General features: G+C 36.8%; 2 protein-coding genes across 11 annotated transcripts; one reads left to right on the top strand and one right to left on the bottom strand.

The window, feature by feature from the left end:
* The first annotated feature begins 32897 nt into the window (after positions 1-32897).
* Positions 32898-37547, top strand: LOC140887210 (uncharacterized). 5 transcript variants are annotated; one of them, XM_073294311.1, is made up of 8 exons: positions 32898-33061; positions 33390-33507; positions 33583-34065; positions 34220-34369; positions 35828-35968; positions 36133-36180; positions 36263-36690; positions 36809-37547. In XM_073294311.1, the coding sequence occupies exons 2-8, from the start codon at positions 33474-33476 to the stop codon at positions 37433-37435; spliced, it is 1911 nt and encodes a 636-aa protein (XP_073150412.1). In that variant the 5' UTR covers positions 32898-33061; positions 33390-33473; the 3' UTR covers positions 37436-37547. The 5 variants fall into 5 exon arrangements, with proteins under 5 accessions (XP_073150412.1, XP_073150410.1, XP_073150411.1 ...); XM_073294309.1 differs by having other exon boundaries at positions 32898-33066; XM_073294310.1 differs by having other exon boundaries at positions 32898-33066; positions 33384-33507.
* A 1713-nt stretch (positions 37548-39260) lies between these two features.
* Positions 39261-45689, bottom strand: LOC140887259 (uncharacterized). 6 transcript variants are annotated; one of them, XM_073294383.1, is made up of 7 exons: positions 45549-45689; positions 42740-42811; positions 41959-42653; positions 41711-41860; positions 41175-41303; positions 40591-41072; positions 39261-40108 (listed from the first exon to the last, which is right to left on the bottom strand). In XM_073294383.1, the coding sequence occupies exons 3-7, from the start codon at positions 42611-42613 to the stop codon at positions 39494-39496; spliced, it is 2031 nt and encodes a 676-aa protein (XP_073150484.1). In that variant the 5' UTR covers positions 42614-42653; positions 42740-42811; positions 45549-45689; the 3' UTR covers positions 39261-39493. The 6 variants fall into 6 exon arrangements, with proteins under 6 accessions (XP_073150484.1, XP_073150485.1, XP_073150486.1 ...); XM_073294384.1 differs by having other exon boundaries at positions 45604-45684; XM_073294385.1 differs by having other exon boundaries at positions 42740-42824; positions 45549-45678.
* Positions 45690-72089: the final 26400 nt, after the last annotated feature.

The following is a 72089-nucleotide window of genomic DNA, read 5'->3' as shown; positions in this document are numbered from 1 at the left end:
AATCTGATATTTCTTTTCGAAAATATCAAGCACAATCAGATAATCAATCATAATACAATTCATTCATTCTGATATGAGGCTTCAATTCATATCTCAATCTGGCATTCTTTACTGAATTCTCATCGCTTCAGTTTACTTTCTGTGTTTCTTTCATCTTTTGAACAGGTCTGGCTTACTTCCAATCGAAAATCATTCTGATTGATGATATATTCGTCTGAATATTCAAACCAGAATACACAAAAATCTGGAATCAATTCATCGGATTCCTATTTCATTCCTCATTTCTATCTCCAAATACCGACAATTCATATCATCTAACCCAAAAATCATGGATCATATTCAAATTCTTCTATCTGTTACGAGCCAACAATCTTAGAATACGCTGAAATATCATCAAAGGATCAATAATTCTCAAAATCAAAAGAAATAAATCAAGATTGAGAAAATCTCTCAATCAAGGTCATCCAAAAATCAAATCTTCTGGATAACAAACTCTGCAAAGTGAAAACAACTCACTTGCATCGCACAACTCAGAATGAGTGAATCAACACAGGCTCTATACGAAAGCAATGTGCCATGAGAGCCAATCAATATTCAATAATTCAAGAATTATATCTCCAATATGATGTAATCGATTCAGCATAATAAAAGAAAAGACTCATCTGTAACTGATTTTCATATCATCATCTATCTCCTAAACCTCAAGATCAATATTCAGTTCATAATCTCATCAAGTCGGTAATTCATAAATTCATCAATTCATCAATTCGCTATTTAATTCCAGTTCACAACTTAAACTAAAGTAAAAAATCTTACTGGTACATATCTGTAATCTCTATTCATTGGCATGCCTATCAATGCTGATTTAGATCTTGAACATATCTAGTGCATTGAATATACTGATTTCGGAATATTTCTGTAATCAAACATCATATATCAAACTGAAATCACAGAATCTTAATTCGAGATTCTATATCATATCATCATATTCATATGCACATTATGTTCTTGCTGATCTAAGTTTATCGCTTCTTATCATTAATTCTTCTGTTAATCTGTATTCGATTATTGCATCATCATCTATCATGCAACATAAACAGATATTTCAATATGAACAAAATCATGTTCAGTTTCAGTTCTTCAAAGCAATAGTTTCATTCTTCAGTTCAATACACAAAGTCTCTTTTCTGATACAGAGGTGATCATATAATAATCTTTCAGCTATCATGTATCTATTGCACCAATAATAAACAGGTCAAAACAAAATAAATCTGTTACCTGAAATTTCATTCTCAGGTGCAATTTACTTCTGATCCTCTGTATACTTCTGGAATTTGTTCTTCATTCGAATATTTTCTCTGAATCGGATTTGCTTCTAACCTATTCTAGCACCTCAGCTTGAAATGTCTTTACACTGCTTGTTCAAATATCCCCCTCTAAAATGAGTGTAGTAATCTCTAACATATTATGCATTTATACCCAAACACTTCTGTCTCGGTCCGCTAGAGTTAAAGAATTACTTTCATTTCATTCACTTCATATTTGTTCTGGAATAAAAATTATAGATAAAGTTGTGAGTATCTCACATACTCTTGCATGTCTATAATTTCATTCTCCTAACTCATCATTCAGCTTCAATTCTCTTAGCCCTGCCTATATCTTTCATAAAATGTTTCAGTCGTCAACATTTATTCAGACATAATCTTCGAATTCAAGCCATAATTAAACAACTCAATCTTGAGCTTCATTATTATCATCTACAATTCAGAGAATCATAGTAGGCTTGAAATCTAGCAATGCATTCTTCAATATTCAAATTACTCTGCTTCTGATTGGTATATTCTTCTTTTTCTCATCATTTCTATCTGTTTTGGCAAAGAATTGTTAATTAAAACCCTATTCTGAGCACTTACCAACAATGAATATACCTCTGTTAAGTCAGAATTTCTTCATCAGAATCTATCAGCTGGTTGCTAGGTTTCGAAGTTGGTATACAGTCAATCTGATACGATATTCATCTGTATCTTTCAGGTATTTGAACAACTGGTCAAGTTCTTCAAGCCAACTTCTACTTGCAATATCATCTATTCATTCGCTGATATTCTGTTCTGTTCAATTGGAAATACTTCGTGCAGCTGAGCCATACAGTTTTGTTCAGTCTGACCATACCATTCTATTTAGTCTAGGTTCTTACATCACCCAAAGAACCCTGTTCTCTTAGATTCTGGGTGCTTACATCACCCGGGGAAAATCTTCTAACAAAATCAGTAAGAAATTCAAAAATTTATAAATCAGTAAATCAGGCAGTTGAATTTCAAAGATAGATCACACTCACATGAAATTTATCAAATCATCGAATCATCAAATCTAGTAATGCATAATCACGCAATACTATAAATGCATGTGACTCAATCTACCCCGCTCAGCTTCTATCTCAGTCCAAGAAACTTACGCTCTGATACCACCTGTTGTGGGGCCTCGGGTTGCTAATCTCAAATCTTAAGGGGCTATTAATGAATAAGCATCATTCATATAATAAGGAAAGAATAAGGATCAAGAAATTTTTATTTTTATTTTTTCAAAAAGGGGTGCGCGCGGGCGGTCAAAAACTACCACGCGGGCGCCCGTGTTTTTTTCCAAAACAGTAGGCTGAGCACCAGGTTGCGCGCGGGCGGTAGTTTTATGCCGCGCGGGGGCATCCTGGGCAGAAAGCCTGCTCTGTTCTTTTGCCAGCAACTTTGATCCTTTAAATCAATTCCAATCCCTCAAATTCAAGTCTAGAACATGTAGATTAACATATAACCAGATCTAAACATGTTCATAAGGAAATCGATACGTCAACTAGAAGATTAAAGTCTAGCAAAAGTTACAATTTACATATGTTTTTCACTCACAATTCAACACCAACTACTTCAAGTTTTTCCAACATTCATGCTGGAACTTAACCACCTCGATTCAGCTAGAAACAACCCGAGTCCACATCTAATCTTCACTCATGAGCTACTATCGTCGTCATTGACTAGCTCCTGCCCCATCTGTTGTCATGCACACATACAAAACAAGACAACAACCGGATAAACTCCGGTGAGAAATCAATCTCAGTATAACCAACATATAGAAAACGTTAAATAAATCATATCGACTCTATTTAAACTCGACTCAACAAATAGAGTAAATTAACGCTTTGCATAAGAACTGATTCAAATAACTTCGGGGCCATCAAGATTCATAAATGATCTTGACATGGATATCCATCTATCGTAGACATTATGGGCTAGAAAATAAGGTTAACCGCAACCTTGGCATAGAATCAATTCAATATACTATCATATTGACTCAAACTTAAAGATCCACTACCTGAGATGGATCAACAACATCAAACATAAATCAAAACATATCAAGTATGTGGTTTTTGCGGGCCAACTCAAGAATAGTCGTTCTTTGAGTTTCAAAGTCCCTAACTTGCGATGTCGTCATTATACCTTCGAATATCTCGGTTCTGAATTCTTCAATTTGAAATATAACAATCAAAATACTCATATCAAACTTCATTCAAGCTTATTATATCAGAAACGAATCAAAACCATCAATAGATCGTCAACCAATCTCATTTCAAACCTCAACTTCTTCTTATTCGATTCAACTCGGCGTCTTGTATCATTAGCCTTCAAACTCAACTGAAACGGAAGAATAAAAATGCTATAACATTCATAACATCTAGATAAAGACTTCAGCTCAGGTAGAGGCTATCAAATAGTCTAAAAACTCGATTCAACAGCATAGCGATTGAAAATCGGTAACCGATGAAATATCTCGAAATCAAATCTAACTTCAACTCAACTGATACTTATATTCAATTCAATAACCAGCATCTAAATCTTCATACCAACCACTTAACATATCAAATACAAGCTGGAATCATGCTTCAACATAAATAACATAAGCTCATCAATCCGGTTTCGATATATAATCGCGTATACGTTGAAGAATAAGATCATAACATCAAAATCTGATCTCTGCCATCTAATGATTTCGAAATTCATCAAAAACATCATAATACTTACACGAGATCGAAGCCCTTGTCGCAAGGATTCCAGAACAATTTACGGAATTGAAATCGGATAACCGGAGCAAAAGTTACGGCAATTCGAAAATCAAGAATTCAAAGGAAATAGAAAAAGGCTTCGGCTTCTGCTCTAAAAAGTCTGAATAAAAGCTGAAGCAAACACGTTGACAAGCTGATAATCTGATTAAAAATCGGATATGTGTTGCATAATTGCAATTTAGTCTCTCAAGTTTTCATTAATTGCAATTCAGTCCTCAGCCTTCTTTTTAATTCAATTTCAATCTAAAATAATTTAAGAATATTAGAATTTAAATCGAAACTCTAAACATTCCCAAATTACATATACTCGGATTAAAATTAAATAAATTCGTATTAATTAAATAATCCCGACCTTTTGCATTTTAACCCTTCAAACTTTGATATTTGCAAATCAGTCCCTGATCGGGTTGTATCTTCAAAATTAATTTTCTTTAATTCCCGAAACATAGAATTTAATCTTAAATTCCATAAATATTCAAATCGAATATTTATTTTTTTAATTTAAGAATTCTCGGAATTTAATTCTCAAAATCAGTAAATTCTCAAATTAAATATTTTCGGCTCGAAAATTAAATCTATCATTTTCATAACTTTTCAAATCTATATTAGCCCATAATATGGAATTTAATTCTCAAATCTCATAATTAATAGTTTAATATTTTCGGGCCTTACAGTGGGTAAGGGTAAGATTACTCATGGTAACTTTATCATTAATGACGTATTGCTCGTTGATAACTTATGTTATAATCTGATCAGCATCTGTCAACTATGTGACAATGATTATATTGTTGAATTTCTTAAACATTCTTGCATGATCAAATCTAGCAACGACGATATTATGCTAACCGGACTAAGAGAACAAAACACGTATAGGCTGAATTGGCAAAGTAAACAACCGATAGTTCCTACTTGTTTTGTTGCTCAGAATGATAAGCAGTGGTTATGGAATAAATGGCTCAACCATTTAAATTTCAAGTCCATTAAGCATCTGAGTAAACATGAGTTGGTTCTTGGCTTGCCCAAAGGTGATTTTAAAATAGATAGAGTTTGTTCCGCTTGTCAGCAGGGCAAACAGGTGAGAGCCTCTTTTAAAAACAAAGGATGCTCATCTTCTTCCAAATGCTTGGATATGTTACATATGGATCTGTTAGGTCCTATACCGATCAGGAGCTTAGGGGGAATGAGATATACCTTAGTGATTGTGGATGATTACTCTCGGTTTACTTGGGTAATTTTCTTAACATCCAAAGATCAAACTGCTACTCACCTGATAAAAATTTTCAAACGTATGAAAAATGAGAAACATACTGGGATAGACAGGATCAGGAGTGATAGAGGAACTGAGTTTTTAAACAAAATCCTTGAATCCTATCTAGATGACCAAGACATCATGCATGAGTTATCTGCTGCTCGGACCCCACAGCAAAACAGGGTTGCTGAACGAAGAAATCAAACTCCTAAGGAGGCAGCTAGAACTATGATTGCTGATTCCAATGTATCTCAAAGACTCTGGGAAGAAGTAATTAACACAACATGTTACACTCAAAACAGATCTATGATTAACAAGAGACACAACAAAACACCATATGAGATCTGGAATGGCACAAAACCTGATGTCTCGTATTTTAAAGTATTTGGTTGTGTTTGTTATATTCATAATAATGGAAAACATCGTCTGACAGCTTTTGATGCAAAAGCAGATGAAGGCATATTTGTTGGATTTTCCTCAGTCAGCCGAGCTTACAGAGTGTTCAACAAAAGATCACTGACTATAGAGGAATCCATTCATGTTATTTTTGATGAAACTACTGTATGTGCAGGAAAGTCTCAAACTAACATTCAAGATTTAGCCAGTAGGCTGAAATCAACCGTTCTACAGGATGAAAGTGATAGTGATGACCCTCCTGACACAAGAGATGAGCGAGGAGAAGAGACTATTCAACCCAATGAAGGAGGAATAGATCATATCAATGACGAACAGATAATCGGAGAGGGTGCTATTGAACCGAACAACGCAATCAAGGATGAGGAGGACACTCAAACATGCGCAAATCCTCTCGGACCAAATCTTCGGTGGAGTAAAAATCACCCACCTGATCTGGTCATCGATAACCCTACTGCACCTATTCGTACACGTAATCAACTGATTGATGAGCTATTGCATGAAGCTTTCATTTCACAGCTAGAGCCCAAACACATAGATGAAGCATTTCAAGATGCTAGCTGGATTGAAGCAATGCAAGAAGAACTAAATCAATTCACTAGAAACAATGTGTGGAATCTAGTCCCTCGATCGACAAATCAAAACATCATAGGCACCCGATGGGTGTTTCGCAACAAATTAAATGAGGATGGGACTGTGGTGAGAAATAAAGCCCGACTAGTTGCTCAATGATTCAGACAAGAGGAAGGCATTGACTTTGACGAATCATTCGCTCCAATAGCAAGACTTGAGGCTATCAGAATATTCCTTGCCTATGCTACTTACAAAAACTTCAAAGTATATCGAATGTATGTCAAGTCAGCTTTTCTCAATGGTCTACTTCAAGAAAAAGTATATATTGAACAACCACCAGGTTTTATCAATTCTTTAACTCCTAATTTTGTTTTTAAGCTTGATAAAGCTCTTTATGGCTTAAAACAAGCACCGCGTGCATGGTATGATATGTTATCACAATTCCTATTAGATCATGCCTTTACCATAGGAACAGTCGATAAGACTCTTTTTAAGTTTGTTAAAGGAGATCACATTTTACTCGTTCAAATATATGTAGATGATATTATATTTAGATCAACTAATCCTTGTCTATGCGATAAATTTTCTAAGATGATGCAGGAACAGTTTGAAATGAGCATGATGGGAGAATTAAATTTCTTCCTCGGACTACAAGTCAAGCAGCTGGATAATGACATCTTCATAAATCAAACTAAGTACACCAAATAACTTATCAAGAAGTTTGGTATGGAGAATTGCTCTGTCATTTCTACACCTATGAGTGCTTCTATTAAACTTGACAAAGATGAAGCAGGAGCACCAGTTGAGATGCAGATTATGTAGGTTGCAAGATTGACAGAAAAAGCACTAGCGAATCGTGTCAATTTTTGGGAGATAGACTTATTTCATGGTTCAGTAAGAAGCAAACATCAATCGCCACCTTTACTGCTGAAGCAGAATACCTTGCAGCTGGCAGTTGCTGTGCTCAAATACTATGGATACAACAACAGCTTAGGGACTATGGAATCAAGTCAAATGAAGCTCCTATATTTTGTGACAACACGAGTGCTATTGCAATCATTAAAATCCAGTGATGCATTCCAGAACCAAGCACATTGATGTGCGCCATCTTTCATTCGTGAACACGTACTCAAAAACGAGATTCAAATGATCTACGTATCTACTGACCAGCAGGCAGCAGATATTTTCACCAAGCCATTGCCGGACGCTAAGTTTTCTTATTTTTGCAATATTCTTGGTTTAATTGATTTAAATTAAGACATGCATGAGTTTAGGGGGAATAATAGTTTATTTATTTTAAAGAACAAAATAATTTCATTACATGGAGTGCTTAACCCTATCCCCTAGTGAGTCTGAAGTCAGTGAGCCGCAGAAATTCTTCTTCTCATTTCACGACTCCACTCTATCATCCAGACGGAGAGCGAGCCTTGACCATTGCAGACGCCATCTTCAAAATAGATGTTCTGCATCTCGTCTCTTTCTGCCAACAACATCATGAGCCGAATAGCAGATAGCCTTAGCACCACACGAGTGCTCTGGGTTCGCAAGCAACGCTTGCACCATAGCAACCCTGCAGCAAGGCCTGGCCTAAGAGTCACAACACCTGAACAATGTTGACGACGAATGGCTTCCATCATATACCACACGCTCATGCCTCTTTCCACAACTCTACTTCTGTAGATGGACTTTCATCTTTTAAAATCGGATTCATCCATTTTTTGTTTGTTATTTGTTATTGTTTCAACTAAGCTATGATCTATTTACTTGTTTATATCACAGTATTTATAGGCGAAGAATACAAAAGTACAAAGGTCATGAATGCCAACAGCTACCCACTGATTCATCTTCGAGAAAATCCGAAAGAGATACTGGCTTAGAGTGTTGATAAACATATATTATCGATATTTCTGCACTCTTGCATTTATTTAAAAGCTTAAAATAGTTATTATTTGCAACAGTGATTTGTCATTATTAATATCTGTTTTCGTTTTCTATGATATCTTGTTTAATGTGTGATGTGACATAACTTTATTGATCGTTGCTTACTGTTTCATAATAGTAGATAATGCGCAAAATAAATTTGTTTATTTCAAAGAGAGAAGGACATATTACATGAGAGCCCTAAAGGCCTCAAGAGCCCTACCGATCTCCTTCTCCACCTCACTCTTCCAAGAGAGCATGAAGAACGTAAGCTCCCTGGTAGGAGAGCGAATGTAGCCGAGATCATCCGACCGGATGCGCTCCAGTCCTTCTAGCTCTTTGTAGAGCAAGAGGAGCAACAGGCCCTCTGGACTGAAGACCAACATCGAGTCCAACGACCCCAGCTTATCTTCATATTTCTGCTCAAGGGCAGCATAGTATCTCTCAGAATCGTGCGGATGGCCAGTTGAGATAAACAGACGCAGCTCTTCAATTGTCTCCATTTCTTCAACAACCTGGAAGAACACAGCATCTTCGTACTCTCGAGACCTAACTCTCGTCAGAGCAGCGGCGAATTCTTCTACCAAATCACCTCCCGGACCCGGCATATTGTTTTCTGATTTATTGAATGATTTCTTATTGTTACACGACTGATATATTCACTTCATATTTATAGGCATAAAAAGAGAAGGTGAAACGTTGGGTGATATCAATCGTATACTGAACGGAACACGCAATCAAATCATTACTCTGAAAATAGACGGCGTGTCCAAGACATCACATATCATGATGTCAGATGTTCAAGAATGATTATAGTCATTGGAATTCGATTCCAACCGCCTTATATTATATTTTATTATATTATATTCATTGTACTTACCTTATTTTACCGCGTATCTTTCACTCTCTCTCTCTTTCAAAATTCAAAAGTTTAAGTGACGTGGCACCATATTTACCGATCATTTCACACGTCTCTCACAAAACTTGTCTTGCAAATCGAACTCAAATTCACTTTTTGCATCTGCATTCATCACAAACTATTGATCAAATACTTTGTTTACAGAAAAAACTCAAGGATGTCTATCCAAAAGACTTGCCTGGCTATTAATTTCGATGAAGTCCATTCCATCCAGAATGCGAAAATTTCAGCCATGTTCAACATGATTGAAGCTTCAGGACTTCGCAAATTTCTTAGCTCCGGATCAACGGTCAACTATGATCTGGTCAAGGAATTCTTTGAATCCGCCCAACTACATCATGGAAGCATCATATGTATCATCAGAGGACGGAAGATCGAGTTCAATCAACGTTTCTTCGGCGACACTTTCAACTTGCCCACAACCGGTTTGATGAAATGCGCAGACTTACCTGACGGAAATGCAACTCACTGGGCATCTCAATTCACACTTGATGGCTCACCCATTAAGGTCAATGGCCTCAAGCAAAGCTTGAAGCCAGCATACTGACTATTGGCTAACATAGTCGCAAACTTTTTTAGCCAAAGCTGGCTCCTACGACAAGATCACTCTCGAAAAGCTTTAGTACATGGCCTCTATTGCCTCCTAGTTGAACTTCAACTGGGCTTTAATTCTCTACACTACTCTATGTGAAATGATTAGAGGCAAAGGACAATCGGAAGGTTTTGCACTACAGATATGTTATCTACTTGCAGCTCTAGACGTTGACTCCTCAGACTATGAAGTCCTTCATGCAGCCAAATGGTTAAATGCAGTCACAATCCCTCTGTTCTTAAACAAGAATCAGGTGACTTCTGACCAGCTCAAGACTATCAAACGAGAAATTGGGGCAGATCAACAAACTGCCACTACAAGAAAAACGCAAAAAGACAACGGATTTTATCCGTTGTCGTAAGGGGTTAAAAACTGTTGTAACTGATGGTGTTGTTAAAAGTACACCCCTACGACAACGGATAAAATCCGTTGTCGTTTCTATCAAAGAAAATGGATAAAATCCGTTGTCTTTGAGGGAAAAGACAACAAATTTTATCCCTTGTCGTAGGCACAACCGTTGTCTTTGAAGGCAAAGACAACAGATAAAATCCGTTGTCGTAGACACAAATCCGTTGTCTTTGAGAGAAACGACAACGGATTTTATCCGTTGTCGTATGGATGTGCTTTTAACAATACCATAAGTTACAACAGTTTTAGACCCCCCAACGACAACGAATTTTATCCGTTGTCGTTTTCCATATAAAAAGCAAAAAAATTTAAAAAAATATATAATTTTCAATATTATAAGTAAAATAAATTTAAAATTTCAAAAATAAAATTTAATATAATTTTTTTTAGTATTACAAATCACTCGAATTTAAATTCTAATGCAATGCACACTACAGAAAAATACAAAAAAAGTTTTTGCCATCTTTGCTCCTGCTTAGCCCTGCATCTGCACCATGTCTGGAGCCTAAAGGTTTCTCATTCTTGATCTTCCCCGTACTCTTTAGTAGTTTTGATTTATTAGAATCACCAGGCACTTTAATTCCAATTTCCTAGAAGAAAATATTAACATTATAACAGAGTGAAGTATGAAAAGGGTTGATAATTATATCTTTCAAATCAGATATCAAGGATTCCTTCTCATGTTTAAAGATGAATTTTTCCATTGCATCTCTAGAATCAATTGCCTAAGTAATGAGAAGATACTGTAGCTTAGTTCAGCTGTGCATGCACTGAATAACTTGAATCCATCCAAGCAAATAACTTAACAAATTTATTTTTTCAGCTAGTATTGATTCATATGCTGAAGGATTAGCAAGAAATATTCGATAAGTAATCTGATTAAAATGAAATTAAGAAGAATATCCAACCTAATTATCAGTACATGTTCTAAAAAAATAAAAAGAAAAAGCAGTTCAGCAACAATCAGTTCATATTGCAAAATGAAACCAATAATAATTCTCTTTAAAAAACATTATGATTGTGAAAAATAGAGCAATGAATTACCCGAGGGAAAATAAAAACCAAATTTGATGTATGGTTACACTTGCATTGGGATTCAGTTCAGATAATTTTAAGCCTCTTTAAAGCTTGGCCGAATTCATCCTCCATACTTGCATCTCATGGAACATCGTTCTGTAGCGAAGTGCAAGAATTCGAAAATTTATGGGGTGAAAAGAAGAGTAAAGCAGTAGGATAAGATAAATTTTGTTGCTAAGATCAGGGGAATAAGGTGCCCAAGCACCTAACCTTGACAGTGGATGTGGAAGAATTAGCACTGTTGGATTTCTTTCCCAGATCAATCTACACCGAGATGCTGGCCTGAGAAACATCGATACCCGATTCCTGTAACGCTAGTGTAAGTGTGCTCAACAACCTGTTGATACAACAAATCATGGAGTTGTCACCAAATCATAGAAGCCACACTATCAGAATTAAGAGACTCATTCCATAAAAAAGAAATAAAGAACTAAGAGGCTCACCTCTGTGAATAGGCACTTGAGATGCTAATAGTACCACTTTCAATGGCCATATTCTGGTCTTTGAGTTTATCTCTGGTCCAATAATCTGTACATGACCTGTTCTGAAGAACATGAGTTGGGAGCCATGTTGTGGTTTTATTTATATCTGATGCCTGTTGCGGTGAGAGTGGGAAGCTACAACGCTTGTGCTGCCTAAATTGAAGATGCTTGGTAAATAACTGGTGCTGCCTTAGATGTAAATTCAGCTGGTGCAATGTAATGTAGAAAGCAGAAAGATTTCACAAAAAAAGTGTACCAAACAAAATCGAATTACAGGAATCTATGGTCACTCATCGCCGAAAACTCCAGTATTTTAGACGAGTAGATCGAGCTCGGCCAAATTAACCTTCTTGAAGCATTCCTTTGGTATATTATCAGCTCCCTCTATCCAGCTTGTTGCATGTCACTCTTGCGATCAAACTTAGATTAAACAGAAAGTGAAAAAATAAGCAATATAAAAGGACTATAGAAACACCAATTTTCAGAAAGCACCGATATTATCTACCTTTTTCCCATTTTGTTCATCAACCAGCAGAAACAATGCATATACTTACAAATATTTAGCAGAAAAAAATGTTTACACAGAAACTACAGTTGTAAACACATGGGATTAAAATAAAATACTCACCGCATATATATGTCTCATGATTTGTAGCATTTGAAGCTTGATTGGAGTTCGCATTTTTAACTGAGCTAAAATACTTTAATTCGTTTAGCTCAATTATTAGCATTCGCCTACACACTTGTATTTCCCTGGTAATCGGTGACATCCTTTTGGACAACGAGTCCTGCTACAATAACTGATGCCGACAAACCTCTCCATTCAACTTTAAGAGTGCCTTTTCTGCAAATCATATACATGTTCATCAATAATTTATATTCGATAAATTTCTTTTAAACATTCAATATATTAGTCCGGTTCAATCTTGATACCAATACAACATATATATTACAAACCTTCCATTAAAAGGATCGTTAATCAGACATACAACTCTTATTTTCCCCCGTATCTAGCTAAACCCAGCTAGCCAAATGCCCATTTTCTAAGTTCTAACTATTGACTCCACTGTATATATATGTTTCACATGTTTGAAATCGAAGGAGAATGAAGAATCAAGAGCACACATTCACATTCATACTTCAACTTCGGATCTCGGAGAATACGTTTTCGGTTATTAAAGTGTGTACGCCTTATGTTAATACAATGACATTAGATATGCCGAACCAGATCAACATTAATGTTTTCGAAACACATACATAAATTAATGGAAAATAGCTAAAAATGGAAGTACTATCCCTATATAATCATTTTTCGTTTCTTCAAGATATGAGTAAAAAGATAGAATTTGGTAGGGATCAAACGATGTGTATAACTAATATAATTTCAAATTTGAAATATGAAATCCCTTTTTATGCAATAAGAATATATTTGCATCACAAACATACATGGAATCTTAGTCACGTGTGAGTGATAGTCCCAACCAATAGTCAAGAGATTGAAATGCCTCACGGTTTAGAAACAAAATTGGAAAAGAAGTGACGAAATGACAGCTTTACAAATATGCGAAAAGATTATGCAAAAGAAGTAAAATATAACCAAGAATCATAAACAAGGCTTCTCTCAAAACAATAATGGCATTAATCAAAATAGTGTGACAATATCAATTAAAAAGAGAAAATCAAATGTTTTCGGTTATTAAAGTATTTCTCGAGATGGCTTTGCAATCTCAGTGCTTTCTCTTTCTTGAAGAACTCCATTTCCTCTTGCAAAAGTGTTTGAAAAAAAAATTGTGAAACGGGGTGATATATAATCGAAGCTAGAATCTTGGCAAGTACATGTCTTCCGCTTCTATGAGAAGATTTCTCCGACACCACCGACGGCCACCACATCTGTGAACCAATATCTGGCCACGTCCGCCTCATAGAGCCACTACAGAGCGGCGAATCGGAGCATCAATTTTCTCCTGCAAGGCGATCGTCTTTCTCGTCACGCCTTTCTGCAGACCCTAATCCCCCAATCGATTCCCTTGATTCCATCCAACCTGAGCAGCAAATTCATCAAGTCCTCACTCATGCTCAGCCTCTCCCTCTCATTTCCCCTTATCATCTCAGAGCAGACTCCGAGCGTCGATCGGAACCGACGGACACGACATCTGTGAACCAATATCCGGCCGCCTCTGAGAGCCACTACACAGCGGCGAATCGGAGCTCCGGTAGTCATATTCCTCCTGCACAGAATAAAAGCGAGGATGGCAGATTGGGGATCGGGTTAGGGTTTGACGGGAAATCGTTTGAGAATGAAGGGAAATTTAGGCAGAAGGGATTGGAATCTGTTTTATTTAAAAAAAAGGATTGGACGTGTAATTTATTTATATGGCCTTGTATTTAATTAATAAAAAATAAAAAAAAATATTTATTAGATTTTAAAAACAAAATTTTATTCATGTTTGGGTTGATCCAGGTAAGATTTTGGGTCGACCCAGAGCAACCCAGAGCAATAAGCAGGTTGACCAGGCTTGCATCTTTCCGCAGCGTGCTGCGCGCTGTGGAAAGAAGTTTCCGCAGCACGCATTTACGCACTGCGGAAAGAAGAATTACGTGCCGCAAAAAAAGCATTTTTCATTAAATTCGGAATGCGATTCATAAGGGACTATGCTGATTATCAATTCCATAATACATTTTTGTTTGTAATACATTTATCTATTTTTTAACATTTTTGTTTGTAAAGAAAAATTAGGCAGTTAAATAATTTTTTCGCTGTTAATTTTACAATTTTGATCAATATTTACATAATTTTGATATATAATCGCATATGTTGCAACATATTGATCCACTAATTTCACAAGTTTAACCGATAATTACATAATTTTGACACGTAAGTACACAATTTTGTCTGATGTTTATTGATAAGTGTACATTTTTTAACAATTTATCAACTAATTTCACGAGTATGTTTTATATTCGTACCTATTAACGTATGAAACCGCAAATTTCACATGCATGTTTTTATCCACTAATGTTGATTGATAATCGTACATGTTTTAACATATGAACTCACTAATTTTATAAGTATGTTCTATAATCGCACTAGAAAATCTATCAGAAGTTTTCTGCGAAGAGATTACACGAATCTGATTCGTTATTCCTGACCGCGATTCAAAATCACAGACCGGAATTTTCTCGGGCAGAGGACAGGGAGGGGACGGCCGAAACTTTTGAGAGGCTAGGGTTCGATTTTTGCTTCTCAAAAATTATGAGCTGTTGTGTGTAATTTCTGTACTGAAATAACTTATTTATAATGCAGGCCACTAACACCTTAGGGCCCATTAGTCATAAGCTGGGGCCCGACAAGCAAAGCCCGCTCGTTCAGAAATTAATATAAAATTCATCGTGACTCCGATTGATGAAACGATTTCACCAATGTGCACAGAAACCATTTCTGCACGTTTTAAAGTCAAAATAAATTTTCCTGAATCCGAATTCAGTGGTTTCCAAAAATGTCCATCCCTATGTCATTTTAGGAAATCCTACTCCCTTACTCTTATTTAAGAAGTCCAACTCCTTAGTTCATTAAATTTAACTCTTTAAATTTAACTATCTCAACGGGGATTAAAACTCCATTACACTGTGTGACCCTCAATGGTTCAGGGATACAGCTAGCCGTGGGCTCACAACTCCTTGTGACTCGGAACAACACTTTCCGACTTGCCCAACGAATCATGGTAAAGCGCCTAGCAACATCGCCCCATGATTCCCTAGGTATCACTGATAGTGCCTACAAGAACCAGTAGATTTTGGTTAGCGTACAGTACGGTCCCTTCATCCAAATATCCCGATCGAATCAACAACCATTGGTATATCGAGAGTCGCTCAAGATTCGATAACTATGCAATACATCTTGAAGATCAAATTAGTGACATCGCATGTGCTACTAAGAAACCATTTCTTAAATCACATCAAGTACTCTGGCCAGAGATTTGTCACACTAATATCTCCTCAGATCGCATAGGATATCCACACTCGCAAGTATGTGGTGAATCCTTGACAACAATGCATTGACTCCTATATGTGTCGTAACTGTACCCAATCTCGACACCTGATGACCCCCTCAGAGTCGGTAAACGAGTCAAAGCACAGTACTAGCATATAGAGTCTCCATGATGTTTCAAGTCGTAAGGACTAATGGTGTACAACCAAAACCGCGGACTTTATCCACTCGATAAGTGATAACCACTTGGAAAGTCCGGATAGGGTAGTTCGACTATTCATCCTATGAATATCCATTTGCATGCTTCGAACATCTCCATGTTCCCTACCAATGAAACGTGGTACTCCGCATCGCAAATGCTAGTCTCAAACTCGAGCGATCCTTATCCTTATTATCGGACGGCTCAATCGACTAGGAACGGTTTTAGAATATACAGTGACTATAAGATGTATTTCATGATAGACATCTCCATGTTCTACCACATCTTACATACACTATAGTATATTCAAGGTCTTTATCAAAACAACAATAGTATATATAACAATATGAAGTAATATAAAGTCATTGCCATAAAAGTGTAAATAATATTAAACAAAAGATTGTTTATACAAAGAGTCAACAAAGCCCATAGCCACACAGTTGGCTCACTGGGCACCCACTCTTACAGTTTTTTGGTAGACCACATAAATTTTTTGATAGACCACGTTAGACCATATAAATTTTTAATACATATATAAATGAATATAGTTGATCTACCTCATTGATATATTTTTATTAGACTGTCTCTCAGATAATAAAACTACATGAGTAGATCCGTGCCTGAAAGAGATTGTCGATAATTATATAAGTTTGACAGATAATTATATAATTTTGACTCATAATTACATAATTTTATCCAATGTTCATTTATAATTGTACATTTTTCAACAATGTATCCACTAATGTCACGAATATGTTCTATAATCGTCCATGTTTTAACATATGAATCAACTAATTTCACAAGTATGTTATATGATTGTACATATTTTAATATATGAATCCACTTATTTCACAAGTATGTTGATCCATAATCATACATGTTATAACATATGAATCCAATAATTTCACAAGTATGTTGACCTATAATCCGCGGATTGATACTTGACTCGAGATATAAAAATATTATCGATAATTATATAAGTTTGACCGATAATTATATAATTTTGACTCATAATTACACCATTTTGTTCAATGTTCATTGATAATTGTACATATTTCAACAATCCACGAGCATGTTTTATAATCGTACATGTTTTAACATATGAATTTACTAATTTCACAAATATGTTCTAAAATCGTACATATTTTAACATATGAATCCGCTAATGTTACAAGTATGTTGACATAGAATCATATATATTTTAACATATGAATCCGTTAATTTCACAAATATGTTATATAATCGTACATGTTTTAACATATGAATATGGTAATATCACAAGTATGTTCTATAATGATACATAATATATGAATCCAGTTATTTCACAACTATATTATATAATCGTACATATTTTAACATATGAATCCGCTAATTTGACAAGTATGTGATATAACCGTACGTGTTTTAACACATGAATCCGCTAATTTCACAAATGTATTCTATAATGATATATGTTTTAACATAAGAATCCGTTAATTTCACAATTATGTTCTACAATGATACATGTTTTAACATATGAATCTAATAATTTAAGAAGTATGCTCTATAATCGTAAATATTTTAACATATGAATCAACTAATATCACAAATATGTTATATAATTATACATGTATTAACACATGAATCCGCTAATTTCACAAGACTCAAACTTGAGTCAACCCAAGCATCAATTGTGTCTGGTCGACACAGCACAAGCTTGGGTCGACCCAAGATTTTACGGAGCACAAGCTTGGGTCAACCCAAACTTGGGTTGACCCACAAAAAAGGCTTGGGTCGACCCAGATTTTGTTTGGGTCAACCAAGAATATGCTTGTGGGTTGACCCAAGCATATGCTTGGGTAGTTTGCGTTGACCCAAAAAAAATGGTTGGGTCAACCCAGCTTTTATTTGGGTCGACCAAGCATATGTTTGGGTCAACCCAATATGCTTGGGTTGACCCAAAAAAAATATTTGGGTCGACCCAGCTTTTGTTTGGGTCGACCATGCTTGGGTCGACCCAATATGCTTGGGTCGACCATACATGCTTGGGTTTATGGTCAACCCAAGCATTTTAAATGCTTGGGTCGACCATAAACCTTGGATTTATGGTCGACCCAAGCATGCATCTGACCCAAGCATATGATTGTGCTTGGTCGACCCAAGCAAAATGAATGCTTGGGTCGACCAAGCATTTTTTAAAGTTTGGGTCGACCAACTTTGCTGTCTTGGTTAGTCGACCCAATTTTTTTTGGTTTATTATTTTTTATTTTGAAAAAAGTGTATGGACAGTCAAATCCTTTTTTTTTTTTTTTTTTAAAGTCAAGATCCTTATTATTTAAATAATACTCAAGGGAGTCCTATTTTTTTAACCAACCCGAGAATGAATAGAAGAAGAGAAACTTTGTGTTTTGGTCTGCTTATTTTTTTTCTTATTTTATATTTAATTAAAATTTAAAGAAAAAATCAAACACAACATTTTTACACAACGGTTCATTAAAACCGTTGTCTTTGACTTAAAAAAACACACAAAGACAACGATTAAAAAAACCGTTGTCGTAGAGTTCCATAAGCACGCACATAGACAACTAAAAACCGTTGTCGTAGACTCCAAAAAACACGCACATAGACAACGGTTAATTAAAACCGTTGTCATAGGCCATAAAAAACCCACTCATAGACAGCGGTTTTTTAAAACCGTTGTTTTTGACACATATAAGACAACGGTTTTTTAAAAACCGTTGTGGTTTTTCATTAAAATACGACCAACGACAACGGTTTTTGTAAAAACCGTTGTTAAAGGACAAAAGACAACAATTTGTGTATAAAACCGTTGTCTTTTTAGTGTGGTTAATTAACATATTTGTTGTAGTGTGCCAAAAGCACTGCAGCTCCCCAAGTCAAGCGTACTCGACCGATCAGACAACCTATTCAAGTGGACTTTGATCTGGAGGATGAGGTTAGTGACAATGCTCCCTTAGCTCAAGTATTCGCTCATCCCTCTCCATCCCAAAAGGTAAAAATGGCTCCCAAGCTATCTCACCCAAAACCAAAGTGGATCAAGTTGCTATCTACAGTTCACACCCCAACATCTCAACTGACCACAGCAACCACTGAAGTCTCAACATCCGAAACACTACCTACTCACCCAATCCAAATTCCCCAAGTAAATTCCGAACCAATTTACAACACCATTGTTACCACATTACCCATTTCTCTGCCCTCACCGAATTCATCAGTTGATATTGCTGCCGTCATCAGTCAGCAGATCTTTAGAACACAAGAGTTGGTTGTGAAGACCCAGATTCCTCCACCAAAAGGGATCACTATCCAGGAACCCTCGTTCTCTGCACTGACCACAACTTCAACCGACCCTCAGGGCAAAGGAAAAGCACCTCTCATCCCATTTCAAAAAGCCCAATCGGTAGGGAAAATGGAGGTTCTTATCATTATTTTTAACATTCTTCGGGCTGTGCGGTTCAAACTACAGGAATTTGATGAATGGGTGAACTATCGTCTGAATGCTTCATATTCTCAGATCTTGCTTGAGAATAAACTGGAGTACCTTTCCACATTGGAAGACAAAATGTTCATTCTCACTGCCACATCAAATCTTGACACAGCACTCGGCAGATATAAGTTGGTGGATGTTCAGCTCCATGATAGTCTCGCCCGATATATTCTTGCCAAAAGAGAAAAGAATTATCAGCCGATGAGCAAAACTGCCAAAGATGACACTGAAGTCATCTTACGTCTTAAGCAGTTAGTTGATGTCACTGACACCTTTTTACAAGAATATCGGCTCAAATACTCCATCCCACTACCGGACGACGAATACATACAGGCATATAACAACGAAGTTCAGGCCATGATCCCTCTTCTAGATTCTCATGATAACTCGGAAGCATCTGACTTCGTATTCTCAGCAGAGGAACAGGAATTTATTGATGCACAAGACGAATGTCCCTTGACATATTTTTCGTTTGCTTCCTCATCAGCCGCTGAACCTACATCAAGTGCTGATCTCATCACAGATCCTCAACTGATTGACCCAATCACAATAGTTGCTGGTGATAATCTTCCTGAGATCCCACTCACATCAGTCTCAGATGTTATGCAATCAATTTTTGATGATGAACAACCAACATCTCCTCTTCTGGAGATTCATTCTGAAGACTCGCCTCAACCGACGACTGACGGCTCGCAGCCCTCCAGTCCAATTCACCAAACAGATCAGGTGATTGGCATCAATGTCCATTCATCAATCGATACCACCAAAGTCTCGCCTCAAAGAGAACAAACTGCTACACTTGCTTCAACTTCAGTTGCTGACTCCGAACCAGTGAATTATGCTTTGGAATGCATCGTAGAAGATTTTTGCGTAACCACACAGCGACTCAGCAATCGTATACAAGGACAAGACGCTAGCATTGACAACACAAGATCAACTATTATGTCTCGCCTTAACAGTTTGTCTTCTGAACTCGGCAGATGCGTCACTGAACTGAAAAACTACAAAGAACGCAATCTTTGAGCTATGGGTACTATTGCCGAACAGGTCTCTCAAACTGTTCGACGCACAAATGAGCATACTTCAACGCAAATCTCAATTCTTCAGGCTGATTTAACCGCTCATATCGACTCCCGTATTGACACTTTTCAAACCACTATCGGTGCTCAACTAGGAGAGATCATCTCTCATCTCACCCGTGGTGATGTCAAAAAGGGGGAAGTATCCGGAAAATCAGTTGACACCTCTTCACAGAGAATGCAAAGGAAGTAAGGTACATTTTATGTATATTTTATTTACTTAACACAATGTAGGTGTAATAGGTTTTCACTGCTACTTATCAATGATTGCTTGTAACATTAATTGTTCAATGCAATTCATCTTCGCAATGAATTCATTTCGTCTTCTATCTTCTTTAAATGATTTTTGGGGCCTAGGTTTTGTCATCACCAAAAAGGGAGAAATTGTTGAATCCTGACTTTTGGTGATAACAAAACAATACTTTGTTGTTTAGTCGGCCGCCATTTATTTGTATAAGCAACTACGTCAATCGAACAAAGACATATCTACCGACGTCAGCCAAAGCATGCAAAGCAGCTACGTCAACCGAACAAAGACACATCTACCGATGGCAGCCAAAGCATGCAAAGCAGTTGTACGACAACCGAACAAAGTACACATCTACCGACGTCAGCTAAAGCTTATCAACCAACGAAAAATGCAAAGCAGTTGTATGTCAAACGGAACAAAGACATATCTACCGACTGAGATATCTACCGAACTTCAAATACAGAAAGCTATACACTACATCTCGAAGTTACAGTTTTCCAGATCTTAGAAAGTGACAAGACAACTGAAAAGCAAAAGGACGAAGCATTTAAGGATTCATCTGATAAAATGAGAAAGCCTTAAATAGCATTTAATGTGAGCGACACATTGAATAGACAATTAAAGGCACTCCCAGTACGAAATATTCAGAAAGCTTTGTCAGTAGGGAAATCCTACCGTTGGACAAAGAAGAAAGACGTTGAAGACTAAGACTATATATATCAAAGCCTCTCTAGACAGAATATACGACAGAACACAACACAACGCTTATTGAAAATCTATCTATCTGAGCTCTCAAACCCATCTTGAATACTCAACCGCTCAAAGAGAAAACCCTTAGCTTTAACAGCCTTATCCGATCTTCAAAGAGATCTTTTTCAAGGGTTGCTCAAATCCAGATATCGTTTGAAGAACGCTACCTGATGCAAGGATTTGAGAAGTCTTAAGTCCTCGAGAGACTAAGACAATCATCATCACCATCTGAAGAAAAGCTTGATAAGAGCTTTAAATCTTATCACTGTGAATCTAGGAGTTCCATATTAGGCATTGGATAAGTCCTAACTTGGATCGGGTGTATTGCAAGATGTTGTAATAACCAAAGTCTTCTAGTGAATCCTTCCGAGGTGGAAGAAGGGGTGACATAGGAGATTGAGCTCCGAACATCCAAGAAACATATCTGTGTCTACTTACGTTATTGCATTGCATCATTCCATGGATATCATCTAGCATATTGAAAGCTATTTCCGCACTAATCATAATTGCTCTTATATTTCTAGCAGGCTAAAAGAAAATTGGTCGAGTGAACTAACATTTACTCAACCATATTGCATTAGATTTTAAAGACTATCATTATTGTGTATTCACCCCCCTCCCCTCTATACACTATATCGATCCCCAACACAATGTGTTACAACTAACGAAGGACTTAATCAAAACCCACAAGACTCCCTCTTGTTCATGACACCTTAATGAAGAACACGTTTGGTGAAGTCATTTGGCGAGCACCACTCGTCATGATCCGCTTTGCTTGAAATCCCTTCAAAGTCGCAGATTGTCCTTTCCCGAGAACATCACCTTCCTCTCCCGAGGAATGTATCAAGCATCAATTGTAATCTTGTATCACCATAAAATGCTCAAACTATCAACACATAATATATTTTAGTTATATTCACTCAGCTTGTCTTGCTTTCTATCAGAACACACAGTAGAACATGTTTTTGATTTTTTCACTTGCAAGTCCACTCCAAAATCACGTTCCACACCCTACTTATATTTTTCTCTCCTGTAGATATCTTATCACATCCATTCAAGAAAGAAAATCACACAAATAATATCATCTAAGCCTAATCAAGACAAATTTGATTTTTAAAACAACTCAAAGGATAAGGCTAACAAGATGAAATATTAACAGCACTAAAATAAAAAGATAATATCACCACAAGATTCAAAAGATAGTGTTCCAAAGCAATCCAAAAAAAATACTAACAAAACTAATTTAAAGATAGAAGTTCAACTACACAAAATACCATCGGTCAACAATCTCCCCCCTTTGGATTGTTTTGGACACAAGCTTTCAAAAAATATTACTCCCCCTTTGTGACGAAACATTCAAAGCAGCACATTCTGTTTGCGTGTGATGACAGTAGCAAGAAATTCATAAATCTTCCCCTGTTGATGTATGATCTCAACTTGTTGGCCCAAGATTTTTTCAAGTTTGACATCCAAGCAAGCAATTGAGTCCCGAAGTAATTGAATCTCAGCACCAGTATTTGTAGAATTATCAACTTGAGGAGAAGTTGTGTTCTTAGAGGTTTGAGCTTGAGCAGATTGGTCATCCCCCTGAATATCAACTGGATGTTTGCCTTCCAAAAAAATATCAGTGAGTATATGGACTTTTGAAACAAAAATACAGAGTTCATGATCCAGTCTAATAGCATGTTGTGACTTCATAATGTCACAAATCAAAGATGGAAACACTAAATGAGTACGAGAAGAACGGATGTCGGCATGAGACACTACCGGCTTAAAGATAGACTCACCTAACCTGAGTTGCAATCCTTTACCAACTCGAAACAGAAACCGACCAATTTCTTCATCAATGGTCATGACATGTGATGTGGGAAACCAGTTACACAATCCAATCTACTCAAAATAGCATATTTGGAGGTGAGAGTAGAGCTACAAGGCCTAGACTCCCACTTTGTGGGAACACCAATAAGTTCAGTAACAACCTCATCAAGATCAATGTCTGTATCAAGAATATACTCACACAATTCATCAGATTCAGCATGTGAATGACCAAAGTACTTATCAATAATAGTTGGAGTGAAATCAAATACATGACCCCGAACATAGACCTTATGATAGAATGGTGAACCAGCAACCGAAATTTGTTGGGATAGATTCGCATAGAATTCATAGACAATGTCCATGACATAGGAGTTGGGTTTAGTGACTGTGAGCATCTAGTTTTCTTTCAATAACAAGTCAGTGATAGTTCCTAAAACACCCCATTTTTTATACCAAATCCTTTCTGCAATAATTGGATGTGTTGACATGCTACTCCATTTGAATCTATTTGCTTTGCTAAAGAAAAAAATGTGAGAAGGCCTGTGAAGAGTCATACCTGAGTGTTCTCGAGGAAGTATTGTTAGACCTTCGTGAAGCCATTCTGGTTGTGCGAGACTGCTGAGCTTGTGTAGAGATACCAGAGCTCGTGGGATGTTGATGCTTGTCTCGAGTCCTGACATCTGAAGTAGCTTTCTTGGAGGGTACACGAAACTTATTACTGTCACCAGGAGAGCATGCTTCTTTCATTTTCTTGGTAATTTTGGACGACTTGGAAATTTTTTCTTTGACACTAGCCCGCGTCCGTGAAGAAATTGAATCGACAGGAAACATCAATTCGCTTTGTTTTGATCTAGTACCCTTAGTCTCAACTGACTTGTGAGAAAATCCAGTGTCTTTGTTTGGGACTTTGATCGAGTCCATATCTTGAACGGGTTCTTTGAGTTCTGACGCCCTAGGAATTTGAGATGAATTCATGTGATCGGTGGTCGGGCTCGAGGGATGCGGCGACGTCCCTTGCGATTTTTGCCTCGGAGTTGGCTTAGTTTGATAAACCACCATATCAAGATAGGGAGAAATAACTGAAATCGGTGTTGGAGACAACATTGGATCTCCGTTCTTGACCAGTCGACGACGACGATGAGAGGTAGGAGTCCACAGTGCCCATCTTGAGTTGGATTCATTGCCCTGTAAGCCTTTGAGAGATCTTTGACCTCTTGTGTGTACCATGATTTGAGCAAGTGAAACTGAAAAATTCTGATTCGGCCAAGATCAAGCGTGATAGAGGAAGAGATACGCAAAATTAAATAATGTGAACTAAAAGCAGATAGGTTTAACGGTGGTAGAGGAGAGAAATAAAGGCCCAAAAATATCCTCTAATGATCCAATATAATAGACAAAGCACATTTAAAGGCCCAACAAAAATAATAATAATCACTTTGGGCTCACAAATTCAAGAGTGAGAAATACAGAGAAAAACAAGTTGTGTGAGAGAAAAAAAAATTATAGTAGAATATATCTCAACAAGTTTATATTTCACGAAGACCTAACTTTGTCAATTTTTTTTATGAGAGTGAAATGTCAAAGAGAACCACTATTCTTGTCCCAGAAAAAAAACAGAGAATCCAGTTCAAACTCATAGCCAAATTACAGTGCATTAGTAGCTCCCACTCTAAAGCAACAACATTCACCTGGGTTGTTTAGGTAGCGTTTTCCCAATTATGCACTTCAAATTTTCTCAATATTTTTTTTTCACTTGTTGGTAGCTCACACTCTAAGAAAACCGTCCATTGGGTTTTTTAGGTAGCTTTTTCCAACCACCACTTATGAAGTATATTTGAGATCACATCATTTTTTTTAATAAAAAATTGGCCAAGAAAGTTTCTAGAGTCACTAGAGATTCTCTTTAATTAAATGTTGAGACTAGTAGTCAGGTTCCCTATGTCACACACCGCACACAAAAAGAACTTTTAGTTAGAAAAAAACGTGATTTTCTAAACTTGAGAGTACAAGAGAAAATATCATATATCACACACACCCAAAGCTTTTCTAAGTGTTTCAAACTTCACAGAATCTAGAGCCTTAGTGAATATATCTGCAATTTGTTTCTCTGTTGGAACATGTTCCAAAACAACCTTTTTACATTCAACCAAATCACGTATGAAGTGATGACAAATGTCGATGTGCCTTGTCCTAGAGTGCTGAAATGGATTTTTAGAGATATCTATTGCACCCATATTGTCACAATAAACTACTAAAGCATCTTGTACAATACCATAGTCCTCTAGCATTTGTTTCATCCAAAGTAATTGTGTGCAGCAACTTCCAGCAGCAATGTATTCAGCCTCAGCAGTTGACAAAGAGATGGAAATTTGTTTCTTACTATGCCATGAGACCAGGTTACATACCACATTAAAGCATCCTCGGGTTGTACTTTTTCTGTCATCCGAGTTTCCAGCCCAATCTGCATCACTAAATCCTACCAGACAAGTGTTAGTATCCTTAGAGAACCAAATTCCATAGTTAGATGTACCATTAATATAGCGAATAATCTTCTTGACAGCCTTCAGATGATTTTCCTTTGGATTGGCTTGATATCTTGCACAGACTCCTACAAAAAAAACATATGTCAGGTGGAATTGCTGTGAGATATAACAGGCTATCAATCATGCTTCTAAATAATTTTGTATCTACTGAGACTCCATGTTCATCCTTGGTCAATTTTTCTATTGGCCCCATTGGAGTTTTCATGTGTTTTGCATTATCGAGTCCAAATTTCTTCACTAGATTCCTTGCATATTTTGTTTGAGAAATGAAGATCCCATCCTCACATTGTTTCACCTGTAACCCTAAAAAGTAGGTTAATACTCCGACCATGCTCATTTCAAATTCAGCTTTCATTTGATTCACAAATTCATCTACTTCAACCTGCAAAGTAGATCCAAAAACAATGTCATCGACATATATTTGAGCAATAATAATATCAGAATTAATGTGTTTGATAAACAGAGTTTTTTCAACTCCCCCTCTCTTGTAGCCCCTGCTAGTAAGAAACTGAGTCAGTCTCTTGTATCAAGCTCTTGGAGCTTGCTTCAACCCATACAGAGCTCGCTTGAGTTTGAACACGTGATCAGGATGATGCGGGTCCTCAAATCTTTTTGGCTGCTCAACGTAGACTTTTTCATTCAAAAAACCATTTAAAAATGCACTTTTGACGTCCATTTGATATAGTTTAAAATGAAGAGAGCAAGCAATAGCAAGAAGTAATCTGATAGATTCAAGTCTAGCAACAGGAGCGAAGGTTTCTTCAAAGTCAACTCCCTCAATTTGATAGTAACCTTGAGCAACGAGTCTAGCCTTGTTTCTAATAACTGTGCCAACTTCGTCAGATTTATTCTTATATATCCATTTGGTTCCAACAACATTGAAATCTTTCGGCCTGTGAACCAAGACCCATACGTCATTTCTAACGAATTGTTCTAATTCTTCATGCATTGTATTTATCCAAGCATCATCTAGTAGAGCTTCCTTTACATTTTTAGGTTCAAATTGAGATATAAAGCAGACATACCTGACCATGTTATCATACCTTCTTCTTGGCACATCTCGAGTTCGTATACCTTCGTTGGGATCACTGATTATTGCTGAGGAAGTATGGTTCTTTTTTATTCTGGATGAAGGCTCCTTTTCAGAAGTGAATGGTTGATCCTTAGATTGCTCATTAGGTTCGTATGTATTCTGCAAGCTTTCTGTCTCATGTGATGTCCCAACAGGTTCTGAAACATCTTCTTGATCAGAAGATTTTTCATTGATTTCTAGTGATTCTACCATGAAATCTCCTACTTCATCTTTGGTCGAGTATTTACTCAAGTCATTCATATCATCAAACACAACGTTAGCTGGTTCCATTATGGTTTGAGACCTCAGATTGTAAATACGATAGGCACGACTATTAGTGGAATAGCCGATAAACACACCTTGGTCACTCTTAGCTTGGAACTTACCCCGATGTTCTCGATCATTGAGAATGTAGCATACACAGCCAAACACATGAAAGTAGTTAAGGTTTGGCTTCTTACCTTTCCAAATTTCATACGGAGTGTTTGTGATACCTGGCCTCAAATAGACTCTATTTATTGTATAGCATGATGTGTTGACAGCTTCTGCCCACAGTTTCATTGGAATTTTCTTTGAATTTAGCATGACTCGAGCCATTTCTTGAAGCGTCCTATTCTTCCGTTCAACAATCCCATTTTGCTGTGGAGTCTTTGGGGCTGAAAATTCATGACTAATTCCCTGCTCATTGCAAAATTTAGCAAACATAATATTTTCAAATTCCCTCCCATGATCACTTCTAATCCTACCAATGATGCACTGTTTTTCATTCATGATCTTGACACACAATTTTTTGAAATAATCAAAAGTATCAGATTTTTATTTTATAAAGTTCACCCAAGTAAATCTAGAATAATAATCAACACACACAAAAACATATCTTTTCCCACCAACACTTTCTACTTGCATAGGTCCCATAAGATCCATGTGAACAAGTTCAAGTAATCTGGTTGTTGTGAACTTGTGTATTGCACTGTATGGAGCTCTCGTTTGTTTCACGAGTTGACAAGGTCCACAAATTCAAGGGACTTTCTTTCCTAGCTTTGGTATTCCTCGAACTGCTCCTGCATTCACAATTTTGATCAGATTGTCATAATTCAAGTGACCCAATTATTTATGCCAAATATCAATATCACCAGTACTAGTCTTATGGCACAAAACTAGGGCAGATTTAGAAATTAAGATGGATAAGATATAGCAGTTGTCCCCAGATCTAGATCCCTGCAAAAACACAGACATTATTTGAATCAAGTACTTCACAACCATTTTTATTGAATTTCACATGTAAGTCTTGGTCACAAAGTTGACTAATGCTTATGAGATTTGCTTTGAGCCCTTCAACATGTAGCACATTCTTGAACTTAGGACATCTTGGAACATTAAGTGTTCCTTTTCCTAATACTCTTCCTTTCATGCCATCACCAAAAGTTACTTTCCCTTCTTTGCATTCCTTGTATTTTGTAAGAAGTGAGAGATCGCCTTTCATGTGCCTAGATGAGCCATTATCAAAATACCAGGAGTTGTCAGAATCATTTTGCATAGAAGTATATGCTACATAATAGTTCAAATCGGATTTTCTAACCCAAATCTTCTTACCCGAGTTTTGAGGGATATTGGTTCTGAAATGCTGTCTATATGTTTGATATATAGAGGGCAAGGTTTTTCTTATTCTAAAATCTCTGATGTAATCATAGCATTTTGGTCTTATGTGACCAGATTTTCCATAGTAGTGACATATGGGAATAAATGTCTTACCTTTATATCCATGACGATGATTCATTCTTGTTTCTTTCACAAATTTAGTTCCTGAAGATAAACTGTTTTCTTGATATCCTAGCTTAGTTTTATCTCCACCATTTCTTTGCAAAGATAAGACATGATCAAGATTAGCGGTTCCTACATTAAACATTTTAATGCGCTCTTTCAAAAAATTAAGTTCATGTAGAGCATCTGTTAATTTTATTTTACTCTCTGCAGCATCCTGTTCATGTTCCTGAGCCACTATCTTCCATTCTTCTTTCTCACGATCAAGCAACTCCGTTTTCTTTACCAATTATGTGTTCTTTGTACATACAATCTTCCACATACGATACATTTTTGAATATGCCTTCAACACTTCAGTTTCTTCTATTTCATTTCCACTGCCTTCATCATCTTGTGAGTCAGTTTCAGATTCAAAATCAAATATTTCGGCCTTTGTTTTACTGCTTGTTGCGACATCAGGTAAGACGGGTTCTGAACAGTGAGTTTTCAGCAACTCTTTCCCTGATAGATTGGTATGAGCAGTTAGTGCAACATGGTTGCTCACGTGTCTGTCTGTCTCATCTTGGATTTCTTCTGACTCATCATCACTCCAAGTATAGTTCATGGCCTTATTCTTCTCTTTGATGGTATTTGAACATTCTACTTGAATGTGTCCAAAACCTCCACATGCCCTGCACTATATTCCTTTGAATTTGTTCTTCTCTTCAGTGCTACCAGCATCCTCCTTGTTTTTCCTGAAATTTTGAGAATTGTAATATTTGTTAGCTTTAGATGGATTCCAGGTTTTTCCTTGATTTTTCATTCTTTTCAACACTTTAGTAAAATTTTTGGTAAGTAAAGCAAGTGACTCAACCAAATCATTTTCATTTTCAGATACATCACTTCCCTCAATATTTTGAGTTTCGGCTTTCAAGGCAATCCCTTTGTCCTTTCTTTTCTGCTTAAACTTCAGTTCAAATGTGAGCGGTGATTCCATTAGCTCATCCAAACGCATGGAATCAATGTCTTTGGCTTCCTCGATTGCTGCAACTTTCATGTCAAATCTTTTTGGAAGCGAACGTAGTGTTTTTCAAACGAGTTTTGCATCTGAGTATTTTTCTCCTAGAGCAAATGCTTCGTTAAAAATATCACACAATTTCGTTTTGAAATCATTAAGAGTCTCATCCGGCTCCATCTTCAACTCTTCGAACTTGGTAGTTAGAATTTGTAGTTTAGAAATTTTAACAGTTGTTGTCCCTTCTCTCCAAAATATTCCAAGCGTCTCTATGAGATTCACAAGTAGATATTAGTTTAAACTGATTAATATCAACAACAATAAAAATGGCATTTAAAGCTTTTGCATTAGCCATTCCAAGTCGTTCTTCATCTGCAGTCCACTTATTTTCTTTCTTCAGTTTGGTCTCTTTTTCTTCATCTACTTTTTCCATTGGAGGAGTCCATCCTATCACAATAGATCTCCAGGATTTTTCATCAACAGATTTAATGAAAGCTTTCATTCTTGCTTTCCAAAATGGGTAATTAGTCCCATCCAAGAGTGAAGGTTTGTTCATAGAACCTCCTTCTCTTCCAGAATCCATCTCTGCAACAAAAAAAACACAGAATAATTATTCGGATCTCACTTAGTACTAGGTAAAGTGAACCTCTCTGATGCCAATTGAAATCTATGTTATGATTGCAGTTGTTTACTTTATATGGAGTACACAATAAAAAATATGTAGCAGAAGAATAAAAATAAGAATACGAGATTTTTAACATAGTTCGGTCAAAAGACCTACGTCTACGAGGTCATGCCCAGATTTCAAATGATTTCACAAATGTTTCAATGTGTTACAACTAACTAAGGGCTTAATAAAAAACCACAAGACCCCCTCTTGTTCATGACGCCTTAATGAAGAACACGTTTGGTGAAGTCATTTGGCGAGCACCGCTCGTCTTGATCCGCTTTGCTTGAAATCCCTTCAAAGTCGCAGATTGTCCTCTCCCGAGAACATCACCTTCCTCTTCCGAGGAATGTATCAAGCATCAATTGTAATCTTGTATCACCATAAAATGCTCGATATTTCAACACAGAATATATTTTAGTTATATTCACTCAGCTTGTCTTGCTTTCTATCAGAACACACAGTAGAAAATGTATTCGATTTTTGCACTTGCAAGTCCACTCCAAAATCACGTTCCACACCCTACTTATATTCTGCTCTCCAACATATATCTTATCACATCCATTCAAGAAAGAAAATTACACAAATAATATCATCTAAGCCTAATCAAGACAAATTTGATTTTTAAAACAACTCAAAGGATAAGGCTAGCAAGATGAAATATTAACAACACTAAATGATAAGTGCAATTTATGCACTTAATTTATATATGATTTTTCTTGACTTTTGTGATGTATCGAGTGGATATTATGTGTATTAGTTGTTGTTTTTGTGAGTTGCAAGGATTGGTGCAAAAGTAGCAAGAAGAAGCGGAAGGATGCATTATATAGTATCAACTTCAGAAAATTACTGGGAATTATTAATGCATCAAAATCCAATCTTCACCGTCCAGAATAAGGTTTAGAATGTTTTAAAGCTACTGTCCAAATTTCAGCTCAATCCGACGGTTAGATAGTGAGATATGATTTTTTGAAAATTGTCGCGCGATGCAAATTTTCTAACCCCAGAGGCATGCGCGGGCGAGCGTCAGGGAAAATTTTGAGCATCCGGAGACAGAGAGTCATGCGCGGGCGCCCCTCTCTTCAGGCGCGGGCGCGCCATCGCAAAAGTCAGTTTTTTGGATTTTTCGGGAGGGAAAACTTTGGACTTTCGTGGGCTTTTATTTATTGGATTTGAAACACATATAAAAAGAATTTTTTTGCACACAATTGAAGGAGAAACCGCCGCATAGAGAGAATCACATCAAGGATCGATCGAGAGAAAATTTTGAAGACTTTGGAAGAGAAAATTCTGCACAAGTTGGAAGAACATCAAAGAACAAAGATGAAGATAGATCGTCCGGACACGGAAGATCGAATATTTGGATTTGTTTTCTTTCTCTTGAATTTATATTATTGATTTGATGTCTAGTTTCATAAACATGATTTGCTATGTTATGAATTTGAGTATGAACTAAACTTTTTAAGTCTAGAGGTTGATGTAGCCTGGTCAAGACATGTATATGAATTATTGATTTTAATGATTTAAGTTCATCTAAATTAATTGTGATTCTAGTTTTGAAAGTCTTTTCAATTTACTGGCCATAAATTGATTTGTCATATTTATTCAGAATCCGGCACTCGGGAGAGGGGATTTAGAATAGGATCAATAGAATTCATACTATTAATTGTTTATTTATCTCGGGAGAGCTTATAACTTTAATTGAGCCTAGAAAGAACATTGTTTTACACATATCACTACAAGTAGATTTTTAATAGGGATATTGGAATCGATCTGTGATTGATACATTCTATTTGATACTCGGGAGAGGGAAATAGTATAATCTATGTGTTCTTGGTTATTAATTGAAATGAACTCATGAAAATAGATTAATTATGAATGAATATTTTCGAGACCAGGTGAAATCAAAACCTCTAGACTATTTTTCTCTGATTGATAATCTCTTAAGGATTGTGTGTGTGTGCATTTTACAAACTTTACTATTTATTTAATTGTTCAGCAAATTTCCAAAGTTTGATTTTTTTAGATAAAATTAAGACTATTGTAATTACAAGTATTGAATATTTTCAAATTACTCCTTGTGGGATCGACACTCTCTCTTTCACTATATTAAAACTTGACACTCGTACGCTTGCGAGTATTTTTTACAACATTAAAACAGAAATATAATATCACCACAAGATTCAAAACATAGTGTTCCAAAGCAATCCAAAAAAAATACTAACAAAACTAATTTAAAGATTTAAGTTCAACCACACAAAATACCACCGGTCAACAAGTTTGCTGATTGAGGAAAAAAGTGCTTTTTTCAGTTAATATGATGTTTGGATGATCAAATAAGTGCTTAAAAAAACACTTTTTCAAATAAAAAAAAGAGCTTTTTCAAAAACAAAAAATTATAACTTAAAAAAAAACTTATTTTAAAAAATTTCGTGATCTGAGTTGAGATGCCCCAACTCCCCGTTCTGACTTTTGAGCACACACTAGTCCTGGTCTTTACTTGCTCATCTTAATCACTATAAAATTAATTCCCGTGGAATTTGGAGCAGCTCTAGTTTACAAATTGTGAGCACAATTTGTAGGATTTGTTTAACGGTTGTTTAATACCATTCAAAATTTCATGTTTATTTCAGTGAAATCTACTGAATAAGTTTCTTCTCAAAAGGGTCCCGCTTATGATGTCTTTAATCGAACAACCCTTCTTCTGTGGCTCAGTTATGTGAGTTCTTCGTCCACTTTAAGCTTAAATATCTCAAGCCTTCATGTGTTTTTTTTGTTGAATTCAGCAGTTCTTACGTCCAAATTGTCTGACGAGTTTCCATTGAATTTGTTTCCCTGTTTAAACAGTGCTTTGAAAATGAAAAGTTGTTCTTTCTTTCTTTCTTTGTTTTTTTTTAAAAAAAAAATTTTGCCATCTCTTTTGGGGCGTAAATAACTTCTTGGACCTTTGTTTCTCAAATTCCATGGAAGCCCATCTTGATTTTAATGGAATATGAGAGTATAATGGACTGAATTTGACGCCGGTTAGTTATTTAGAAGCAGACTTGCATTCTTGTGCGGAGCGCTTTGTAATGGCAGAGAAGAAAGGGGTAGATATTGCAGTAAGATATAGAGAATAGTCTTCTTATGATGGCCAGTTCTTCATCGCAGTCGGTGCCTGGTAATAATCCCAGCCTCACATTTAATTTTGAGGCAATTATGCAGCCATATTAATTAGACACATTTGATGTTGTAGAAAAGGATCTTAACTTCCACCTGCCTTTATATAAAGCTGCAATCAGAGGTGATTGGGAAGGTGCCAGAAAAATCTTTGACTCTAATCCGGATGCTGTCACAGCTAGGATATCAAAGATTTCAGAGACTGTTCTTCACATTGCAGTTGGAAGAAGCGAGGCAATCCGTTTTGTGGAAAAGTTAGTGGAATTGATGCCCACCGAGGCTCTTTCCTTAATGAGTAAATTTCGTGAAACTGCGCTACACTATACTGCCAAATATGGGAATGTCGAGGCAGCAAAACTATTAGTTGCCCGTGATCCAGAGTTGCCTCACATTAGGAATGATACTAACTTTTGGCCTCTCCATTTGGCTGCTCTTTTTGGCCAAAAGGAAATGGTTGTATATCTATTGACTGTCACGAGAGAAAATGTGGAGCCGAATCCCTTTGTAGGTCGCCCTGGCAGTTTACTCTTGTGTACTATTGTGCATTCTGGATTCTATGGTGAGTAAGATAACGAATGGACGAAATTGTGGAAGGCACATTTGCTAATGCGCCTTCTGGCAGAGTTATCCGTTTGACCCCAGTTATTCAATCTAAAAAGATGATGATATTACTTGATTCATTGATTTCTTATTTTTGTATTGATGTTCGGCAGATGTGGCTTTGGACCTGGTTCGACGACATCCTAAGTTGGCTACGACAATAACTCCTGGTGGCAATACGGCATTGAGTATATTAGCTGGAATACCTTCAGCTTTTCCAAGCGGAGGTTCCCTAAGTTTTTGGCAGAAGCTAATATATTCTTGTTAGTTCCCTGAACATACCTTTTTCAGTCAAACTTATTATGTCCTGAATATTTTGTTTAATTGCACACATAAAGTCAAAAGCTTGATATTAAATATGGCAGGTTGTATAATGTATTATCGAATTAATAAATTAATGACCTATGAAAATACAGTCAGGCCTGAGTTACTCTCTGGTTCGAAAGCTTAAACGGTAAGCCCAAGATGTTACTTACTTGTTATTGTTTAAGCCAGGTAATTACTTATAATTATCTATTTAATGGGTTAATAATTAGTTTATTGACTAAGTAATTGAAGATGAGTGGGAAAGGGAGGAACAGTTTCATAGGAGTTAGAGATCATGGGGAGATATGTAAAGTGGAAAGCAGCAGTTCAAGAAATCATATATCATGTGCATAACTTGGTGCACGAACTTGAGGAGCCAAGATATAAAAATAAAATAAAATGGTGTACAATACAGAAGAGACTCTACGCACTCCAATCGTCAACAAAGCAGACAACGATTGCAGTCTAGCATATTTCCTCATGTTCTTGCGATTTCCAGAAAATTTGAGTCTATATTTCTAGCATATTTTCCTGTAAAATTCACTTCTTGTATCATTGTATTTTCATTTATGCACCCATTCTCACTTCCTTCCAGTAAATGCTCTAGCCATTTCATTTCACTTAGTTAATCTCTATTTATTTTCGACGTTGGAGAAACCAATTGAGATCATTACACAATGATAGATCTAGGAATGTAGAGGTTATCGGTCCCTTTAAGATACTTGAAGTGTAGAAGCCAGAAACTTTCACGATGTTCCGTGCACTATGCACGCATGGCAGCCTGCATTACCTAAATTTGAAGGCCAACCGAACCATAATGTTATAATGAAAGTCCAACACTTGGGTTTGTTAGCAGTTAGTGCATAGATTGTCAATTACAACTTCCAAGCCATTTATTTAATGGTGCAAAGTACATTTCCCTTTGCTTTACCGGATGTTCAACCTGCAAATAAGTTGTGTAGGATGGCCTTGCCATTAACTATTATAGTTTTTGCCATCTTCACTGAACTTATTTATCTAAACAACTACTCTTACTGGGACAGAAAAGGCTCCTAAAAAGGGAACCCTAGTGATTGATGGGTGTTATGTTTTCAGATGGAAATCTGCTCTGCGTAAATTCATTTACCATAACAGGTGCTGACGTTGTAGTTCTTCCTCCATTGAAGTAACTGCTGAAGCTATTTTTTTTATATTGAAATAGGTATGACAATAATATTAAATGACAGTCAAGTGCACTGTTTTAGACTATGTTTGTGTATTCACTTTAAAATTCATGTACTCTGGTAACAAAATGCGTGTTTCGTTTGGTTGTTGATTCAATCTCCACAGGCAAGAGCTCGAAATTACCCAATTTTTGATTACATAACTTCTTGTGTTTGGCTTGAATTTATTAGTTGTAAGCTCAATTTATGAAGGGATTCCCCTGAAGTTGGCTAAGGCCTCTCATCTCAGACATGGATGCGACGTTGAAAACCTATCTGAACAACCTGCTAAACAGATGAGCTTATGCTGGCAGAGTCTTATTCAAAATTTCAGAAGAGATTATTCCATATTAGGTGAGTCAAGGCTTTCTTTGTACAAATGGAAAGAGCTTATATGCTTAAACCGCAATTAATTTTTTCTCAATGAGTGACACTTTAGTTACAAACATCTCTTTTGAACTTGATAACCATTTTTTTTTTTACTAGCTTCAACTTTTCAACTATTTTCTATTGTGCAGTTTGGCAAAAGGTATACACAGAATTATGGAATATCATTGGCAGAGCAGGTACCAGCTAAAAAAGGCATTCCTTCCCTCATAGCAAATTAAAATTTTCTGTAAAATCTGTTGTATATGATTTTCTTTGCAGTGCCACAGGTTAAGAAAATACATGACACAAAATTAATACATCGCCAAGCGATGGAGCTAGTCAAATGCTTGTGCATGGAAATCGTTCAGGTCAATAATTTAAAATCTGGTTCAATATATAAACCAGCGGTCATTTTAGCAGCAACTCTGGGACACTACGAAGTTCTAGATGAAATCTTAGATTCATTTCCCAGTGCAATTTGGTGTTTAGACAAGGACGGCCATGATTTGTTTCAGATTGCAGTAATTAACCGGCGTGAAACTATTTTCAACCTTTTATATGACTTGGATGAACATTTAGTCACACAGAACACTGATATTAACAAAAACAATATATTGCATTTGGCTGGAAAGTTAGCACCCCCGCATCGTCTTAATCTTGTCGTTGGCACTGCCTTGCAGATGCAGAGCGAGCTCCAGTGGTATAAGGTGACTATATGCTTTGCACTGGCAATGGTCTTTTTTTCTGCATTATTTGTTCACCCAACTCGGGCATGAGGAGAGATTTCTTGATATTTTAAATGTAACAAATGTTTCTTTACTCCAGGAAGTTGAAAAATTTGTAACGCCAAGTTACAATGGGAAGGAGAATTCTGATGGGAAGATGCCTTCAATGGTGTTCACCGAGGAACACAAAGATTTGGTTGTAGCGGGTGAGAAATGGTTGAAAGACACAGCTAAATCATGCACATTTGCCGCAACACTCATTGCTACAGTGGTGTTTGCTGCTGCAATAACCGTGCCAGGCGGTAGTAGCACTAAGACTGGATTGCCAATCTTTGAAAAGAAAAGCCCCTTTGTTGTATTTGTCATTTCAAATGCGTTATCCTTGTGTTCATCCATGGTTTCTGTCTCAATGTTCTTGTTCATTCTCAACTCGCGTTGTGCTGAAGGTGATTTCTTATACTCGCTCCCGAATAAGTTGATCATAGGCCTTGTGAACCTGTTTCTGTCCTTGGCATTCATGATGATTGCTTTCACCTCTGCGATTTACACTGTCTTTGGGCGTGGAAAGGCGTGGATTCTTGTGTCTCTTACTGTGCTCACCTGTGTTCCGATGTCCTTGTTTTTATCAATGCAATTTCCACTAGTTAAGGATATGATCAGATCAACACATGGGCCTGGGATCTTTGGCAAGAACAGGGAATACAAATTTCGAAAAATCAAGAACTAGATCTGTTTACATTTCACTGTGAAAAACTTTGCCATATTTGTATAATTGTAGAGGATTTTGATTGCCGTGTGTATTATTATTATTATTATTATTATTATTATTATTATTATTATTATTATTATTATTATTATTATTATTATTATTATTATTATTATTATTATTATTATTATTATTATTATTATTATTATTATTATTATTACTATTAATTATTATTATTATTGATTATTATTATTATTGATTATTGATTATTATTATTATTATTATTATTATTATTATTATTATTATTATTATTATTATTATTATTATTATTATTATTATTATTATTATTATTATTATTATTATTATTATTATTATTATTATTATTATTATTATTATTATTATTATTATTATTATTATTATTATTATTATTATTTATTATTATTATTATTATTATTATTATTATTATTATTATTATTATTATTATTATTATTATTATTATTATTATTATTATTATTATTATTATTATTATTATTATTATTATTATTATTATTATTATTATTATTATTATTATTATTATTATTATTATTATTATTATTATTATTATTATTATTATTATTATTATATGCTGATTTTAATTGTGGTTTATAACATGTTTGTACTGGGTGGTGGAGTTATAAAGTTGGTGCTTTTTCAATGCAGCGTGGATTCATTATTGTTGTTGTGTGAAAAGCTTGGAGACACTGTGTGATTGGTGGGTAAGGTGGTTGTTTGATATTGTTTTGAACATTTCGTGAAAGAGAATTTTTCATTCATTAAAGATCAAAACTTGTGTCGGGATACGAAAATTTGAAAGTAAAATAAAAGCTTTTTGTTTTCTAATTGAAACTTTGAGTTTGCATTGTTTTTGGGATTTATTAAAAGATTGATGTTGTAAAAGGATATCTACTTTTTGGTAAAGTGACAAACTTTTGATTCAAGAATTGATATGAGAGTCAATGTTCCGTGTCCGATTTTCATAGACCTTGTATAATTATTAGGATGATGGTTATTATGAAAAAATAATTGTTCATACTAGAAGAATGATTAAAGCACGACACTTGAGTTATCCTATAATTTAAAATATTAATTGGACTTACATTTACCAATAAGTATAGATTTCGATAAAACGAGATAAGTGTTTGATTCAACCGTGTGTCACATCATAATAATATAGAAAATAACATAAATTTTAAAAATTAATATTTTTATTTAAAATTCAATTCATATATTTGGTGGAATGAGAGAAATTTTATTGAGAAGTACAATGTTTGTTTTCTGCATTCTCGTCCGTAAAACGTAAACAAAATATACCAAATTTAAAAAAATTCTTTCAGATTTTCGTACACAATAGTAATTGGATTGAGTTATTTTATATTTCAATAATAATTTGATTGTGTCTTGTAGTTTCTAATACTAAGTAGTGGATGAGTTCATGCTGCCCTTCGAATAGCCTCCGAAGGGTAATTGGACGGTGACAGATCAATTACAGATCAATCTACCCGAAGGATAATTGGACGGTGACTGATCAATTGCAGATCAATTCAATTGATCTGAAAATTGATCAGCCATTGATGTTGGTAGATGAGCACTCAACATCGACTCATCCCTAAGTAGTTTAATAAATTCTCTAAAAACTTCGTTAAATTAAATTTTAATAAATTAATAAGATAATAACTTTTCAGAACATCTGTATTTATAAATCTATAGTTTGACAACATATTTAGGACTATTAATGATTTTGTTGTTTGGGATAAAAGGAAACGAAAAATTACGGTTTGACAATATAACGGACCAAAATCGTAAAACGATATACATATTGACCAAAAATGCAGTTATCTCAAATATAGAAGTGTAAAAGCTTTCTTGCTTCATTTTTAATACTAATATTTCACATCTGCTTCATAAATTACAATCTATTTGGAACCTTTGCTTCATATGCCAAACCAGTACACCATAACAAGATGATCAAAGTTCTGTTTCTTGTATCAAGAATAAAAATTAAGATCATCAACGTCTGCATTCTTTACATGCTAACCATCTTTAGAACAGCAGACGTCCACTGTGTTTCCCGAAAATTCTGGAGCGGTAAGTTGAAATAATCATTTCCAAAAGAAGGGGAAACTGCAACTGCACAAACAATATAACAGGCAAACAGGCCAACGCGGCTATTGGTACAAGAGTCCATGCCCTTTTTCGACCAAACACAAGGTACAGGGTTGCGCTGAAGGCGATCATCATACATGTTATGGAAAGAAATAAGGTGACAAGACCAATTATTAACCTCTTTGGAAGCGAGTATAGAAAATCTGCTTCTGCATAACGCGCGGTGAGGATAGACAAGAACATCAACATTGAAGCAGTAGATGAGAACAAAGACATAGCATCAAAGACAGCAAATGTATTGAATGCTAAATTGTCAGAGAAAATAGGAAAGCCTTCGTCACCATTGTTGCCTCCTGGTACAGTAATAGAAGCAGCAAAAGCTATAGTAGCAATCAGAGCTGCAGCAACCGTGCAAGAATTGGCCGTGTCCTTCATCCATTTCTCCCCCTCTTTAACCAAATCTTTGTGCTCCTCAGAAAATTCAACAGCCGGTGTTTTATGCTTGGAGTTCATCCTGTCTTTGGAGTCAGGAGTAACATATTTTTCCACTTCCTATCGTCAGATTAACTTGATATAAGAGATGCATCTAAATGATTTGAACAATTACATAGATGCTCCCTGAGGTATTAATAACTACGCCCTACGGCATGTTAAACAGAATATCTGCCACTATACTAAAAACTATAGTTAGTGTCAATCATGCAATTTAAACCTGTCAAACAGGAACACAAACTACAAGACATGTTAGGATTGTCATATCATATAGACCATCATGATTCCAAATAATCTCCAGCCAATAATTTCATCAGTTTAAAATTAATGAGAATCGAGCACTTGATGTTGTTAGCACTTAGCTCACATATCATGTGTACTTTTACTTCCTTTTGTTGTGTGCCGGTAGGGGATCCCCCAATCTAGGCATGGAAGGTGTTTAAGAAAAACTTGTGCTACAAGAGCTTTGTGATTTCAAGAATGATTTCGGTTGCAATCAGAACCGTACGTTAAATATGAGAAAGTAAGGAAGTTATTCTTACCTTGTACCACTGTAACTCACGCTGCATTTGTAGAGCTGCACCAGATACAAGATTGAGTTGAGCTGGAGGTGCCAGTTTCCCAACAAGGTGCAAGATGTTATTCCCTTCATTGTCCGTAAGCTGTGTAGCCAGCTTTTTATGCTCACTCATCTGATACAAGAGGTTGAAAACATTCTCTCTACGGTTTATAACAGCCACTAGAAATATATTATGTCCCCTTGGATCTATTGACCAAATAGCATGAGGAAAAGACTCCAAAATCTCTTCGACTATCTCACTGTTTCCCGAACTTGCTGCTGAAAGAATCGGCATGTGAAACATTGATGCAGCTGTCAAATAATCCAACTTCGCAATCTCTTTGCATATGTGTTTCACAAGTTGAAGAGCTTGCACATGCATCATTCTAGTGTCTCGGATATAAGTTGCTTGTGGTACTAAACATTCAATAACTTTCCAAACTGCTAATTGCCATTTGTCGATCACTGCAATGCCAATAAAAGTACTCAGAAAAAGTAAACACTGAACTCATCATGATGCTCAATCCATTTTTTATTCACAAATAGTGAGAAGGGAAATCGACGAACCAGATAAACAAAGTCGTTGGAGAAGTGGAGAACAATAACACAGTATCGAATAAATTCTCATGACCACAGATGGATTTTCCTCGACTCTTTCATCATGACTGTACAACTTCCCAAACTTTGCAGGCACACCTTTGACATTGAAAAAACTAAAATTGATTTCTCATAGAGCATTGGTATATATTTTAATGTTGAATCATCATTAATTACATTCTGTAACACATACAAAACTGTGATTCGTAAATACGAAGGTAAATCAGATATAGAAATAGACCTAACATATAACCAACTAAAGTCCTATATCCTGAAGGGCTGGTTTGCTGTCAGTCTGTCACTCTATCTTGAGAAACTGCATTGACCATATTGTTACGGATCAAGACGAATGTTGCATCTTAAGTTTAACAATCAAGTTTTAAGCAAATGTAGCATCACGAAGGAGTTAATTCCAGTAGTGGACTAAATAATAAGCACAGTCATGATGTAAAACACAGAGATAGAACTTTAACTAATGGGCAGCACAGAATGAGCTAGAAACTAACATGAATAAATGAAACGTTCCCAGAAGCGAAGTGAACTTTTTCTGAAGAATGCAGAAGGCTTTCTAGCAATCAGGTTCAGTGCAGTGTTACCGGCATTGGATCTCAATGTGGCTACGTAAGGATAAAGCTGCACCAGATAAAGAGCCAAATCTGTGGAAAATGTATATATCAACAGATAACACATAAATGATAAATAACATACCATTCTCTCTCAAATTTCTAACAATTTATGCAATGTGTATCATTACCATAGAATTCAGCAAGAATCACAAGATTCAGAATATCTACACCGGATCCATCTGCAAAGGGATTGTGGCCTGTATCATCTCTAGTGACAGTTAATAAGAAAGAAACCATATCCTTGTTGGCATATCCAGCAGCCGCATGTATAGGGAGAAAAGACGAGTTGCACGGGGTATTTGGCAAAGTAGGGTCTTTTGACACTAACAGTTTTGCTGCCTCAACATTGCCAAATATGGCAGCATTGTGTAGGGCAGTTTGACCAACCTGATCACGTAGAGTCGCCAATGCCTCCGTTGGTATCAGCTCTAACAATTCTTTTACAAAATCTATTGCCTTTCCTGACCCAACTGCAACATGTAGTGCTGTCTCTGAAACTTTGGTGATTTTAGCTGTGATTGCATCTGGATCCTGATCAAAGAATTTTCTGGCGCTCTGCCAATCACCCTTTAGAGCAGCTCTGTATAGTGGTAAATACCAATTGAGATCCTTCTCGTGTTCCTTCTTCTCCACCAGCATTGAACCCTGGGCAATATCGGGTGGTTTTATTTCTACATCTGTCGAACTTTGAACATTTTTATTTCTTGTCCCGAGGAGGATTTTCGCCAAGGGTCCCGGCTCATTCTTGTTATCTTCTTCTTGTGATGAAAATAACTTCATCATTCCAGCAACATTCAAAAATTACTCCACGCAGCACAAGGCCCTGATGAAGTTCAAAACAAGAACGTAAAAAATTCAAGTCATCACTGGCAGTACAAAACCAAGTGATATATTCTTGTCATGTATTACCAGGTTTTGAGGCAATCTTCCAGCTTTGTAAGCGATTGTTTTCAATAAAGCACACCAAGCACAGCGGTTTTTCTAGTATAAAAAACTAAAAACTCATTAAAAAACGAACAAAAAGCAGGTATATTTCACACAGTTAAACACAATAGATTCTTGGCAAAGAAAACCCGCAGCTTGTCATAATGAAAAATACATTATTATCAGAGATTTTGACAATGCACGACTTTAAAACTTAATAGTATAATCATATAAATGAATAAATAATGGTCCTTAACGACTTGGGGTAAAGTTAACAACTTTAAAGTAGAATTAATTCAAATTATGCAAGAACAATGAGTTATGCTATCTATGTACCACTTACAACTTCAAGTAACAATATGGTGAAGAGAATCTTAATAGGGGGAAAAAAACATAAAGATTCTAGTCCTTTATGCTACATCCTTTCAGCATGTTTGGTTTCTGATATTTGGAAATATTTCCCGGAAATGTATTTTATGGAAGTTTCATCGAGGCTTGTGATTTATATTTCGTAATGCTATAAATAAGCTATTTTCTCATATCAAAGTTTAAGATTAAACTATATTCAACCCAATTCTCTAATTTTCCATTCTCCATCCTATATAATAGAGATTTGTATCCTCGAAGACTCGAACCGAGCTAGTTGTTCTTCTAGATCTCCCATACCATCGTACTCTCCAACGTTGGGAAATTTAAAGTTCTGAGGCAATTTAGCAGCAAGTATCTCAGCAGAGAAGGGGATGCCCCGCATCGGAGGAGGCGGGGGTGCATTCCTATTCTCCCTGAGACATTCCATCTCTTCCCTCAATCTTTTCATTTCCTGCATCTGAGCCTCTTGATCTACCATGGGAGGACGGTTGGTCCCCCGTCGTTGATTCAGGACTTGTTCCATGGTTGCAGTAACTAATCGAATGAGTTTTGCCACATCGAGAGTATGGTCCCCACTGTTTCTCGTGACCACCATCTTATCTCAACCTTCCCACAAACGACGCCAATTGATAATACCATTCTTCGGATCCGATCTGGTGAGCAATATCTTCAATTTCACGTCATTGAGCAACAACATATGGTTTTTTCCCAACTCACAAGTAATGCTACCATCGTCTCCAATTACTTTCAACAACTTGGTAACATACTACATGGAGGCTCGACTCCTAGCCATGCGGTGATCAATCGAGATAGAGCGGTCGCTGAACAACGCTTATAAAATGACTATTTTTCGGATTCTCCAATGTACACTAAGGCAATGTTCAAGCGACGTTTTCAAATTTCACATCGTCTATTCTTGAAAATTATGAAATCTGTGCAATAGCATGACAATTATTTCTTCCAGAAATTTGATGCGTCAGGGCGGCTCCATACCAGAAAATAACTGCTGCAATGCGGATCCTAGCATACGGGTGGCGGCAGAAGCAACAGATGAGTATATTAAAATCGGGGAGTCCACTCGATTGTAAGTGTAAAGAGATTTTGTGAAGCTGGGGTGGAGGTCTTTGGTGACTCGTATCTTCAGTCTCCCAACGCCGAGGACGTTGCTTCTCGGTGTTGGAAACGACGAGGATTTCCGGAGATGCTGGAAAGCCTTGCTTGCATGCCTTGGAGGTGGAAAAACTGTCCAATGTCTTGGGCTGCCGGTCGCAGCGGAAGCCGCACCATCATTTTGGAGGATTGTTGAAAGTGTGTTATTATTACTAGTACTCGCGTGCACGCCAGGCATTGCGTGCATATTCAGTCTCTGATTTTAAATGTGTCCCGTTTTTTCATGCAAGGAGATCAGCTAATGAAGTGACTCATTCCTTGCCAAAATTTGATATTTCTTTTCCTACACCTTTCTGTTGGGTGTTTGGGAATACTCCTTTGTGGTTAGACCAACTTGTAACTAGTGACATTTCTAATCATCAATAAAGTTTACAAGTTCTGTCAAAAAAATTAATTTTATAAAAGTGGTATTTTAGTAAATTAGTAGATATCATTGGATAAAAATAAAATGATATTTTGGTAATTAAATACTCCCTCCGTCCCAATTATATTGTTCACATTTCCTTTTTTATTTGTTTCAAATATATAGTCATATATCATATTTAGTAATATTTTTTTACACTTGTTTATTAATATACCTCTATTAACTACACCTTAAAAATTGTGCATTCATTTTTTAATACATTGAATAAGATAAAATATGAAGTTTATATAAAATTTGCTTTTCCAACACATTTTTCTTAATCTGTGTGAAAATTCAAAGAAGACAATATATATGGGATGAATGGAGTATAAATTAAAGGATAAAAGTAAAGGGATTGGCCATAGCAACGTACAAACTCCTTAACTTTAATAAAATAAAAAAGATTATGATTTAATCCAACAGTGGTCAATTATTTTTTTAATATATGGTCAACAAAGTCCGTATTTCAATTTTGCAAAAGTTCCAGTTTTTGAAATACAGATACAAGTCTAATTTGGAAGATTGAGAATGGAAAAATAAAGAATCGGGTTGGAGGGTCAATTATACTTTATGCATACATGATACAGCATACCATTCTTCTAAAGAGAGCAAATTTATTTGAAGAAATACCCACAAATTTCAGCAAAAGACGTTGGAGCAAAGCAGCATTTTCCAAGCACAAAAAGAGACGTACCAGGGAGAAGATCAAATTCCTACCACTCAAAAACAAATTTTGCGATTTATATTCAGCGAATCTAGCAGTATACCTACCCCCACCCCAAAAAAAAACACACCGAAACAGCAAACTATGGAGAAATTATGCAGTACTTTGTAGTGGATCGAGCAGCTTACAATCAAAATCGGATGGAAACAATGAAGCATCCAAGGAAAATGAAGTGAAACTCACCGAGCAGGAGAAGCGACAATTCTCCGCATTTACTCCTGCTGGTTCCGTTTGGTGCATTTGACTCCTTTTCATCTGCATTTAACACCAAATAGTGAAACTTGCAATTATGATTTATGATAGTATTGTTGTAGTAGCGGATTTATTGAACTAATGATTTTGAAATATAATTTTTTCAATTTTTTCTTTTGTTTTGTTTTGTTTTGTTTTTGCATTTTCTATGTATTTGAAGGTCATTTTGCTAATTTTTTTTTTTAAAAAGTTATAAATCCAAAAATTTGGTTGACCATGATCATTTTTCAAACTCTCTCATTGTTGTAGCTACTGAGAACGAAAGAACAAAAAAAAAATGTAATTTAAATAGTAGAATTCAACTATTTTTTAAAAAATTAATAGTTAAGAAATTTTCATATTTTGTTATTATATGTTTTTCATCATTTGCCTCTTTACCGATTATAATTTGTATTTTTTTTCCAATTCCAGATGAAAATGGTGATACGACAATGGTTGTATCATCAAATTTTGATGACATGACTATATTGTTGACGTGTATAAAAATACATGATCAAAAAAACACTAAAATTGAAAAAAGAGAATTGAAAAATTATTAAGATCAATAATTTACTGACACATAAAAAAACAAAACATATGCAACTTATAGATCTCAAAATATAATTTTCTTAATTAATTCTTAGTGAAAAAAATTATATATCCAATGTTTTATATATGTCTATTATTTGTATCTACTTTATGTTGATACACTCCATTTTATAAATAAATTATTATTTTTTATATAAAAAGTATAGTATGACCAACTAGATGGGTAATTCGATGTGGGGCCCACATGAAATTGGCCAATCAATGGTCTTGATATTACCCCATCTGTAAGATCGAATTACCCCAATTAGACATCCTATCAGTACTACAATAGAAAGAAAAAAAAAAAAGAGTAAAAGTAAAGAAAACATGTAATTAACTGCACATGGTGTTTGGTAATAACGTGGTGTTGCCTGGATATGTCGTCAGGGGAGCTACTCTCCATCAAAGGATGTTTTGAAGTATTAAGAGCAAAAGAATTTAATCAAGTGGCGATAGCGTTGAATTCATTTTTGGTAGTATAAGTAATCACGGATCCAAAAGGTGATTTGAGTTACGTGGGCATGTACGCTTCAGAAATTAATTTTCTTATGCTCGAGTTTGAAAATGTGCTCTTCTGTTTTACCCATGGTTTGACCATCATTGATTGATCAATTATTAGTTTGACTGTCCACTGCAACATATTACATCCATCCAATTATTAATTATTAATTAATTAAATAATTTTATCGTATGGTTTGGCATGACAATTGATTAATTTATTGAAAATTGTGTGCATAGTTAATTGAATTGCTGATAAGTCCATGCTTTTTATCATAGTTTGACTGTCATTGATTGCTTGAATGGTGTAACCCATTAAATTCTTATGATTGATGTATATACGCAAGCATTTTTTATATTTATATATTCGCTTGTGTGTGTTCATTGTTGTGGGTATGATTTTCTCTTCTCTTCTCTTTTTTATGTTTTAATTTAATATTCTACCATCTTCTTTTTTTTATTTCATTTTTCGATGGTTGTTGCCGTTCATTTTAATTTGTTCTCAGTGTTGTTTTGTCATCGATTTTCATATGTGTTTTGGCAGGAAATTTCTTGACAATTCATGCAGGCACGTACGTCTGCTTCCAATGTGTTAGTTTTTATATTTTGTGTTTTCTACTCGGTCATCTTGTTGACGACATGCTTTCATCCAATTAATTAATTAAATTCATTTAACGTATGGTTTTTCCATCATTAGTTTCTCCGAACACCTACTTTGTTGTTTTCGTAACTTATTTTTCTTATTAGTCATCAGTCTGTTTTATATTCACTTGTGTTGGAGTGTTAGTGTAGTGACCCGTATCCAATATTAATGATTAATAAATAATTAATCATGTGATCATGTTTAGATTTAGTAAAAAATTATTAAGGAATTTCCAAAAGGGTCTAAGGAGTCCAAAAATGGGTCAAGAACACTCGAAAATGGCCGGGAAGGTTCCGAGAGTTCGGGGGGTTCGGAGGCTCCGAACCAGGTTAGGAGGCTCCGAACGCTTTCGGAGGATCCGAACTCGGATCGGAGGCTCCGAAGATATTACATCATGGGTGAGGTCACTGAAGGGACTTCGGGGGCTCCAAGTCAGGAACGGAGGATCCGAACCAGTTCGGAGGCTCCGAACGTCGCCTATAAATAGAGGGTCCGAGAGCTCATTTCACTCGTACCTCTCGTCTCTTCTCTTTCGATTCCTAGGCCTTCTAACTCAGATCTAGGGAGATCTGGGTGTCCTATGGGGAATCCAAAAGTGGCATAGCGATCCATGCGTCGTAGCGGAGCTGTGGCTTAGTTTTGAGGCTATCGACAGCAAAGGGCTGACAACGGACGCAGGTATAGCTTTGGCTTCCTAAAAATATTTAGGAGTATGAAATAGCTTAATAAAGGCTTTTAGAGCTTAATTATTGATGCATGGACATTTGCATTGTAGTAGCAGTAGACTGGACTAGTAGGCGTAGAATCTAGACCGGTAGTGCTAGGAATTGCCTGCAATTGTTAGAGGTACGTAAGTATTGGCTGAGATAGCCGGCATGATATATTTGCATGTATGTTGCATGTGTATGTGTTATATGTTTTATCATGTTTTAGCATGTTTTACCGCCTTAGCACATGTACGATTTTACGTGTGACTGCATCCCGAGAGATGTGAGTCATTGACAGTCTCCATAGGGAACAGTGATCTCATGTTGGACTCGAGTCAGGTATTACAGTTTACATATGAGACTTGTATCCTGTTTTGGATTCGGGTCAGTATGGGGTTGGCTCAGCCCTGATATAGAATATAAGAGTACCCCGCGGAGTAGCTCTCTAGCTGGTACTGTATATTCCTGGCACCCTGAACAAGTTTTTTACCTGGGATTTTAAATCATCTGTGTGCGCATATTTGTACATATATCATTGCTTATGTATTGAGCATAGTCGCTCACGCCCCTGTGTTTGGGTATTGTGGTGTACCTTGTGGTGGGGCAGGTTTGAGGCTGGACAGTCCAGGCGGCTCTCAGCAGGATTGAGGACCCGAGAGCGTGAGGTTTTAGAGGGTAGGGATTTGTTTACCCTGAAACTTTGATTTGGTTGTGTAATGGTATTTATACACTTATGTTATCGTCTGTTGTATTCTGCTGATTGGATTTGTTGTATCTTAAATTATCCGCTCCTTACACTTTAAGTATTATTGCATGCACTTTATTATAACTTTGATTTGATAGTTGATTCGGGTTGGGTCACTACACTTTTTGGTATCAGAGCGCATTGAACTGGGAATTACGTAAAGCGGATTAATTTATTATCTATTATTGTGTAACAGATGGCAGATTACAATGAGAGACACGATAGCGGAGGCGGCGGTCGATGGGGCGATCCGAACGATCGTAGACGTCGTCGAGGCCATCCTGAGGAGCGCAAACGAGTAAGCATGCGCAGGTTTAAGGAGGTTAGCCCGAAACCCTTGACAAGTGGTGAAACGGCTGAGGAGGCTAAGGATTGGCTCGAGAGGATGGAGCAGTGTTTCCAGGAGTTCCGTTGCACGGACGAGGAAAAGATGGAGATTCTTGCCTTTATGCTTGAGGGATGCGCGAGGAAGTGGTGGAGATCTACTTTCGCACCATTCATAGCAGCGAGAGGAGCAGCTACGTGGGTCGAGTTCCGTACTGCTTGTCTGAGAATGTATTTTCCTTCAGCTCTACGACAGGCGAAAGCCAGTGAGTTACTGAGTCTGTGACAGGGTACGATGACGATTGAGGAGTACCGGCAGAAATTCTTTGATCTGCTACCTTATTGTCCTCACATTGCTGATAGTTCTATGGAAAAGTACGACCATTTCTTTCAGGGTCTGAACCCTGAGATTCATCGGATGGTTGTGGTAAGCAGTGATATGACCTACGAGGGCTTGGTGGACCGTTGTCGCCAAGCAGAGGACAATATCCGGACGAACATGAGACTCTTCTCTTCTTCTTCCAGGGCTACGAGTTCTAGTCCTTTGGGTCCGAAAGGCCATTCTTTCAAAAAGCCAGGAGGTACTACTTCTTCTTCATCTGGATCCGGCAGAGTGCATCGTTTTGGAGGACAGAGACCGAACCAATGTAGTTAGTGCAGATGCAGGCATCCTCTAGGACAGTGTGGTCGATCGACCAGTGCATGTTTTCAGTGTGGCCAGGAGGGTCACATGAAGAGGAATTGTCCGATGCTGATTGGAGCAGCGGGTGGTTCAGGAGGTTCTCAGGCATCTGTTCAACAATCTCAGTATCAGCAGCCACCTTATCAGCAGCAGTATTCTCAGCAGCACCAGCAGCCGCAGCAGTCTCAGCGACAGCCTACTCAGACTCCTTCCCGGGGTCATTCTTCTTTGCGGCCACGTGCTCAGGGGCAGGTCTTCGCACTGAACCAGGAGCAGGCAGAGGCTGACAGTGATCGGATGATCGCAGGTACCTGTAGTTTGTGTGGTTTCCCTGCATATGTTTTGATTGATACTGGTGCATCGCATTCTTTCGTCTCAGCACGTTTTGCTAAGAAGTATAAGTTGCCATTTATTCCCTTAGACGTGTTGATAGTGGTTTCTACTCCTATGGGTAGCGAGGTTTTAGCCAAGCGTCTAGTGATGGGTTGTGTTTTAGACTTTGAGGGGCATCAGCTTAGTGCTAACCTGATGGTTCTAGCCATGGAGGATTTCGATTGCATCATTGGAATAGATCTTCTGACTACCTATCGAGTGATAGCGGATTTCTATAAGAGATTTGTTCAGTTCCGTCCAGAGGATGGCGAGTCTTGGTATTTCTATGGTGAGAGATCGCGACCCCCGATTCCAGTGGTTTCTGCTCTCAAGGCCTGACGTGCTTTAGAGTCTGGCGGGGAAGGCTACCTTATTTACACCATTGACGCATCCTTAGGAGAACCAGATATCTGAGAGATACCAGTGGTTCGTGATTTTCCAGATGTGTTTCCGGAGGAAATTCCAGGTTTGCCGCTAGTACGAGAGATCGAGTTTGACATTGAGTTACTGCCAGGGACTGCACCGATTTCCAGAGCTCCTTACCGTTTAGCACCATCAGAGATGAAAGAGCTGCAGAAGAAATTGCAAGATCTTCTTGATAAGGGCTATATTCGACCCAGTGTTTCACCATGGGGAGCCCCAGTGCTGTTTGTCAAGAAGAAGGATGGTTCGATGCGGTTGTGTATCGACTACCGTCAGTTGAATCAAGTGACCGTGAAGAATAAGTATCCTCTTCCGCGGATAGATGATCTCTTTGATCAATTGCAGGGTACTTCTGTTTATTTGAATATTGATCTTCGGTATGGGTATCATCAGTTGCGAGTTCGACAGGTGGATGTTCCTAAGAGAGCATTTCGTACGCGGTATGGACACTATGAGTTTTTAGTGATGCCATTTGGTCTGACGAATGCTCCAGCTGTCTTTATGGATCTGATGAACAGGGTGTTCCGCGACTTTCTGGATAAGTTTGTAGTGGTGTTCATCGATGATATCTTGCTCTATTCTCGCAGCATGGATGAGCATGCCTATCATCTATAAACTGTACTCCAGGTCTTGAGGGAGAGACAGTTGTATGCAAAGTTGAGCAAGTGTGACTTCTGGATTGATCGAGTTGTATTCCTTGGTTATGTCTTTTCTGAGGTGGGTGTATCTGTTGACCCCAGCAAGACATATTCTATTCTAAATTGGTCATGTCCGACTACAGCTTCTGAGATCCGTAGTTTCCTCGGTTTGGCAAGATACTACCGGCATTTTGTGGAGAATTTCTCTCAGATAGCTAGGCCTTTGACACAGCTGACGAAGAAAGATTCTTTTTTTGTGTGGTCTGATGCTTGTGAAGACAGTTTTTGAGAGCTGAGACGTTTTTTGATGACAGCTCCAATTCTTGCTTTGCAGTCTGGATCAGGTGGGTTCGTAGTCTACACTGATGCTTCTCTCCATGGTTTGGGGTGCATGTTGAATCAGAACGGCCACGTGATTGCTTATGCTTCCAAACAGTTGAAGACTCACGAGGAGAACTATCCCATACACGATATAGAGCTTGCAGCCATTGTCTTTGCTCTGAAGATATGGCGTCACTATTTGTACGGAGAAAGATTCGAGATCTTTACCAACCATAAGAGTTTGAAGTATTTGTTCACTCAGGCTGAGTTGAACATGCGGCAGCGTCGTTGGATGGATCTGTTGAAGGATTATGATTGTAAGATCAAGTACCATCCAGGTTCTTATAACCCTGTTGCTGATGCGCTTAGTTGCAAGGTCTATATGAGTTCCCTTCGTACCAGTTCAATTTCGAAGGTAGTGGAGGAATTTTGTTCTTTGGGATTCACATTCCGTCATAAGAAAAAACAGCAAGGGATTCGTGTTTCTTCTGTGCTTGCAGAGCCAGCTTTGTATCGACGAATATGAGAAGCTCAGAATTTTGATCTGAGGACTCAGAAGTTAGGCCGTTTGGTTGAGAGTGGTAATACTTCTGGTTTCCATCTGTAGGGAGACGGTCTGTTGTGTCTTTCTGGTCGAGTAGTGGTGCCCGATGATTCTGCTTTGAGGGACGAGATCTTATCGCAAGCTCACCGCAGTAGATTTTTTGTACATCCAGGCAGCATGAAGATGTATAAGGATCTTTGCATTTGATTTTGGTGGAAAGGGATGAAGCGCAACATCTATCAGTTTGTATACCGATGTCTTGTGTGTCAGCAGGTCAAGGCAGAGTTTAGACGACCCGGAGGGTTACTTCATAGCTTAGAGATTCCTGAGTGGAAGTGGGAGCATGTGACGATGGATTTTGTCACCCACTTGCCTATGTATTCCAGGAATTGTGATGCTATTTGGGTTGTCGTGGATCGATTATCTAATTCAGTGCATTTTCTTCCCTATAACCGAGATTATACCTTTGATAGGATGGCGCAATTGTATGTGCGAGAGATCGTTCGATTGCATGGCATTCCATTGAGCATTGTCAGCGATAGATATCCGAGATTTACCTCTAGATTTTGGAGTAGTTTCCAGCGAGCCCTTGGTACTACTTTGAGCTTGAGTACGACTTATCATCCAAAGACAGACGGACAGCCCGAGCATAATATTCGCATTTTATAGGATATGCTTTGTGCAGCGATAATGGATTTTGGTCCAGCGTGGCATGATCATTTACCGTTGGTGGAGTTCACTTACAACAATAGTTACCATCGTAGCATTGACATGGCACCATTTAAGGCTCTTTATGGAAGTCGTTGTTGTACACCTCTGTTTTGGAACGAGGTTGGCGAGCCTCGGGTTGAGGGTCCTCAGATGATTCAGCAGATGACTGATGCAGTAGAGTTGATCCGACGCAGGATTAAGACGGCCCAGGATCGACAGGCTAGCTATGCGAACGCTCACCGGAGGCCGTTACACTTCGAGGTAGGAGAGAATGTATTTTTGCTTGTGTCACCTTTTTGGAAGGTGATGAGGTTTGGTCGCAAAGGTAAGCTGACACCGAGATTTATTGGTCCCTTTGAAATTCTCGAGAAGGTTTGGGACGTGGCTTATCGTCTGACATTGCCACCAGATCTTTCGAGGATTCATGATGTGTTTCACGTGTCCTTGTTGAGACAGTACGTGGCGGATGAGTCGCATATTTTGCATCCGACTGAGGTGCAATTAGATTAGGATCTGTCGTATGTGGAGAGACCCCTACGGATTCTAGACAGGAAGGACAAAGTGCTTCGTAACAAGCGCATACCGTTGGTAATGGTACAGTGGCAGCACAGAGGTACAGATGAAGCTACTTCGAGCACCCTGAGTTGTTTTGAGATTTTGTACTTCTTTGTACCAAGTTTGTACTTGTTCAGTTGTAATAAAGAACATTCTTGTTGAGTTCTGTACTTTTTCCTCCGACTTTAATTTTGAGGATGAAATTTCTTTAGTGGGGGAGAATGTAGTGACCCGTATCTAGAATTAATGATTAATGAATAATTAATCGTGTGATCATGTTTGTATTTAGTAAAAACATGATTAAGGGATTTCCTTAAGGGTCTAAGTAGTCCAAAAATGGGTCCATAACACTCGAAAATGGCCGGGAAGGTTTCGAGAGTTCGGAGGGTTCGGAGGCTCCGAAGATATTACGTCATGGGTGAGGTCACTGATGGGACTTCGGGGGCTCCTAAGTCAGGAACGGAGGATCCGAACCAGTTCAGAGGGTCCGAAGTCGAGTTTGGAGGCTCCGAACGTCGCCTATAAATAGAGGGTCCGAGAGCTCATTTCACTCGTACCTCTCCTCTCTTCTCTCTCGATTCCTAGGTCTTCTAACTCAGATCTAGGGAGATTTGGGTGTCCTATGGGGAATCCGAAAGTGGCATAGCGATCCAGGCATCGTAGCGGAGCTGTGGCCTAGTTTTGAGGCTATCGACAGCAAAGGGCTGACGACGGACGCATGTATAGCTTTGGCTTCCTAAAAATATTTAGGAGTATGCAATAGCTTAATAAAGGCTTTTAGAGCTTAATTATTGATTTATGGGTATTTGCATTGTTGTAGTAGTAGTAGACTGGACTAGTAGGCGTGAGATCTAGACCGATGGTGCTAGGAATTGCCTGCAATTGTTAGAGGTACGTAAGTACTGACCGAGATAGCCGGCATGATATATTTGCATGTATGTTGCATGAGTATGTGCTATACGTTTTATCATGTTTTAGCATGTTTTACCGCCTTAGCACATGTACGATTTTACGTGTGACTGCATCCCAAGAGATGTGAGTCATTGACAGTCTCCATAGGGAACAGTGATCTCATGTTGGACTCGATTCAGGTATGACAGTTTCCATATGAGACTTGTATCATGCTTTGGATTTGGGTCAGGATGGGTTGGCTCAGCCCTGATATAGAATATACGAGTATCCCGCGGAGTAACTCTCTAGCCGGTACTATATATTCCTGGCGCCCTGAACAAGTGTTTTACCTGGAATTTTAAATCATCTGTGTGCGCATATTTGTACATATATCATTGCTTATCTATTGAGCGTAGTCATTCACGCCCCTGTGTTTGGGTATTGTGGTGTACCTTGTGACGGGGCAGGTTTGAAGCTGGACGGTCCAGGCAGCTTTCAGCAGGATTGAGGACCCAAGAGCGTGAGGTTTTAGAGGGTAGAGATTTGTTTATCCTGAAACTTCGATTTGGTTGTGTAATGATATTATACACTTATGTTATCGTCGGTTGTATTCTGCCGATTGAATTTGTTGTATCTTAAATTATCCGCTTCTTACGCTTTAAGTATTATTGCATGCGCTTTATTATAACTCTGATTAGATAGTAGATCCGAGTTGGGTCACTACAGTTAGCTTCAGCATTTTTATGTGTTTTGATTGATAATATGTTTTCCGTCTGGTTTGTCATTACTCCTTTTCGGATGCCCCGTTCACTTGTGTGTTTTCTTTGTGTTGTTTTGTTAACTTCGGTATTTTTTGTCGAATACTCAGGTAACGAAAAGACTATATATCCAGTTGAGTATTGATATTGGGATCAGGTGCACAAGAGCGTGCCACCTTCAAATTCATTGGGTTGTTTGATGCAAAAATATTGTGTTTAGTTTAATTTCAATCTGATCGATACCTTAGGCGCACTGCGCACAAATGTTTTGGACTTTGAGGAGCAGAGGAATGTCGTGGATTTTCCTTTTTTTTCTTCTTTCTTTAATCTTTAGGTGACATGCAAAAGAGAAAAAGAAAAAAAGAATAATTTGCTGAGTTTTGGAAGATGAAAAAACAAGTCAATCAGAGTACTTGTCTTCCTTCCCAACTCCAAAGCCATTAATCTTCATATTATCACTTTTTTTTGTGACATGGGAACCCGCAGCCGCTACTTTTCGGTGCGGTCTGGGTAAACCCCGGACTAACGCAATAGTCTGCCGCACAAATTAATCTAACCAATTATAAATATAGAAACATATATACACATAAGCTAACATCCCCTCAATATATCTAAAAATAATTAAATAGTTTATCTTTTAAATTTTAAAATTTAAAGGATTAATTTTTGAAATTTAAATGATAAAAAAAAATTACATGTAAAATAAAATGTGATATATATAATTAGATGGATAGAAGTACTTTTGGAATTATAAAAATGTTCCACCATTTGTCCCTAATGTTAGTTTTTTTTACATATCCCTAATGCATGTTAGTTAACTTTAATAAATTATACAGATATTTAAAATATATAATTAATATGAAAGCTTCACCATCATCAATTTTCCCACATGAAATGTTTACATCATTTTAAAAGTTTATCAATTTTATTTTTTAGTATATCAGTTTTATGTGCAGTAATAGTTAGACCCAAAAAAATGTATTAATTCAATTTTGTTAAAAAAAACACTAAGGTATTAATTGAACTTTCAGTTTAGGTTCTCAGATTTTTTTTTAACATGAATCAAATGTCTAATCAATTCGTATGATAAAGTAAAGTCATTTGCATAACTTATTGTATTGTGAAAGCATAAGAAACAAATTAATTTCATCTATTTTAGTTTTGAATTGTTCTCTTACGTCTAAATCTAAAAGCACAGTTTAGTTTTCAGAGATAAATTGTAGATTGAATATGAAAGAACGTGCATATCACGTTTCTTTATCTTTTAGGGTTTGCTTTTTCTTAACATGTGTTTAAATTGATCTCATGTATTTAAATTGATCTTATCATATTTATCTTAGCATTATTGATCAAAATTAAATAGCTTATCTCTTGTTTAAAGAGATTGGTTATATCTTATCAAATTAGTTGATAACATATTTTATCTTAACCACTTTTGTGTTTGAATTTTTGGTAGGATTTCTAAAAAAAACTATTTAAAAGAACAATCCTACAGAAATGGCAGAAAGACTGAGAACGAGAAGTGCAGAGAATAAAGGCAGACATTTGAAGAAATTCTGAAGGTTTTTATGTTGAGAACCAGTGTTTCCGGAGAGTTATGAAGACACTGAAGAGCACACGAGTGAAGGGTGTTCTGAAAGTGGTTATTTTGGATCTTTTGCCTTCGGCAGACTATTGAAAGCATCCTATTGATTTTTGTTCTAGTTTTGACTAGTGTTCATTATATTTTATTGGTTTCTCTCCCTATTGAGAAAAATATATTTTCATATGCAATCACTAGTTGTTTTTGTAAACTGATTTATTTTACTAGTGATCTTTTTGCCCTCAGGCACCGCACAAGTATTTATTACTTGTGCATAAATATATGTGTTATTTATTTTAATGTTTAATTATTTCCCTGCATGTGTTTTTATGAAGTGTTGACAACACTGTAAGTAGGGATGACAATTTTTCCCGCGGGTTTGGGTACCCGCGGGGAAAATCCGAAACGGGACGGGTTTGGGGGAGTATTTTCGGGTATGGGTTTGGGTTTGGGGATTTTTAAAAATCCCCGAAATATATTGGGACGGGTATGGGGATGCTATCCCCATCCCCGAACCCGCCCCGATAATAATAATAATAATAATAATAATAATAATAATAATAATAATAATAATATTGTAATTATAAAATTTTATTAAATCTAAAATATTATTAAAAAATTAAAATTAAAGTATTATTATTATTTCGTTAATATATTTTTTTATACATTATATATAATACATTCTTTTATGATAGCTTAGTTTTTTATAACATAAAAATATTATTTGAATCTCATTCATGTTACAAACAAATATAAAGTATTTATATTAGTCTAAATATATATTATTTATTTTGATAAATTTAAAAACAATATATAATCTTAATAAATTTTTGATACATAGTATTTTTCTTTAAAATGTTAATTTTTATTTATAGAAATATTTTGTATTTAAAATATTTTTATTAATTTTAAAAGTTAGTTTTATAATAAAAAATTTGACCCAAAATATTTTAGGTATTTTATTATAAAATTGAATAATAATTTTTATATAATAATATTTACTAATTCATATATATATATATATATATAAATAAAATTTATTTATAATATAAATAAATATATATATTTTCGGATATGGGTATGGGGATGAGGATTTGATCCCCGCGGGGATGGGTATGGGTATGGGGAATCCCCGATAAAAATTAATGGGAATTGGGGCGGGTATGGGGATCGAATTTGAATTCGGGGATGGGGATGGGAAAGCCATCCCCGTCCCCGAACCGCCCCATTGCCATCCCTAACTGCAAGACAACACTAACTCTAAAATTTATATCTGGTATTTCTGTAATTGAGACGTCAAACCCTTTCAAGTGGTATCAAAGCGGGACACTTGACGATACTAAGTGAGATTCTGGTTTTTGTGTTTGACAGAGTTTATTATGGAAATACCATATTCCGGGGCTGCTCAACGACCACCAACCTTGGATGGATCCAACTATGTTATCTGGAATGTCAGGATGCGAGTATATATCAAATCCATTGATGAAAAAGTCTGGCAACGTGTGTTACAAGGCTGGAGTCCACTCAGAAGAACTGACGGAGAAGGAGATTTTCCCCTCAAACCAGAAACAGATTGGAATGCTGAAGAAACAGCCGCTTCAAATATGAATAACAAAGCCCTTAATGCTATATTTACTTCTCATGATTCTAACATGTTTGCATTGGTGACTAACTGTGTTTGTGCTAAACAGGATTGGAAAAAACTTCAAATGCATTGTGAAGGATCTGAAAGTGTGCGTCGAACCAAAAGAAGGATTCTCACTACCCAATTTGAAAATTTGAGAATGGAGGAAAGAGAGACGATTGATGAATATGAACTCCACTTGAGAAAGATTGAAAATGAGGCGATTGATCTAGGAGATGCTATATCAAATGAGCGCCTTGTAAGAAAAGTGTTGCGATCACTGCCCGAAATATTTCAAATGAAGATATGTGCTATTGATGAATCTAAGGATTTATCAATTTTGAGTTTGGATGAACTAATGAGTTCACTGCGAACATATGAGTTAGATATGACTATGGGAAAAAAGGAAAAATGTAAGTCTATTGTCCTACAAGTTTCTAACGACTCATAAAATGAATTTGTTGATCTGACACGGGAAGTAAATGAGTCTGACTTAGTAGATGAATCCATTGCGATACTTACCAAAAAATTTGGTAACTACTTGAAGAGAATGAGAGACTCAAATAAATTTGGACAGAAATCTAAAGATTCAATCACTCTTGCTAGTGGAAGACCTTTGAGAATCGGTGGAACAGATCAGAATATCATCTCATCTAAGAGTCAACCTCGAACACAAAAGGAAGGAAAAACACTGACTATTTCGAAGAGGATTGATTCTGTAAAGTGTCATGAATGCACATGTTTTGGTCACTATGCAAATGAGTGTCCAGCTAGACTTCGAAGAGGAATGAATGCTTCCTTAAGTGATGATGAAGATGAAGAGGGTATAGAACAAGGAGAAGAAGAAGTAACTCACAATGCACTAGTTGTTCTGAAGCCGAAGAAGAGCAGTGTTGTCACAATTGTCTCAACACTTGGCCACAACACTGACCAAAAGCTGTTATGTTTTAATATATCTCTAACTGAAGGTTTGAATGATCAGGATGATGGTGAGGATGAGCTTTGTAACGCCCCATTTTTATCTTATTGACTTTATTTGAGATAATCAGTGATTTCACAATTCAAGAACGGACTTTTTATTGATCAGGGACTATTTTGAAATTTTCGGAATTTTCAGGGACTGAAATGCAAAAAGAGGATTTGTTATAATATATAAGGGTTGACTAAGTCTTCACTTCATCCCTTCATCCCTTCCAACATTTCCTCCTCCACTGAAGATGCCATTCGAGTTCTTCGAGCTTTCAGATTTCAGTTTCCGGTCGATCCGTCCGTTGGAAATTATTTCTAAAGGCAGTTTAGTGATCACTACAGCGAGAGCTTCATTCTATCGTAAGTTTCTCTCCGATCAGATACATTTTGTTTTTCAAATGTTGTTAGAATCGATTGAGTTTCGAGTATGTTGTTCTTGACAGAGTTCTGATAATTTATTCTCAGTCGGTTTTGAATTTGAGCGTCGTTCGGAATTGTTTTGATTTTTGGAAGAATATTTCGAAATTATGGGTTTTGAGATGTGTTGGATTTGAGTTTGAATGATGATTGATATGAGATGTTTGGATTGATATTATGCTGTCTGCGTTTCCGATTTGTCAGAATATAGTCGTTATGCCGTCAGTTTGAGTTTCGGGATATCGTATCTATTGATTTGATTATACCGAGTTTGATGAGGTTTCACTATCGATATTGATCTTGTGACTTCTTCTGTTAGATTGATTCGAAGTCCATGTGTAAGGTCCGAAAATATTAAATTATTAATTATGGGATGTGAGAATTAAATTCCATATTCTAGGCAAATATTGATTTGAGAAGTTATGAAAATTATAGATTTAATTTTCGAGCCAAATATATTTAATTTGAGAATTTACGGATTTTGAGATTTAAATTCCGGGAATTATTAAATTAAAAGATTAAATATTCGATTTGAATATTTATGGAATTTAAGATTAAATTCCAAGGTTCAAGAATGAATATGATTTAATTCGAAGGTGAAACCCGATCAAAGACTGATTTGACATATCGAAGTTTCAAAGGTTAAAGTGCAAATGGCCGGGATTAATTGATTTAATCCAAATTTATTTAATTTTAATCCGAGCATATTTAATTTGGAAATATTTAGAGTTTTGATTTAAATTCTAATATTCTTAAATTATTTAGGATTAAAATTGAATTAAAACAAAGACCGAGAACTGAATTGCAATTAATGAAGACTTGAGGGACTAAATTAAAATTTATGCAATACATATCTGATTTAAATGAGAATTATCATCATGATACGTGTATATGTTATATGCATTCAGAAAAGAGAGAGCAGAGGAAGCCGAGACCTCTTTTCCTTTTGTTTTTCCGATTTTCAACTCGCCGTAACTTTTGATCCGATCGTCCAATTTCTATTCCGAAAAGTGTTTTGTAATCCTTGAAACGAGGACTTCGATTTGATGTTTAGAACTTGTTATCAATTTATTTTCAGATTTATATTGAAGTTTGATGACTCGAGAATGCCGCTATTGAAACGGAATCGAATAACTCAAGGTTTGAAGTCATTTCAATGGAAGATTGAATTGTGAACTTGAGTTAGAATTGATTGAGTTTGATTGTGTTGATCTTCCAGATATGGAGCATCTCAAGCATGACTGAATGACATAAAGGTATAATGACGACATCGCGAGTCAGGGATTTGAAACTCGAGAATGACGTTTCTTGAGTTGTCCCACCAAAATCACATACTTGTTTATGTTTTGATTTGATTTTGATGTTTTCGATCCATCTTAGGTAGTGGATCTTTGAGTTTGAGTCGATATGATTATGATATGATATGATATACGAATTGATTCTATTGCCAAGGTCTGAGGCGACCTTATTTTCAAGTCTGAGACGACTTCGATAGATGGATATCCATGTCAAGATCGGATACAAATCTTGATGGAAACGATGATATATGTGTAACGCCCCGTTTTTATCTTAAATGAGTTTATTTGAGATAATCGGAGATTCCAGAGTTCAAGAGACGACTTGTATTTGATCAGGGACTACTTTGCAAATTTCGGAATTTTCAGGGACTAAAACGCAAAAAATGGAATTGTTATAATATCTAGACTTTGACTAAGTCTCCCATTCTCCCTTCATCCCTCCCAAACGTTTCTCTCCCCCATTGAAGAACTCAACGTGAGTTTCAAGCTTTTGGATTTCCTCCCGAGCTCGATCCGTCCGTTAGAAATTATTTCTGAAGGCAGATTAGCGATCACGGCTGAGAGAGCTTCGTTATACCGTAAGTATTTCTCCGATCGGATATGTTTTGTTTTCGGAGGTGGTTAGAATCGATTTAGATTCTAGTATGTTGTTCCTGGCGGAGTTCTGATCGTTTATTATATGTCAGTTTTGAATTAGAGCGACGTTCGGATTTGTTATGAATTTTTGAAGGGATTTTCGAAAAAGTGAGTTTTGTGATTTGTTGGAATTGGATTGTTTTGGTTGAATGTTGATTGATATGAGTTGCTTAGAGTGATATTATGCTGTTTGCATTTTCGGTTAGTTGAATTTATAGCCGTTATGCCGCCGGTTTGAGATTTTGGAAATTGGAGATTCGTTTGAGTTTTTGGGAGTTGCTCGTTTTGAATGGATTGATATTGGATTGATTTTATCTCCGCAGATTAGTTGAAGATCATGGAGTTCCGAATTGGCAACTTTCGAATCGTTGAAGAGTTGATCGAGGTTTGGTATCGAGTTGATCCATCCTCGAAAGTTGAATTGAATTATCTTTATCGTTGAACTTGATTTGGAATGAAATTTTGATTTGGAATTCTTGTATCGATGTTGTTTCCAGGTTTGGAGCATCGACGTTGTTGAAAAGAGGTATAAGATGACTTGGAATGGAATGGAACGAATGACTCGAATCCGACTTGATTCGAGTGTTCCGGAAAAATCACATACTTGCATGTTAATTGATTATTTGAGTTATGTTGCATTGCATTCATATTGAGCATATGAACCCTGATTTGAATAGCGGGCAGGACGACCCTTTTGATGATAGACGTTTTGGGAATTATATTGTGAGTGGCCTGGGTGTAGCTGTTTCACCTAGTGCTAGCATACTCCTTATAGTTGCACCAAAGTCTAGAGGATGGAGATACGTAGCACCACCTCGATCGGGAGAGTCGGTGAGTTGTTTACGTGATCTCGTCCTCGGGATCCCAAAAGCAAAAGCTGAAATGTTTTGATTATCCGACTTGATAATCTCAGATTTAAAGAAATGCATTGCATTTATGCATATGAATTGAGTTTTAGACATGCTTGTGGAATTGCATGGTTGTTATTTGAATATGTAGAAGATGATGCATTTCGTTTGAGATGTTTTTATGATATTGCATGTTTGTCTCTTTTACTGTGAATATTATTCTCACCGGATTATCCGGCTGTTGTCTTGTCTTTGTATGTGTGCTTGGCAACAGGTGGGGCAGGACCGAGTCAGAGATCGCATGGCTAGGTGGATGAGTTGATAGAGTGAGGCCTTGTTATTGTAGAAGTCGAATTTGAAATCGAACTTAGATTGTATTCGAACTCGATTTGTATTTTGGATTTTGGAACTTAGAATTGATGCATGTTCTACTCTTTCTTGTAATTGAATACTTCGTTGTTGGAAAAGTTTTAGTTGGATCATGTCGGATCCTTTCCGGGTGTTGGATTGCACTTTTGAAGCCTTATTTTGAGCTAAAACAGCAGGCCATGCGCGCCCGCGCCTGGTGAGGAGCGCCCGCGCATTCTGCTCCCTTTCTCAGAGGCCCGGGCAGGGCTGTATGCGCGCCCGCGCCTCGGGTGGCGCGCCCGCGCGTCACCCTGTGTAAAAAAAAAAAAAAAAACTTTGCTTTTAATCTTAGATCCTGTATGCGTAATTATTGTTTATTCTGAGATTAGATGATTAGAATCGAGGTCTCACATTAAGTGGTATCAAAGCGATAAGATTCTTGGACTGAATTTAGAAGTGAGCGGGGTAGATCGAGTCCGCATGAATTGATTCTCGCATGTGATTGAGTTTTTTAAATTGATTTATTTAAATACCATGCGAGCATGCTTTGTTGTTGAGAATTACTTGATTTACATGATTTTGTGATTTGAAATATGAAGCATGAATTATTTGAGATATGAACTGTATTTCACCTGTATCCGGAATTCTGAGAGGTTGCAAGGGCACCGAATTGCAGCGATTGAGATATCTTGTGTCCTAACCTTTGATTATCAGATGGGTCCTTGACGAGTTATTAATAGGAATCCACCGCCAGTTATTCCTACAACTGAGCAAGCTAGTACTGAAACGGTAGAGATGGATGCTTCAGTGACGCCTATGGAAACCTTGTTGAAAAGGTTTTAGTCATTCAATCCGCCATTGTTGATGGGTTCAGAAAATCCAGTTGACTGTGAGAGTTGGTTGGATGATATCGATCAGTTGTTCGATTCCATCGATTACACAGATGACCGTCGAATCAGGTTAGTCATTCATCAGCTTCGTGGGGTTGCTAAGAGTTGGTGGATCATGACGAAGAAAGCAATGGAGAATAGAGGTACGGAAGTTACTTGGACTCTTTTCAAATCGGAATTTTATAAGCGGTTTTTCCCTATCTCGTATCGCAAAGATAAGGGAGCAGAGTTTGCCAACCTGAGGCAAGGGAATCGGAACATTGAAGAGTACGTGGCTAAGTTCGATAGTCTGTTGCGTTTTGCACCGCTAATTGCCAGCGATGAGAAAGCTAAAGCCGACCAGTTCATTAATGGTTTGAACCCCGACGTCTTCACGTTGGTAAACACCAATAGGCCTAACAATTTTGCGGATGCCATGAATCACGCAAAAGGTGCTGAAGCAGGTTTATGGAGACAGAGAGGAGGTCAGTTTGTGCCACAGCAGCAGCAAGAACAGTTTCAGGAACAACCTTTTCAATTTCAGAATCAACCATCGAGTTTTGAAGGTGGTAGCAGTGGAGCTAATAGGAAGGAATACTATCATCCGAAAGGGAAGCAGTTTAAGAAGCACGGAACCAGTTCTTCGAGCTCTAGTGGTTCGAGACAGTATGGATCGGGACAGAGTTCAGGACAGTCAGGCATGTCTTGTGCAAATTGCGGAGGTCGTCACTCCAGTGATCAGTGTAGAGGTATTTTTGGAAGCTGTCATATTTGTAACCAGGCGGGGCACTTTGCAAGAACGTGTCCTCAGCGTGTCCCTGAGCAAGCACAGAGTGGAAATTTCTTGAGACAGACAGCTCAGTCTCAGCAGCAAGCACCTTCTGTTCACTCTTTCCAACCTCAGCAGCAGAATAGGCAGGAAGGTAATCAGTATGGAAGCCAGCCTCCCAGACAGCAGGCACGAGTCTTTGCTTTGTCTGAGGATCAGCAGACTCAGGCTGCACCCGATAATGACAGATCAGGTAACGTTTGATATTGAGTTCCCTATTCTTATTGGAATGTTAGATTCTGGCGAGTCTCTTGCCTTCTTATTGAAGAATCTGTTTATGTTTAACGTGCCTCTATTAAATTGTTGAATTTTTGAATTGATGAATACTCCAGTAGTGTTGTTCTATTAACCGGATCTTTCAGAAGAATTAGTAGAGGTTATGAATTCTTATCGTTGATTTCTTATCTTTGTGGAATGAGAATTATACTGATCTTTCGGAGCTTTTGAGAATTGGATAGCAGATTGTGGTACCAAGCAGTTGTACGTTATTCTTCGATGTCTGAATTCTTTTGGATTGAATGGTCTTCTTCGATTGTATGATTTGATGATGGAATTTCTGTCGATTAGCGATCTCTTCTTATCGAAATTTACGGGATGTATTCTTGTTCAGAAGAATCACTTATTAGCTTGATGCATCGAGACAGCTGAAGACACTCGAGACTCAATGTCTGAATCTGGACTTCGAGCTCGCAGCGATCTTATTGATTTGAAGATCTGTTATCTTTTGTCTTATGAGGAAATTTACGTGATCTGTTATAATATTTGGAGTTGGAGAAATTGTTTTCACAGATGAAATTGATTTGGAGACAGAAAAGAAGATTAGATTGTTTGAGATTCTGACTGCGAATCTTTATCTGAGGAATTTTATGCAGCAACCGATGTTTTGAACTGTTCTTATTTTATCTACTATCTGAATTAGAGTGACCTATTGCTGGAATCTGCTATTATTTTCTGTACTGGATGACTTTCAGTCAAGATTAGAAGATTGATATATTGTCAGAGGTAGTCAGATGTCTTGTTTTTGCCGAAGTCTGTCATTTTAGACAGATATTTTTGATGCACTCGTTCTTTCGGCATAGATTTCGATGAGATTTTGTTGTCTGAATTCAAATTTTTCAGTTCGATACCCTCAGAACTACGGACAGCCCGAGCAGATGAGTTGAACTTTTGAAGTTATGCCATGACCTGTAGTGCTTGACTTAGCACTAGTTGACAGAATTCTTTATTCTTGGAGATTTGAACTGTTTTGGAGTATTGAACTTGAAAATTGAGTTGATCGCTATATTGATCAGTTATTGTCTCCTTACAGATTTGTTTGGAGTTGTCGAGCCCGAAGTTAGCAGCAATTGTTCGTTTCAGAAATTTGGACAAAGAACGATATAGAGAATCAACCTAGTGACGTTGTTGTTGTTTAGATTGTATAGCTTTTGATACAATCTTTTGTTGTAGCTTATCCAGAGTTGGAGCTACTGCCTTGAAAGGTAAAAGCAGTCATCGTAGCGGGATAGCATACTCGGGACAGTTGGTTCTCGAGTTTCTCTTTCAAATCACATATCGCATCGATACTTGTTCTAGCTTGTGGAACTCGTATTTGGTTGATGGATTGAGTTTTGTTATGTTTTATTATGATTTCATCTTGAGCCTATCTTTGATTCAGCGGGCAGAATCGCCCTTTTTGTTTAGACGTTTAAAAACTATGATTGTAAGATGGAAATTTCTTGTCGAGATAGAAGATGAATCGAATTGTGACTAAGCAGAGGAAGATTATTCTGACGAGAATGAGTCGACTTTTGATTGACGGACTTGAAGGAATAAGTTGAGAGATACAGTTCGTGTTAGAACCGTGTTTGATTTCGAGGACGAAATCTTTTCTTAGAGGGGGAGAATTGTAACGCCCCGTTTTTATCTTAAATGAGTTTATTTGAGATAATCGGAGATTCCAGAGTTCAAGAGACGACTTGTATTTGATCAGGGACTACTTTGCAAATTTCGGAATTTTCAGGGACTAAAACGCAAAAAATGGAATTGTTATAATATCTAGACTTTGACTAAGTCTCCCATTCTCCCTTCATCCCTCCCAAACGTTTCTCTCCCCCATTGAAGAACTCAACGTGAGTTTCAAGCTTTTGGATTTCCTCCCGAGCTCGATCCGTCCGTTAGAAATTATTTCTGAAGGCAGATTAGCGATCACGGCTGAGAGAGCTTCGTTATACCGTAAGTATTTCTCCGATCGGATATTTTTTGTTTTTGGAGGTGGTTAGAATCGATTTAGATTCTAGTATGTTGTTCCTGGCGGAGTTCTGATCGTTTATTATATGTCAGTTTTGAATTAGAGCGACGTTCGGATTTGTTATGAATTTTTGAAGGGATTTTCGAAAAAGTGAGTTTTGTGATTTGTTGGAATTGGATTGTTTTGGTTGAATGTTGATTGATATGAGTTGCTTAGAGTGATATTATGCTGTTTGCATTTTTGGTTAGTTGAATTTATAGCCGTTATGCCGCCGGTTTGAGATTTTGGAAATTGGAGATTCGTTTGAGTTTTTGGGAGTTGCTCGTTTTGAATGGATTGATATTGGATTGATTTTATCTTCGCAGATTAGTTGAAGATCGTGGAGTTCCGAATTGGCAACTTTTGAATCGTTGAAGAGTTGATCGAGGTTTGGTATCGAGTTGATCCATCCTCGAAAGTTGAATTGAATTATCTTTATCGTTGAACTTGATTTGGAATGGAATTTTGATTTGGAATTCTTGTATCGATGTTGTTTCCAGGTTTGGAGCATCGACGTTGTTGAAAAGAGGTATAAGATGACTTGGAATGGAATGGAATGAATGACTCGAATCCGACTTGATTCGAGTGTTCCGGAAAAATCACATACTTGCATGTTAATTGATTATTTGAGTTATGTTGCATTGCATTCATATTGAGCATATGAACCCTGATTTGAATAGCGGGCAGGACGGCCCTTTTGATGATAGACGTTTTGGGAATTATATTGTGAGTGGCCTGGGTGTAGCTGTTTCACCTAGTGCTAGCATACTCCTTATAGTTGCACCAAAGTCTAGAGGATGGAGATACGTAGCACCACCTCGATCGGGAGAGTCGGTGAGTTGTTTACGTGATCTCGTCCTCGGGATCCCAAAAGCAAAAGGTGAAATGTTTTGATTATCCGACTTGATAATCTCAGATTTAAAGACATGCATTGCATTTATGCATATGAATTGAGTTTTAGACATGCTTGTGGAATTGCATGGTTGTTATTTGAATATGTAGAAGATGATGCATTTCGTTTGAGATGTTTTTATGATATTGCATGTTTGTCTCTTTTACTAGGAATATTATTCTCACCGGATTATCCGGCTGTTGTCTTGTCTTTGTATGTGTGCTTGGCAACAGGTGGGGCAGGACCGAGTCAGAGATCGCATGGCTAGGTGGATGAGTTGATAGATTGAGGCCTTGTTATTGTAGAAGTCGAATTTGAAATCGAACTTAGATTGTATTCGAACTCGATTTGTATTTTGGATTTTGGAACTTAGAATTGATGCATGTTCTACTCTTTCTTGTAATTGAATACTTCGTTGTTGGAAAAGTTTTAGTTGGATCATGTCGGAGCCTTTCCGGGTGTTGGATTGCACTTTTGAAGCCTTATTTTAAGCTAAAACAGCAGGCCATGCGCGCCCGCGCCTGGTGAGGAGCGCCCGCGCGTTCTGCTCCCTTTCTCGGAGGCCCGGGCAGGGCTGCATGCGCGCCCGCGCGTCACCCTGTGTAAAAAAAAAAAAAAAAAACTTTTCTTTTAATCTTAGATCTTGTATGCGTAATTATTGTTTATTCTGAGATTAGATGATTAGAATCGAGGTCTCACAATATGAATCAATTATTGATCGATATATGCGTTATTTACTCTATTGTTGAGTCGTTACGATTATAGTTGATATGATTTATTTAACGCTTTATATGTCGATTATACTGGGAATGTTTTCTCACCGGATTTTATCCGGCTGTTGCTTTGTTTTGTATGTGTGCATTGCAACAGATGGGGCAGGAGCTGATCTGAGATGACATTGACAGCTCGGGAGCGAGACTTAGCAAGTGTGGACTCGGGTTTTAAGATGAAGAATGGTAGTTAGATAGCATTGAATTTAACCTGAAATTTGTGATTTATAAGCTCACTTTTGTGACTTAGTGTAGCTTATCATTTCATGCTTTTACGCTATTCGATTGATGTATTAAATGCATGATTTGATGCTTGAGATTTTCTACATGTATAGATGCATGTTTTGGAATTGATAAACTCTGTTTTGGAGTTGATTTTTGATTATTCGGATTGAAGGCCAAGCTTTGACAGCAGAAGAATTTATGTTGGAAATTTTTTGGCCGTTTGAGCGCACCCGCATTGGCCCGAGCGCACCCGCGCCTGGCAGAACAAAATTTTTGCCAGGTTGAGCGCGGGGGCGCCAGTCCAGGCCGCACCCGCGCCCTAGTAGAACAAAAGTTCTGCCAGGTTGGGCGCGGGGGCGCTGGGCATAGGGCGCACATGCGCCCATATTAAAATTTTTTTTTTTGTTCTTTGGGTTGTGTTTGATTATGTTTTATTTTGTACGATTATTGTTAATTAATCGTTAATTTTTCTAAGACGAGATTAGCAACCCGAGGTCCCCACAACAGGTTGTATTAGAGCGTAAGTTTCTTGGATTGAGATAGAAGTTGAGCGGGGTAGATTGAGTCTCATGCATTTATAGTATTGCATGATTATGCATTTATGATTTGATGAATTGCATGTGAGCATGATCTACTCTTGAAATTAAACTGCCTGATTTACTGATTTGTAAATTTTTGAATTTTCTTACTGATTTGTTATAAGATTTCTTCGGGTGATGTAAGCACCCAGAAGGGAATAGAACAGTGTTCTTTGGGTGACGTAAGCACCCCAGACTGAACAGAATTCTATGGTCAGATTGAACAGAACTGTATTTCTCAGCTGAATGAAGTACCTCCGATTGAACAGAATAGTATATCAGCGAATGAATAGATGATTTTGCAGGTAGAAGTTGGCTTGAAGAACTTAATCAGTTGTTCAAATATTTGAAAGATACCGATGAATGTGGTATCAGATTGATTGTGTCCAACTTCGAGACCTAGCAACCAACTGATAGATTGTGATGAAGAAATTCTGAAAGAGTAGGGGTACATTGATTTGTTGATGATGAAGAAGCTTAAAATTGAGTTGTTAATTAATGGCTTGAATTCGGAGATTATGTCTGAGTAAATGTTGACGACTGAAACATTTTATGAAAGACATAGACAGGGCCAAAAGAACTGAAACTGAGTGATGAAGCAGAATGAATAAAATTGTAGACATGCCATAGTGTGTGAGATAATCACAACTTCAGCTACAATTTCCATTCCAGAACAGATAAGAGAGTATGATAGAAATTATTACACTTATTGTGAAGGGGGAAATCCTAGCAATCAGTGTAAAGACATTTCAAAGATGTGCTAGAATATGTTTGAAGCAAATTAGATTCTGAGAAGATTCGAATGAAGAACAGTTCCAGAAATATACAGAGGATCAGAATGAAATTTCACCTGAGAATGAGAATTAAAGGTAACAGTATGTTATTGGTGCAAGAGATATATGATAGCTGAAAGCTTTGTTATATCTTCAACCCTGTATCAGGAAAGAGAATTTGTGAATTGAATTGAAGAATTGAACTACTGCTTCGATGAAATGAAACTGAACATGATTTTGTTCGTAGTTGAGATATCTGTGTATGTTGCATGATAGATTATGATGCAATAACCTAGTACAGATTAGCAGAAGATTGATGATAAGAAGCGATTAAATTAGATCAACAAGAACATAATGTGCATATGAATATGATGATATATTATGGAATTTTGAATTAAGATTCTTTGATTTTGGTTTGATCTATGGTGTTTGATTACAGAAATGTTCCGAAATAAGAATATTTTATGCACTAAATATGTTCATGATCTAAACCAGAATTGGTAGATGTGCCAATGGTTAGAAGTTTTCAGATCTATTCCCGTAAGATTCTCGACTTTAGTTTAACTTGTGAACTGGAATTCAATAGCGAATTGATGAATTTATGAATTGAATACTGCTTTTGAGGTTTATAAAATAGATGATGATATGAAAATCAGTTACAGATGAGTCTTTTATTTAATTATGTTGAAGTTACTTCATCATAAAATCATGATTTTTGAAATTCTTGATATCAATTATGAGGTTTTTGTTATTCAACCTCAATCGATTTTGATGGACCCTTATTCTTTGTTAGAGTCTGACTTGATTTACTCGTCTTAAGTTGAGATGCTAGTGAGTTGTTTTCACTTATCAGATTGTCATTCAGAATATTGTTCTTTGGATGACCTTAACTTGAGTGAGTTTCCCTGATTATGAATTTCAAGAGTGATTGATTGTTTGATGTATGCATTCATTATATTTTGATATCTTTGGCTCGTAGCTGATAGAATTTCCAATTCAAATTATCGGCAAAATTTTGGGTTAATGATATGAATTGCTGAGAATTGGTAAATAGAACGAAGAGACGAGATGAATGCTTGATTGATTGATCTTTCATTGATGTGCTTCAGTATCGAGATAAATGCTAAAACAGTCAGAATTGCTGTAATCAACTAAGTGAAATTGATTTGGAAGTATTAAAGAACATTGAAATAAGCTCAAGCGATTAGAATTCAATTGAGAAATATAAATGAAGAATGAGATTGGCAGTCAATCAATTGATTTCAGAGTTCCGTGTCTTCTGGTTTGAATATTCAAACGAATATATAACCCATCAGAACACCAGAATTGTTCAGAAGTTGAAAGAAACACAGAAAGTAAATCACAACGATTAGAATTCGGTAAAGAATGCCAGATTGAGATATGAATTGAAGCCTCAAATCAGAGTGGATGAATTTCTTGTGATTGATTATCTGATTGTGTTTGATGTTTCCGAAAAGAAATATCAGATTTTGAAAGAAATGCACAACAATGAATTCAATATTCATCCCAGAATTGTTTTATCAGAAGATAAAGCAAACAGATGTAACTGAATTAGTACGTTTTAGAAGTTAAACGTATAGAAAGAATTTTTGATGAAGTTGAAAATTATTGACTAGATTGGTTCAATGACAGTTTAGAAACTCCAGAATTGGAATGAGATCATGATTTGAAAGAATATTTTGCGAAATTACCAAGATGAAACAGTATATATGATATAAACAGGTGGTAGTTATGATCAGATTGATTGAAGTTACTCAAAAAAAATGAAAAAATGATATGTCTGTATGATCAAATCACAGATTTGTGATCAAAATTGTTGCGAGATGCACAGTAGACCAAGAAATATTGTTTCATATTGAGACAATAGGTTTACTATTGAATTATGATTCAGAGTATCTACAACTCTGAGTACTCTTTGATGTAAAAGTACAACATATTATCCTTGAATTGAAGGATAGTCAGCGCAGATGAATCGAATTTCAAGAATAAAGTATATCGGACATGATATAGATTATTAAAAGCTCTGAGTACTTTGGAATCTGTAAATACAGCATATTCTTCTCTGATTAATGGATAGTTCGAATTGACTA

Source organism: Henckelia pumila, chromosome 3, assembly GCF_033568475.1.
Source record: "Henckelia pumila isolate YLH828 chromosome 3, ASM3356847v2, whole genome shotgun sequence".
Taxonomy (NCBI): domain Eukaryota; kingdom Viridiplantae; phylum Streptophyta; class Magnoliopsida; order Lamiales; family Gesneriaceae; genus Henckelia; species Henckelia pumila.
This window is presented reverse-complemented; position numbering and strand designations above follow the sequence as displayed.

Coding starts and splice junctions, on each gene's coding strand:
- LOC140887210 (XM_073294311.1), top strand. CDS start 33,474: ATGATGGCCAGTTCTTCATCGCAGTCGGTGCCTG. Junction 33,508..33,582: donor TTCATCGCAGTCGGTGCCTG/GTAATAATCCCA, acceptor TTGATGTTGTAG/AAAAGGATCTTAACTTCCAC. Junction 35,969..36,132: donor AAGAGATTATTCCATATTAG/GTGAGTCAAGGC, acceptor TCTATTGTGCAG/TTTGGCAAAAGGTATACACA.
- LOC140887259 (XM_073294383.1), bottom strand. CDS start 42,613: ATGATGAAGTTATTTTCATCACAAGAAGAAGATAACAAGAATGAGCCG. Junction 41,304..41,710: donor GGAACGTTTCATTTATTCAT/GTTAGTTTCTAG, acceptor TCAATGTCAAAG/GTGTGCCTGCAAAGTTTGGG. Junction 40,109..40,590: donor GTGAGTTACAGTGGTACAAG/GTAAGAATAACT, acceptor ATCTGACGATAG/GAAGTGGAAAAATATGTTAC.